This window comes from Salmo salar, chromosome ssa21, assembly GCF_905237065.1.
Source record: "Salmo salar chromosome ssa21, Ssal_v3.1, whole genome shotgun sequence".
NCBI lineage: Eukaryota > Metazoa > Chordata > Actinopteri > Salmoniformes > Salmonidae > Salmo > Salmo salar.
The window spans coordinates 57,461,487-57,533,575 of NC_059462.1; the positions used below are offsets into that span (position 1 = coordinate 57,461,487).

Sequence of the window (72,089 nt, forward strand, 5' to 3'; positions counted from 1 at the left end):
AAACCATACGAAAACAACACTAGACACTATGGAACACAAAGCTATCTCATCCTGGAATATACAAGGTCTGAGGTCATCTGTCTTTGGCCCAGGAACCCAGACTTCATCAAATAAATTGGAAATACAGACATTGTCATCCTACAAGAAACATGATATAAAGGAGACGGACCCACTGGTTGCCCTCTAGGTTACAGAGAGCTGGTAGTCCCATCCACCAAACTACCAGGTGTGAAACAGGGAAGAAACCCAGGGGGTATGCTAATTTGGTATAGAGTATACCTAACCCACTCTTTTAAATTAATCAAAACAGGAACATTTTACATCTGGCTAGAAATTAATTATGTCCTCATGTGTGCTACCTATATCCCCCCAATAGAATCCCCATACATTAACGATGACAGCTTCTCCATCCTAGAGGGGGAAAATCAAAAATTTCCAGGCCCATGTACTAGTCTGTGGGGACCTAAATGCCAGAACTGGACAAGAACCTGACAACCTCAGCACACAGGGGGAGAAACACCTACCTGGAGGTGACAGCATTCCCTCCCCCATATGCCCCCCTAGACACAACTACGACAACATAACAAACAAAAACGGGTCACAACTCCTGCAGCTCTGTCGGACGCTGGGTCTGTACATAGTCAATGGTAGGCTTCAAGGGGACTCCTACAGTATGTACACCTATAGCTCATCTCTTGGCAGTAGTACTGTAGACTACTTTATCACTAACCTCAACCCAGAGTCTCTCAGAGCGTTCACAGTCAGTCCACTGACACCCCTATCAGATCACAGCAAAATCACAGTCTACTTGAACAGAGCAATACACAATCATGAGGCATCAAAACCAAAGGAACTGAGTAATATTAAGAAATACTATCGATGGAAGGAATGTAGTTTGGAAATGTACCAAAAAACAATTAGGGATCAACAAATTCAAAACCTAAGAAGGAAATTGAGAAACCTATCCAACCAAAAACATACAGACCCAGAAAACCTGAGCCTACACTATGGTGAATCACTAAAACAATACAGAAATACCCTACAGAAAAAGAAGGAACAGCACATCAGAAATCAGCTCAATGTAATTGAAGAATCCATAGAATCTAACCACTTCTGAGAAATTTGGAAAACTCTAAACATGAAGAATTATCTATCCAAAATAGAGATGTATGGATAAACCACTTCTCCAATCTTTTTGGCTTTATATCAAAGAACAAACAGAAAACACATTTACATGATCAAATACAAATCTTAGAATCAACTATTAAAGACTACCAGAACCCACTGGATTCTCCAGTTACATTGAATGAACTACATGTCACGTCCTGACCAGCAGAGGGAGTAATTGTATTAGAATTTGGTCAGGACGTGGCAGAAGGGTATTTGTTTTGTATGGTTGGGGTTTTTGTGTGTATATTTAAGGGGTGTTTGGTTTATGTAGTCTGGGGTTTGAGTAATTGTTCTAGTGTTGGTTTTCTATGGTTTTCTGGTTTGTCTATTTCTGTGTGGTTTGTGTGGCTCCCGATCAGGAACAGCTGTACATCGTTGTTCCTGATTGGGAGTCATATATTAGAAGCTTGTTTTCACCTGGGGTTTTTGTGGGTAGTTGTCTTTTGCACTGCTGTCAGTTTAGCCTGTGAAACTGTCTTCTGTCGTTCTTTGTTTTGTTGTTTTTCCGTGTTCTCTTTATTTAATAAATATAAAGATGAGCATCCACATTCCCGCTGCGTTTTGGTCATCTCTACACAACGACACCCGTTACACTACAAGACAGAATACAAACCCTCCAACACCAAAAGGCCTGTGGTGTTGATGGTATCCTCAATTAAATGATAAAATACACAGACCACAAATTCCAATTGGCCACACTTAAACTCTTTAACATCATCCTTAGCTCTGGCATCTTCCCCAATATTTGGAACCAAGGACTGATCACCCCAATCCACAAAAGTGGAGACAGATTTGACCCCAATAACTACTGTGGGATATATGTCAACAGCAACCTTGGGAAAATCCTTTGCATTATCATTAACAGCAGACTCGTACATTTCCTCAGCGAATGTAATGAGCAAATGTCAAATCGGCATTTTCCCAAATTATCATTATTGCACATTCTTTAGTACATATGTGGCAATTATTTATTTCAGAAGGAGCCAGCAAGACTAGTGCACTCTATATGTGCTCTGGGTCATTAGACACCATTAGACATGCACCTGCCTGGGGGTTGGACACGACTGGTTATTCCTGTAACTGTGTTATGGCCAACTATGTACTGTTGCTATGGTTACACCTCTTGGGTATTTCCCAGAACAGGGGTGTCCCTTTCAGAGGAGTTAGCAGGATGACATGTATGGTTATTCTTGTAAAGTGCCAAGGTCTGTTGCAATGGTCCTATATGCATGAAACAATTTATGTGGCTCTACAGGTTCCATGTCCTAATATGAAGGCTATATGATAACGGTGGCTAAATGCCCGAGGTGATGAGCCATTAGGAGGAGTTACTATGAGTATGACGTAAGGAGGACAAATGTATAAGAAGTCTGTGATTGGGAGGCAGTTGTTTCATGAATGTTTCATGCTCGGCTTTTTTAATGATGTAATAAAAAGTCTGTTTGAACTCAGATGCTCCGGTATTTGTGAAATATGATTGACCAAATAATTCCACGACATAAACGGCGAGCTTGCCAGGAGTGGCGAAAAGGGACCAGAGACGGTGAAAATCTGCAGCTCTGAATGGGATTCCTGGACAGACTGCACAAAACACAAGAGGCCACTTGTAAAGACGGTAAACGGTAAACCTATAGTAATAAAGTTCTTGTGTGGTCCGCTCTAGAAACCTGTTTGAGGTAGGTCACCGAGTGGGTCTCTCCAAATTTGAAGAACCAAGAAATATTGGGAGCTTGAGCTTTTTTTATTTGAATATTGGGGTATAATAAAACTTTTGAGGGTTGCAACCGTGAATATACAGTATAGTATAGTAATTGGTGTGTGACCATTGGAGAGGGAGAGTTGTTTTGACAGTTGAGTTATTCATCTGACTTGTTCAGACTGTGTGAGTTGTGACTATGTTGTCTGATTTCGTCTGGCCGGGATGTGTTTAATGAGACCTGTGTGAGTTGTGACTATGTTGTCTGATTTCGTCTGGCCGGGATGTGTTTAATGAGACCTGTGTGAGTTGTGACTATGTTGTCTGATTTCGTCTGGCCGGGATGTGTTTAATGAGACCTGTTTGAGTTGTGACTATGTTGTCTGATTTCGTCTGGCCGGGATGTGTTTAATGAGACCTGTGTGAGTTGTGACTATGTTGTCTGATTTCGTCTGGCCGGGATGTGTTTAATGAGACCTGTGTGAGTTGTGACTATGTTGTCTGATTTCGTCTGGCCGGGATGTGTTTAATGAGACCTGTTTGAGTTGTGACTATGTTGTCTGATTTCGTCTGGCCGGGATGTGTTAATGAGACCTGTTTGAGTTGTGACTATGTTGTCTGATTTCGTCTGGCCGGGATGTGTTTAATGAGACCTGTGTGAGTTGTGACTATGTTGTCTGATTTCGTCTGGCCGGGATGTGTTTAATGAGACCTGTGTGAGTTGCGCCCAAATGCAGCCCATTTGTCTGATGCAATCGGTCTGTGTCAGCGGTCTCGTTCAGGTTATATGTCTGCCCTGTTGACTGTTCTGTTTAATCTAGTTTAAATAAAATTAAATAGAAATCCTGTAATACCGCTGATCATGTAAATCGATAAGGTCCGCTTGGATGGGTAAACATCCTGTGTAATATTGCCTTTTCTGTGAAAGTGCTGTATAATCAGGTGTTTGATAAGGAACGATATGGGACTGCATTGATGGATAATTTGATAATGGGACTGCATAGGCGGATAATTTGATAATGGGACTGCATAGATGGATAATTTGATAATGGGACTGCATAGGCAGATAAATTGATAATGGGACTGCATAGGCGGATAATTTGATAATGGGACTGCGGATATTGTAACGATAGTCGTGGAGAGGGCACGTGTTCATGATTAATTTATTTAACCTGTTGGGGATAGGGGGCAGTATTGACACGGCTGGATAAAAAACTTACCCGATTTAATCTGGTTACCACTCCTAACCAGTAACTAGAATATGTATATACTTATTACATATGGATAGAAAACACCCTAAAGTTTCTAAAACTGTTTGAGTGGTGTCTGTGAGTATAACAGAACTCATTTGGCAGGCAAAACCCTGAGAAGGTTTCATGCAGGAAGTGGCCTGTCTGACAAGGTGTTGTTGTTCTTGCTTCTGTTTATTGAAGAGTCAGGATCTTAGCTGTAACGTGACATTTCCCACGGCTCCAATAGGCTCTCAGAGCCCGGGAAAAACCTGAACGATGACGAGGCAGCCTCAGGCTGAAACACATAATCGCCTTTGACAAGTGGCCCATCAGAGGACAATGGAATTAGGCGCGTGCCCGATTCGACCCAGTGATATATTTTCCTTCGGCTGTTTATCTAATTGCAGATTCCCGGTCGGAATATTATCGCTTTTTTACGAGAAAAATGGCATAAAAATTGATTTTAAACAGCGGTTGACATGCTTCGAAGTACGGTAATGAAATATTTAGAAATCTTTTGTCACGAAATGCGCCGTGCGCGCGACCGTTATTTACCATTGGGATAGTGTCTGGGACGCACGAACAAAACGTCGCTGTTGGAACATAACTATGGATTATTTTGGACCAAACCTACATTTGTTATTGAAGTAGAAGTCCTGGGAGTGCATTCTGACGAAGAACAGGTAAGGTAAGACCATTTTTCTTATAGTAAATCTGATTTTGGTGAAGGCTAAACTTGCCGGGTGTCTAAATAGCTAAATAGCTAGCCCGTGATGGCTGGGCTATGTACTTAGAATATTGCAAAATGTGCTTTCACCGAAAAGCTATTTTAAAATCGGACATATCGAGTGCATAGAGGAGTAATGTATCTATAATTCTTAAAATAATTGTTATGCTTTTTGTGAACGTTTATCGTGAGTAATTTAGTAAATTGTTGGTAAATTCGCTGGAAGTTTGCGGGGGGTATGCTAGTTCTGAACGTCACATGCTAATGTAAAAAGCTGTTTTTTGATATAAATATGAACTTGATTGAACAAAACATGCATGTATTGTATAACATAATGTCCTAGGTGTGTCATCTGATGAAGATCATCAAAGGTTAGTGCTGCATTTAGCTGTCTTCTGGGTTTTTGTGACATTATATGCTAGCTTGAAAAATGGGTGTCTGATTATTTCTGGCTGTGTACTCTGCTGACATAATCTAATGTTTTGCTTTCGTTGTAAAGCCTTTTTGAAATCGGACAGTGTGGTTAGATTAACGAGAGTCTTGTCTTTAAATAGCTGTAAAATAGTCATATGTTTGAGAAATTGAAGTAATAGGATTTTTAAGGTATTTGAAAATCGCGCCACAGGATTAAACTGGCTGTTACGTAGGTGGGACGAATTCGTCCCGCCTGCCCTAGAGAGGTTAAATCAAACAAACACTCAAACAAAAATAACAAGGGACACGAAAGCGCACAGTTCTGTCAGGTACAGAAACACAAAACAGAAAACAACTACCCACAAACACAGGTGGGAAAAGGCTGCCTAAGTATGATTCCCAATCAGAGACAACGATAGACAGCTGCCTCTGATTAGGAACCATACTCGGCCCAAAACAAAGAAATACAAAACATAGAATGCCCACCCCACACCCTGACCTAACCACATAGAGAAACAAACCGTCTCTCTCAGGTCAGGGCGTGACAGATATTTACTAGTCAAACTGTATCTGTGAATACCGCCATTTAAATAGATCGTTTGATAATGGGACTGCATAGATGGATAGTATTGAAAGGTCATATCTGTGAATACCGCCATATATGAATACCGCCATATAAATAGATAGGTTACTAATAAAATCCTGTATACTCAGGTTGCTTAGGGAAAGCGTGAAAGTTTAGGATAAATTGGAAAAATACTTTAACATTATAAGTCAAATCTGTGAATACCGTCATTTAAATTGTAGATAGGGGTCAGCTCAGACAGATACCCATTGAAGGAATATGATACTAGAAGTTTGAACAGTTGGGAGAAATTGTAAAATACATGAACATTATAACTTCGTAATAAATGTCAAGATTGCCTGGTAAGGCCATTGAAAATTGCGTACTGCAAAGTAGAAGAATAGACAGTATATAGAAATTGGAACATTTGAAGTAAGAATGTACTCAAAAAGAGAGAACAATTATAAAAACCTAGAAACAGGGACCCAAGTACAATAATCAGAGATAATAAAATAGGATATAAATTGGAGAGAGGTTAGAGGCTTGGAAAAATGGTTATTTTAAAACCATGGAGTCACTGAAAGAAGCACAAGTAAATTCTACCAATTCAGCTCCAATATGGCAGAACAAACTGGATAAGATAGGGAAACATTACCCTGCTAACGGAGAATTGAAATCAATCACATAAAACCAGAATAAGAAGCTCAATATACCAGCGTATTGAAGTTAACGTTCTATCAGCATCATTACAGGACTATTTTGAGAATGGATAGTGTAAAATGGAGTGCTTGGTAATGTCGTTCAACCTGTTTTGTTGGATTTCAAAGCACTAGATTGGGTGTACCAGAGTGCAGAATAACTGATGAGTTTACAAATGCTCAAAGCCGGATTGAATATGTCCGGTGTCAGTAAACGTCAGGGAAATAACATACTTAGAATTATTGCAAGCAGTACAGTTAGTCACAATTAGACAGTTAGTCACCAACGTGTTTAAACAAACAAGTAAAGAGCCTAACCAGCTTTGCGAGGTGAGTAGAATGGAGAGTGAAGATGTGTTATCTCGTGGCCTTTCTAGGGAGTTTTTCCTAGCCACCGTGCTTCTTCACCTGCATTGCTTGCTGTTTGGGGTTTTAGGCTGGGTTTCTGTACAGCACTTTGAGATATCAGCTGATGCAAGAAGGGCTTTATAAATACATTTGATTTGTTTATATCTGGAAGTAGCGTTAGCTAAATTACCTAGCCAACTTTAGCTACTTGACTGCCTTGTGGGAAAAATAGTAGGAATTATGATTCAGAAAGTTTGTTTCAACCCTGTTCATTAGTGAATTTTGGGGTTGAATAATCCTTGTGAGAATGAAGGACAATGGATATTAGGTAACATATTAAAATGGGCAGTATATATGGGCAAGAGCATGACTAATGTTTACAAATAGTCTAACTTTGTGTCACGACGCATTCAAACTATCGCTAAAAGGTTTAGATTTGGGGATTCTGTGTTGATACGATATGTGGGAGAGCAGGAACACAAGGATTTATAGCAAAGTACTACTGGTGAAAAGACATGTGGAGGTTTCGAGAACCATGCGACTCAAGAAAAGTAGATTTAAAACTCGTGAGTCTTTGTTTTGTTATTCTAAATAGATTTATTGATGTAAGGAAGGAGGAGATACAATTAATTAAAGTGGCCTCCCTGTAAAAAGTAGAATTGGGTTTGTTTTCACTATAACTAATATAAAAATTCACCTGGTAACAAACATTAGCGAAAAGAGAGGTGGAGTTAAGTTGAGATTGAAGAGAGCCTTCTGAGTTTAAGGGATAAGATGTAGACTAGGGGAGGTAACAAAGGAGAGTAACAAATTTCGACTTTGAATTGTTTGGATTGATTAAGAATTTTCTACATTTGCAACATTACAGGTTAATTTCAAACTAATGAGTGTGAAGCAGTGGTTAGTGATAAAAAGTCATTGATAAGGAGGATTGATGTAAACGTGATGAGTGTTGACAGGATGTGAATGGTAATATGTTATTAGTGTCTTATTAAAGCACTCTAATGATGCAATAGTTTAGTAATAAAAAAAACTGAGGTATCAATAAGTATGAAGAAACATTAGTGTGGCTTGGTTTTATAGTTAGGAAACACCAGTAAATTTGAGCAGGAAAGTTATGTGTTCTAGAAATTATAATCTGTTTCCATTACGTGGTTCAGTGTCCAGTAATATGAGTAGAATGAATTAAGTATTGACTATCAAGCTGATAAGGCAGCGCCAACTTTTTGAAGGTTCTATATTTGTTAACGAGAGTCTTGTCTTTAAATAGCTGTAAAATAGTCATATGTTTGAGAAATTGAAGTAATAGCATTTCAAACGTTTTGAAAATCGCGCCACTGGATTAGACTGGCTGTTGCGTAGGTGGGACGAATTCGTCCCGCCTAGCCCATAGAGGTTAACCTGTTTGGGATAGGGGGCAGTATTTCACAGCCGGATAAAAAACGTACCCGATTTAATCTGGTTACTACTCCTGCCCAGAAACTAGAATATGCATATCATTAGTAGATTTAGATAGAAAACACGATAAAGTTTCTAAAACTGTTTGAATGGTGTCTGTGAGTATATCCATCTGAACACGCTACAACTGGATCTGTAACTTTTTGGGAAAAAAACCATTTTTTTTTGAACATCACCAATTGTACATTGTACCATTTCTCTTAAATTACGATAAATAAATGTCTGGTTATTTTTTTCCTGACACCGTAGGCTCATGTACTTTGACGTGAAGCGGTCAAATTAGAGCTTTATTTTCATTTTTTACCTTTAATCCCAGAAAACACACCCCATTCCACTTTCTGGCGCCTTCTGAGAGCCAATGGAAGCCTTAGAAAATGTCACGTTACAGCAGAGATGCTGTATTTTTGATAGAGATGCAACAGAAGGACAACAAATTGTCAGACAGGGCACTTCCTGTATGGAATCTTCTCAGGTTTTGGCCTGCCATATGAGTTCTGTTATACTCACAGACACCATTCAAACAGTTTTAGAAACTTGAACGTGTTTTCTATCCAAATCTACTAATTATATGCATATTCTCATTTCTGGGCAAGAGTAGTAACCAGTTTAAATCGGGTACGTTTTTTATCCGGCCGTGCAAATACTGCCCCCTAGCCCCAACAGGTTATTTTTAGCTGAATTTCTGGTGTTTGTGACCCCTCTCTCCTGCTTGGAAAATGGCTGTGTGCTTTTTCTTGTGTTGTACCTGTCCTAACATAATCTAACTTTATGCTTTCGCCGTAAAGCCTTTTTGAAATCGGACAATGTGGTTACATTAAGGAGAAGTGTACCTTTAAAATGGTGTAAAATAGTCGTATGTTTGAGAACTTTGAATTATGACATTTTGTTGTTTTTCAATTTGGCGCTCTGATTTTTCACTGGCTGTTGAATTGTGTGTCCCGTGGGTGGGACGCTAGCATCCCACCTGCCCGAGGGAGGTTAAACAGGTCAACATTCAAAAGGCTGCTGGGCCAGACAGATTACCAGGATGTGTACTCTGAGCATGCGCTGACCAACTGGCACGTGTCTTCACCGACATTTTCAACCTGTCCCTGAGTCTGTAATACCAACATGTTTCAAGCAGACACCATAGTTCCTATGCCCAAGAACACAAAGGCAACCTGCCTAAATGACTACCGACCCGTAGCCCTCATGTCCGTAGCCATGAAGTGCTTTGAACGGCTGGTAATGGCTCACATCAACGCCATTATCCCAGAAACCCAAGACCGACTTCAATTTGCGTAACTCCCAAACAGATCCACAGATGATGCAATCTATAATGCACTCCACACTGCCCTTTCCCAGCTGGACAAAAGGAACACCTACGTGAGAATGCTATTCATTGACTACAGCTCAGCGTTCAACACCATAGTACCCTCAAAGCTCATCTCTAAACTAAGGATCCTAGGACTAATCACCTCCCTCTGCAACTGGATCCTAGACTTCCTGACGGGCCGCCCCCAGGTGGTGAGGGTAGGTAGCAACACATCTGCCACGCTGATCCTTAACATGGGGACCCCTCAGGGGTGCGTGGTCAGTCCCCTAATGTACTCCCTGTTCACTCATGACTGCACGGCCAGGCATGACTCCAACACCATCATTAAGTTTGCTGATGACACAACAGTGGTAGGCCTGATCACAGACGAGACAGCCTATAGGGAGGAGGTCAGAGACCTGATCGTGTGGTGCCAGGACAACAACCTCTCCCTCAACGTGACGAAGACAAAGGAGATGATTGTGGACTACAGGAAAAGGAGGACCGAGCATGCCCCCATTCTCATCAACGGGGCAGTTGTGGAGCAGGTTGAGAGCTTCAAGTTCCTTGGTGTCCACATCACCAACAAACTAACATGGTCCAAGCACACCAAGAGAGTTGCGAAGAGGGCACGAAAAAGCCTATTCCCCAACAGGAGACTGAAAAGATTTGGCAATGGTCCTCAGATCATCTAAAGGTTTTACAGCTGCACCATCGAGAGCATCCTGATGGGTTGCATCACTGCCTGGTATGGCAACTGCTTGGCCTCTGACCGCAAGGCACTACAGAGGGTATTGAGTACGGCCCAGTACATCATGGGGCGAAGCTTCCTGCCATCCAGGACCCCCATACCAGGCGGTGCAGGAGGAAGGCAGAGAAACAGTAATGTGGGTCTCCTGTCTTTCATGAGGTCACCAAATGAACCTAACTCGACATGATTGTTATGTAAGTATCCACGGACTACCCAATAACAAGACTTCTCTACTAACCCCAGCCCATCACAACACAGCTCTACTAGACCCCATGACAACACAGCTCTACTAGACCCCATCACAACACAGCTCTACTAGACCTCATCAAATACAGCTCTACTGAACCTGGCCCATCACAACACAGCTCTACTGAACCTGGCCCATCACAACACAGCTCTACTAGAACCCATCACAACACAGCTCTACTAGACCCATCACAACACAGCTCTACTAGACCCCATCACAACACAGCTCTACTAGACCCCATCACAACACAGCTCTACTAGACCCCATCACAACACAGCTCTACTAGACCCCATCACAACACAGCTCTACTAGACCCCATCACAACACAGCTCTACTGGACACCATCACAACACAGCTCTACTAGACCCCATCACAACACAGCTCTACTAGACCCCATCACAACACAGCTCTACTAGACCCCATCACAACACAGCACTACTAGACCACATCACAACATTGCTCTACTAGACCCCATCACAACACAGCTCTACTAGACCCCATCACAACACAGCTCTACTGGACCACATCACAACACAGCTCTACTAGACCCATCACAACACAGCTCTACTGGACCACATCACAACACAGCTCTACTTGACCCATCACAACACAGCTCTACTGGACCTGGCCCATCACAATACAGCTCTACTAGACCCATCACAACACAGCTCTACTGGACCTGGCCCATCACAATACAGCTCTACTAGACCCATCACAACACAGCTCTACTAGACCCCATCACAACACAGCACTGCTAGACCCCATCACAACACAGCTCTACTAGACCCCATCACAACACAGCACAACTAGACCCCATCACAACACAGCTCTACTAGACCTCATCAAATACAGCTCTACTGAACCTGGCCCATCACAACACAGCTCTACTAGACCCCATCACAACACAGCTCTACCAGACCCATCACAACACAGCTCTACTAGACCCCATCACAACACAGCTCAACTAGACCCCATCACAACACAGCTCTACTAGACCCCATCACAACACAGCTCTACTAGACCCCATGACAACACAGCTCTACTAGACCCCACCACAACACAGCACTACTAGACCCATCACAACACAGCTCTACTAGACCCCATCACAACACAGCTCTACTAGACCCCATCACAGCACAGCTCTACTAGACCCCATCACAACACAGCACTACTAGACCCCATCACAACACAGCTCTACTAGACCCATCACAACACAGCTCTACTAGACCCATCACAGCACAGCTCTACTAGACCCCATCACAACACAGCACTACTAGACCCATCACAACACAGCTCTACTAGACCCATCACAGCACAGCTCTACTAGACCCCATCACAACACAGCTCTACTACACCCATCACAACACAGCTCTACTAGACCAGACCCATCACAACACAGCTCTACTAGACCAGACCCATCACAACACAGCTCTACTAGACCCCATCACAACACAGCTCTACTAGACCCCATCACAACACAGCTCTACTAGACCCCATCACAACACAGCTCAACTAGACCCCATCACAACACAGCTCTACTAGACCCCATCACAACACAGCTCTACTAGACCCCATCACAACACAGCACTACTAGACCCCATCATAACACAGCTCTTCTAGACCCCATCACAACACAGCACTACTAGACCCATCACAACACAGCTCTACTAGACCCCATCACAACACAGCTCTACTAGACCCCATCACAACACAGCTCTACTAGACCCCATCACAACACAGCTCTACTAGACCCCATCACAACACAGCTCTACTAGACCCCATCACAACACAGCTCTACTGGACACCATCACAACACAGCTCTACTAGACCCCATCACAACACAGCTCTACTAGACCCCATCACAACACAGCTCTACTAGACCCCATCACAACACAGCACTACTAGACCACATCACAACATTGCTCTACTAGACCCCATCACAACACAGCTCTACTAGACCCCATCACAACACAGCTCTACTGGACCACATCACAACACAGCTCTACTAGACCCATCACAACACAGCTCTACTGGACCACATCACAACACAGCTCTACTTGACCCATCACAACACAGCTCTACTGGACCTGGCCCATCACAATACAGCTCTACTAGACCCATCACAACACAGCTCTACTAGACCCCATCACAACACAGCACTGCTAGACCCCATCACAACACAGCTCTACTAGACCCCATCACAACACAGCACTACTAGACCACATCACAACATTGCTCTACTAGACCCCATCACAACACAGCTCTACTAGACCCCATCACAACACAGCTCTACTGGACCACATCACAACACAGCTCTACTAGACCCATCACAACACAGCTCTACTGGACCACATCACAACACAGCTCTACTTGACCCATCACAACACAGCTCTACTGGACCTGGCCCATCACAATACAGCTCTACTAGACCCATCACAACACAGCTCTACTAGACCCCATCACAACACAGCACTGCTAGACCCCATCACAACACAGCTCTACTAGACCCCATCACAACAAAGCACAACTAGACCCCATCACAACACAGCTCTACTAGACCTCATCAAATACAGCTCTACTGAACCTGGCCCATCACAACACAGCTCTACTAGACCCCATCACAACACAGCTCTACCAGACCCATCACAACACAGCTCTACTAGACCCCATCACAACACAGCTCAACTAGACCCCATCACAACACAGCTCTACTAGACCCCATCACAACACAGCTCTACTAGACCCCATGACAACACAGCTCTACTAGACCCCACCACAACACAGCACTACTAGACCCATCACAACACAGCTCTACTAGACCCCATCACAACACAGCTCTACTAGACCCCATCACAACACAGCTCTACTAGACCCCATCACAACACAGCACTACTAGACCCCATCACAACACAGCTCTACTAGACCCATCACAACACAGCTCTACTAGACCCATCACAGCACAGCTCTACTAGACCCCATCACAACACAGCACTACTAGACCCATCACAACACAGCTCTACTAGACCCATCACAGCACAGCTCTACTAGACCCCATCACAACACAGCTCTACTACACCCATCACAACACAGCTCTACTAGACCAGACCCATCACAACACAGCTCTACTAGACCAGACCCATCACAACACAGCTCTACTAGACCCCATCACAACACAGCTCTACTAGACCCCATCACAACACAGCTCTACTAGACCCCATCACAACACAGCTCAACTAGACCCCATCACAACACAGCTCTACTAGACCCCATCACAACACAGCTCTACTAGACCCCATCACAACACAGCACTACTAGACCCCATCATAACACAGCTCTTCTAGACCCCATCACAACACAGCACTACTAGACCCCATCACAACACAGCTCTACTAGACCCCATCACAACACAGCTCTACTAGACCCCATCACAGCACAGCTCTACTAGACCCCATCACAACACAGCTCTACTAGACCCCCATCACAACACAGCTCTACTAGACCCCATCACAACACAGCTCTACTAGACCCCATCACAACACAGCTCTACTAGACCCCATCACAACACAGCTCTACTAGACCCCATCACAACACAGCACTACTAGACCCCATCATAACACAGCTCTTCTAGACCCCATCACAACACAGCACTACTAGACCCCATCACAACACAGCTCTACTAGACCCCATCACAACACAGCACTACTAGACCCCATCACAGCACAGCTCTACTAGACCCCATCACAGCACAGCTCTACTAGACCCCATCACAACACTGCTCTACTAGACCACATCACAACACAGCTCTACTAGACCCCATCACAACACAGCACTACTAGACCCCATCACAACACAGCTCTACTAGACCCCATCACAACACAGCTCTACTAGACCCCATCACAACACAGCTCTACTAGACCCATCACAACACAGCTCTACTAGACCCCATCACAACACAGCTCTACTAGACCCCATCACAACACAGCACTACTAGACCCCATCACAACACAGCTCTACTAGACCCCATCACAACACAGCTCTACTAGACCCCATCACAACACAGCTCTACTAGACCCCATCACAACACAGCTCTACTAGACCCCATCACAACACAGCACTACTAGACCCCATCATAACACAGCTCTTCTAGACCCCATCACAACACAGCACTACTAGACCCATCACAACACAGCTCTACTAGACCCCATCACAACACAGCTCTACTAGACCCCATCACAACACAGCTCTACTAGACCCCATCACAACACAGCTCTACTAGACCCCATCACAACACAGCTCTACTAGACCCCATCACAACACAGCTCTACTGGACACCATCACAACACAGCTCTACTAGACCCCATCACAACACAGCTCTACTAGACCCCATCACAACACAGCTCTACTAGACCCCATCACAACACAGCACTACTAGACCACATCACAACATTGCTCTACTAGACCCCATCACAACACAGCTCTACTAGACCCCATCACAACACAGCTCTACTGGACCACATCACAACACAGCTCTACTAGACCCATCACAACACAGCTCTACTGGACCACATCACAACACAGCTCTACTTGACCCATCACAACACAGCTCTACTGGACCTGGCCCATCACAATACAGCTCTACTAGACCCATCACAACACAGCTCTACTGGACCTGGCCCATCACAATACAGCTCTACTAGACCCATCACAACACAGCTCTACTAGACCCCATCACAACACAGCACTGCTAGACCCCATCACAACACAGCTCTACTAGACCCCATCACAACACAGCACAACTAGACCCCATCACAACACAGCTCTACTAGACCTCATCAAATACAGCTCTACTGAACCTGGCCCATCACAACACAGCTCTACTAGACCCCATCACAACACAGCTCTACCAGACCCATCACAACACAGCTCTACTAGACCCCATCACAACACAGCTCAACTAGACCCCATCACAACACAGCTCTACTAGACCCCATCACAACACAGCTCTACTAGACCCCATGACAACACAGCTCTACTAGACCCCACCACAACACAGCACTACTAGACCCATCACAACACAGCTCTACTAGACCCCATCACAACACAGCTCTACTAGACCCCATCACAACACAGCTCTACTAGACCCCATCACAACACAGCACTACTAGACCCCATCACAACACAGCTCTACTAGACCCATCACAACACAGCTCTACTAGACCCATCACAGCACAGCTCTACTAGACCCCATCACAACACAGCACTACTAGACCCATCACAACACAGCTCTACTAGACCCATCACAGCACAGCTCTACTAGACCCCATCACAACACAGCTCTACTACACCCATCACAACACAGCTCTACTAGACCAGACCCATCACAACACAGCTCTACTAGACCAGACCCATCACAACACAGCTCTACTAGACCCCATCACAACACAGCTCTACTAGACCCCATCACAACACAGCTCTACTAGACCCCATCACAACACAGCTCAACTAGACCCCATCACAACACAGCTCTACTAGACCCCATCACAACACAGCTCTACTAGACCCCATCACAACACAGCACTACTAGACCCCATCATAACACAGCTCTTCTAGACCCCATCACAACACAGCACTACTAGACCCCATCACAACACAGCTCTACTAGACCCCATCACAACACAGCTCTACTAGACCCCATCACAGCACAGCTCTACTAGACCCCATCACAACACAGCTCTACTAGACCCCATCACAACACAGCTCTACTAGACCCCATCACAACACAGCTCTACTAGACCCCATCACAACACAGCTCTACTAGACCCCATCACAACACAGCTCTACTAGACCCCATCACAACACAGCACTACTAGACCCCATCATAACACAGCTCTTCTAGACCCCATCACAACACAGCACTACTAGACCCCATCACAACACAGCTCTACTAGACCCCATCACAACACAGCACTACTAGACCCCATCACAGCACAGCTCTACTAGACCCCATCACAGCACAGCTCTACTAGACCCCATCACAACACTGCTCTACTAGACCACATCACAACACAGCTCTACTAGACCCCATCACAACACAGCACTACTAGACCCCATCACAACACAGCTCTACTAGACCCCATCACAACACAGCTCTACTAGACCCCATCACAACACAGCTCTACTAGACCCATCACAACACAGCTCTACTAGACCCCATCACAACACAGCTTTACTAAATGAGGCCTCTCCTCCTGGTTACACTAGTGACCATACCCCCCGTGCATCCGGCAAAGGCGGAGGTGTTGCTAACATTTATGTTTGCAAATTTCAATTTACAAAAAAAAACAATGACGTATTCGTCTTTTGAGCTTCTAGTCATGAAATCTATGCAGCCTACTCGCTCACTTTTTATAGCTACTGTTTACAGGCCTCCTGGGTCATAGGCAGTGTTCCTCACTGAGTTCCCTGAATTCCTATCGGATCTTGTCGTCATAGCAGATAATATTCTAATTTTTGGTGACTTTAACATTCACATGGAAAAGTCCACAGACCCACTCCAAAAGGCTTTCGGAGCCATCATCGACTCAGTGGGTTTTGTCCAACATGTCTCTGGACCTACTCACTGCCACAGTCATACTCTGGACCTAGTTTTGTCCCATGGAAGAAATGTTGTGGATCTTAATGTTTTTCCTCATAATCCTGGATTATCGGACCACCATTTTATTGTGTTTGCAATTGCAACAAATAATCTGCTCAGACCCCAACCAAGAAGCATTAAAAGACGTGCTATAAATTCTCAGACAACCCAAAGATTCCTTGATGCCCTTCCAGACTCCCTCTGCCTACCCAAGGACGTCAGAGGACAAAAATCAGTTAACCACCTAACCGAGGAACTCAATTTAACCTTGCGCAATACCCTAGATGCAGTTGCACCCCTAAAAACTAAAAACATCTGTCATAATAAACTAGCTCCCTGGTATACAGAAAATACACGAGCTCTGAAGCAAGCTTCCAGAAAATTGGAACGGAAATGGCGCCACACCAAACTGGAAGTCTTTCGACTAGCTTGGAAAGACAGTACCGTGCAGTATCGAAGAGCCCTCACTGCTGCTCGATCATCCTATTTTTCCAACTTAATTGAGGAAAATAAGAACAATCCGAAATTTATTTTTGATACTGTCGCAAAGCTAACTAAAAAGCAGCATTCGCAAATGGAGGATGGCTTTCACTTCAGCAGTAATAAGTTTATGAACTTCTTTGAGGAAAAGATCATGATCATTAGAAAGCAAATTACAGACTCCTCTTTAAATCTGGGTATTCCTCCAAAGCTCCATTGTCCTGAGTCTGCACAACTCTGCCAGGACCTAGGATCAAGGGAGATACTGAAGTGTTTTAGTACTATATCTCTTGACACAATGATGAAAATAATCATGGCCTCTAAACCCTCAAGCTGCATACTGGACCCTATTCCAACTAAACTACTGAAAGAGCTGCTTCCTGTGCTTGGCCCTCCTATGTTGAACATAATAAACGGCTCTCTATCCACCGGATGTGTACCAAGCTCACTAAAAGTGGCAGTAATAAAGCCTCTCTTGAAAAAGCCGAATCTTGACCCAGAAGTTATAAAAAACTATCGGCCTATATCGAATCTTCCATTCCTCTCAAAATTTTTTAGAAAAGCTGTTGCGCAGCAACTCACTGCCTTCCTGAAGACAAACAATGTATACGAAACGCTTCAGTCTGGTTTTAGACCCCATCATAGCACTGAGACTGCACTTGTGAAGGTGGTAAATTACCTTTTAATGACGTCAGACCGAGGCTCTGCATCTGTCCTCGTGCTCCTAGATCTTAGTGCTGCTTTTGATACCATCGAACACCACATTCTTTTGGAGAGATTGGAAACCCAAATTGGTCTACATGGACAAGTTCTGGCCTGGTTTAGATCTTATCTGTCGGAAAGATATCAGTTTGTCTCTGTGAATGGTTTGTCCTCTGACAAATCAATTGTACATTTCGGTGTTCATCAAGGTTCCGTTTTAGGACCACTATTGTTTTCACTATATATTTTACCTCTTGGGGATGTCATTCAAAAACATAATGTTAAATTTCACTGCTATGCGGACGACACACAGCTGTACATTTCAATGAAACATGGTGAAGCCCCAAAATTGCCCTCGCTAGAAGCCTGTGTTTCAGACATAAAGAACTGGATGGCTGCAAACTTTCTACTTTTAAACTCAGACAAAACAGAGATGCTTGTTCTAGGTCCCAAGAAACAGAGATCTTCTGTTGAATCTGACAATTAATCTGGATGGTTGTACAGTCGTCTCAAATAAAACTTTGAAGGACCTCGGCATTACTCTGGCCCCCGATCTCTCTTTTGAAGAACATATCAAGACTGTTTCAAGGACAGCTTTTTTCCATCTACGTAACATTGTAAAAATCAGAAACTTTCTGTCCAAAAATGATGCAGAAAAATTAATCCATGCTTTTGTTATTTCTAGGCTGGACTACTGCAATGCTCTACTTTCCGGCTACCCGGATAAAGCACTAAACAAACTTCAGTTAGTGCTAAATACGGCTGCTAGAATCCTGACTAGAACCAAAAAATGTTATCGTATTACTCCAGTGCTAGCCTCCCTACACTGGCTTCCTGTTAAGGCAAGGGCTGATTTCAAGGTTTTACTGCTAACCTACAAAGCATTACATGGGCTTGCTCCTACCTATCTTTCCGATTTGGTCCTGCCGTACATACCTACATGTACGCTATGGTCACAAGACGCAGGCCTCCTAATTGTCCCTAGAATTTCTAAGCAAACGGCTGGAGGTAGTGCTTTCTCCTATAGAGCTCCATTTTTATGGAATGGTCTGCCTACCCATGTGAGAGACGCAGACTCAGTCTCAACCTTTAAGGTCCTATGATTAAGTATAGTCTGGCCCAGGAGTGTGAAGGTGAATGGAAAGGCTGGAGCAACGAACCGCCCTTGCTGTCTCTGCCTTGCCGGTTCCCCTCTCTCCGCTGGGATTCTCTGCCTCTAACCCTATTACAGGGGCTGAGTCACTGGCTTACTGGTGTTCTTCCATGCCGTCCATGGGAGGGTTGCGTCACTTGAGTGGGTTGAGTCACTGACGTGGTCTTCCTGTCTGGGTTGGCGACCCCCCCCTTGGGCTGTGCCGTGGCGGAGGTCTTTGTGGGCTATACTCGGCCTTGTCTTAGGACGGTAAGTTGGTGGTTGGAGACATCCCTCTAGTGGTGTGGGGGCTGTGCTTTGGCAAAGTGGGTGGGGTTATATCCTGCCTGTTTGGCCCTGTCCGGTGGTATCATCGGATGGGGCCACAGTGTCTTCTGATCCCTCCTGTCTCAGCCTCCAGTATTTATGCTGCAGTAGTTTATGTGTCGGGGGGCTAGGGTCAGTCTGTTACATCTGGAGTATTTCTCTTGTCTTATCCGGTGTCCTGTGTGTATTTAAATATGCTCTCTCTAATTCTCTCTTTCTCTCTTTCTTTCTGTCTTTCTCTCGGAGGACCTGAGCCCTAGGACCATGCCTCAGGACTACCTGGCATGATGACTCCTTGCTGTCCCTAGTCCACCTGGCCGTGCTGCTGCTCCAGTTTCAACTGTTCTGCCTGCGGCTATGGAACCCTGACCTGTTCACCGGACGTGCTTGTTGCACCCTCGACAACTACTATGATTATTATTATTTGACCATGCTGGTCATTTATGAACATTTTAACATCTTGACCATGTTCTGTTATAATATCCACCCGGCACAGCCAGAAGAGGACTGGTCACCCCTCATAGCCTGGTTCCTCTCTAGGTTTCTTCCTAGGTTTTTGGCCTTTCTAGGGAGTTTTTCCTAGGGAGTTTTTCCTAGCCACCGTGCTTCTTTCACATGCATTGCTTGCTGTTTGGGGTTTTAGGCTGGGTTTCTGTACAGCACTTTGAGATATCAGCTGATGTACGAAGGGCTATATAAATACATTTGATTTGATCACAACACAGCTCTACTAGACCCATCACAACACAGGTCTACTAGACCCCATGACAACACAGCTCTACTAGACCCCATCACAACACAGCTCTACTAGACCCCATCACAACACAGCTCTACTAGACCCATCACAACACAGCTCTACTAGACCCCATCACATCACAGCTCTACTAGACCCCATAACAACACAGCTCTACTAGACCCCATCACAACACAGCTCTACTAGACCCCATGACAACACAGCTCTACTAGACCCCATCACAACACAGCTCTACTAGACCCCATCACAACACAGCTCTACTAGACCCCATCACAACACAGCTCTACTAGACCCCATCACAACACAGCACTACTAGAACTGTCCCATCACAACAAAGCTCTACTAGACCTGGCCCATCACAACACAGCACTACTAGACCCATCACAACACAGCTCTACTAGACCCCATCACAACACAGCTCTACTAGACCCCATCACAACACAGCACTACTAGACCCCCATCACAACACAGCACTACTAGACCCCATCACAACACAGCTCTACTAGACCTGGCCCATCACAACACAGCTCTACTAGACCTGGCCCATCACAACACAGCTCTACTAGACCCCATCACAACACAGCTCTACTAGACCCCATCACAACACAGCTCTACTAGACCCCATCACAACACAGCACTACTAGACCCCATCACAACACAGCTCTACTAGACCCATCACAACACAGCTCTACTAGACCCCATCACAACACAGCTCTACTAGACCCCATCACAACACAGCTCTACTAGACCCCATGGCATTGTAATTATTTTTAGTGCAATCTTATCCATTCTTATTAATTTGTTTACAATTATTATTTATTTTATTGGCACTGATATTATAATAATAATTATATATGTAATGATGTGTGTATATTTATACGTATAATGATTTTTTCAATGTTCTTTACTCAAACCAGTGAATATCACTTATTATAAATTAGATCATTAATTATCAGTTCTACAAATATCCAGGACATATACTCTTCACATTTTGGTTATAAAACAACAAATACAGAATGGATTAAAAAACGTCAAGGGACAGGACATCATAATCCTACTGGAAACATGGTGTCGTGGAGACATAGATACTCAGTGTCCCTCAGGCTAAAGAGAAAGTTTCCTACCATCAGTCAAACATAAATATGTTAAATGGGGGAGGGACTCAGGTGGAATCAACATTTCGCATAAGCAGGTCTCAGCAATGAATGAAATGAAAAAAGGTACTAACCACATTTGGCAAAAACTTAACAAAGGTACAATTTTACCACCACATATTTAGACACCCCTCCTTGTACTGTAGCCCTATTATACATAATATAAACAGTCCTGACCAAATACTGAACAAAAATGGGAAGGAGTTAGTGAATCTCTGTCGAGCCTTAGGCCTGTGCATGTTTAATGGTAGAATCAGATGGGACTCTTTAGGTCGGTTTACTTACTGCTCAGCTCTTTGGACACATGTAGTCAATTATGCCATCACTGACATTGACCCCTCCTCCATTAGTGCATTCACTGTCAGACCACAGACACCATTGTCAGATCACAGTCAGATCAACGTGTTTCTGAAGAAATTAACCAGCAATACTCATAAAAAATATTAACTCTACATGAACCAATTGTACAGATTTGCTCCAAACAGTGCAGAGAAGTTCATTGAAACATTGAAAATTAAATTATGAACTCTATACAGGTCTTTAATAACTCACAATACCAAAACAATAAAGAAGGTGTCAATTTGGCTACTCAAAACTTAAATTGTCTAAAAAGCAGTATCAAAGCAAATTTGAGAAAAATTGCTATTATTATTATTACTATGATTATTTTTATTATTTTTACTATTATTGTTATATTATCTTTGTTATTACACTTATTACTATTACTACTAATATTATTATTACTATTATTATTATTATTACTATTACTATTATTCTTATTATTTTTTATTATTATTACTATTATTATTATTACTATTTTATTATTATTACTATTATTATTATTACTATTATTACAATTATTATTATTTCTATTATTATTACAATTATTATTAATATTAATATTATTACTATTATTATTTTTACTATTATTATTACTATTATTACTATTATCATTATTATCATTATTATCATGATTATAGTTATTATTATTGCTATTATTATTGCTATTATTAATATTATTGCTATTATTATTATTATTATTATTATTACTATTATTAGTATTGTTATTATTATTATTATTATTATTATTATTATTATTATTATTACTATTATTACTATTATTATTGCTAGTATTATTATTACGTCGAGATCGGGGTCTGTCGGTTCCATTCCCACGCACTACCTCTCCTGAACCCATGGAGCTGGGAGGGGCGGTGCGCAGGGAGACCGGAGGAGGTTCCAGCTCGTGCACCATCTGTGGCTGCAGAGGTCACACTGCCGGTCGGTGCCGGGTTGGTTCCTCTGGGGATCGAGGCCGCAGGCAGGGCGCTCTGGCATCACCCCAGGTGAGCCGGCACCATTCTCACCCAGAGCCCTCTGTTGCACATATGGTTTTGTATGTTACTTTTCGGAGTTTTCCCCGCATTCCCAGCATAAGGCGCTCGTCGATTCAGGCGCAGCTGGGAATTTTAAAGATAGATCGTTCGCCCATAGTTTAGGGATCCCCATTGTTCCCGTGGATGTGCCCTTCCCCGTTCACGCCTTAGATACTCGACCATTAGGGTCAGGGTTGATTAGGGAGGTCACCGCTCCGCTGGGCATGGTGATGCAGGGGGGTCACAAGGAGAGAATTAGTCTCTTCCTTATTGATTCTCCTGCATTTCCCGTGGTGCTGGGCCTACCCTGGTTAGCATGTCATGACCCCACTGTTTCTTGGAAACAAAGGGCTTTCATGGGGTGGTCGCGAGAGTGCTCGGGGAGGTGTTTAGGGGTTTCCGTTGGTGCTACTACGGTGGAAAGTCCAGACCAGGTCTCCATCATGCGCATTCACCACAAATATGCCGATTTGGCTCTCGCCTTCTCTAAACGGAAGGCGACTCAATTACCACCCCATCAACGGGGAGATTGTGCAATAAATCTTCTGGTAGACGCTGCACTTCCCAGGAGTCACGTGTATACCTTGTCACAGGTGGAGAATGTGGCGATGGAAACATGTCTCCGAATCCCTGCGTCAGGGGTACATTCAGTCCTCCACTTCACCTGCCTCCTCGAGTTTCTTTTTTGTGAAGAAGAAGGAGGGAGGTCTGCGCCCGTGTATTGACTATCGAGGTCTAAACCAGATCACGGTGAGGTACAGTTACCCGCTACCGCCCATCGCCACAGCGATTGAGTCAATGCATGGGGCGCGCTTCTTCACCAAAATAGATCTCGGGAGCGCTTACAACCTGGTGCGTATCCGGGAGGGAGACGAGTGGAAGACGGCATTCAGTACGACCTCAGGGCATTATAAGTACCTCGTCATGCCGTACGGGTTGATGAATGCTCCATCAGTCTTCTAAGCCTTTGTAGACTAAATTTTCAGGGACCTGCACGGGCAGGGTGTAGTGGTGTATATTGTTGACATTCTGATATACTCCACTACACGCGCCGAGCATGGGTCCCTGGTGCGCAGAGTGCTTGGTCGACTGTTGGAGCATGACCTGTACGTCAAGGCTGAGAAATGCCTGTTCTTCCAGCCGTCTGTCTCCTTCCTAGGGTACCGCATTTCCACCTCAGGGGTGGAGATGGAGAGTGATCGCATATCAGCCGTGCGTAATTGGCCGACTCCCACCACGGTAATGGAGGTGCAGTGGTTTTTAGGTTTGCCAACTACTACCAGAGGTTTATCCGGGGTTTTGGTCAGGTAGCGGCTCCCATTACCTCACTGTTGAAGGGGGACCCGGTGCATTTGCAGTGGACAGCTGAGGCGGACAGGGCTTTTAGTCACCTGAGGGCTCTGTTTACCACGGCTCCCGTGCTGGCCCATCCGGATCCCTCTTTGGCGTTCATAGTGGAGGTGGATGCGTCCGAGGCTGGGATAGGAGCGGTGCTCTCTCAGCACTCGGGTACGCCACCGAAGCTCCGCCCCTGTGTCTTCTTCTCGAAGAAGCTCAGCCCGGCGGAGCGAAACTATGACATGGGGGACCGGGAGTTGTTGGCTGTCATCAAGGCTTTAAAGGCGTGGAGACATTGGCTTGAGGGGGCTAAACACCCTTTTCTCATCTGGACTGACCACCGCAATCTGGAGTACATACGGGCAGCGAGGACACTGAACCCTCGCCAGGCAAGGTGGGCCATGTTTTTCAATCATTTTGTTTTCACCCTGTCCTACAGACCAGGTTCCCAGAACGTGAAGGCAGAATCACTGTCCCAGCTGTATGACACAAAGGAGCGGCCCATGGATCATACTCCTATCCTACCGGCCTCCTGCCTGGTAGCGTCGGTGGTGTGGGAGCTGGACGTTGAACAGGCCGGTGTTGTGGGAGCTGGAAGCGGGCATTGAGCAGGCGTTGCTTGCAGAGCCCGCTCCCATCCAGTGTCCCGCTGGGCATCTGTAAGTTCCGTCTGCTGTCCGTGACTGGTTGATCTATTGGGCCTACTCGTCACCCTCCTCTGGTCATCCTGGGATTAGTCGGACAGTGCGCTGTCTGAGCGGGAGGTACTGGTGGCATACCTTGGCTAAGGACGTGAGGGTTTATGTTTCCTCCTGCTTGGTGTGCACCCAGTGTAAGGCTCCTAGGCACCTGCCCAGAGGTATGCTACACCCCTTACCCGTTCCACAACGGCCTTGGTCGCACCTGTCGGTGGATTTCCTTACCGATCTCCCCCTCACAGGGAAACACCACGATCCTGGTCATTGAGAAGTCCTGGCATCTCCTCCCTCTGCCCGGTCTCCCTACGGCCCTACTGACTGCGGAGGGCTTGTTTACGCACGTCTTCCGGCACTACGGGGTGCCTGAGGGTATAGTGTCTGATCGGGGTCCCCAGTTCACGTCGAGGGTCTGGAAGGCGTTCATGGAACGTCTGGGAAAGCCCTGGAGTGGGCATACGCCGTGTGGGGAGAGGAAGATACGGCGTTGGAACATTTAGAGGAGTTTCACCCAGAGAGTAATGGGCAGGTGGAGAGCGTAAACGAGGATGTAGGCAGGTTTCTGAGAACTAATAGCAAGAGTTATATACTTTATGATAGGTATGTTGGTGAGAAAAACAGCAGCACCTACTTGATAGTTAACCTGTTAGGGCTAGGGGGCAGTATTTACACCGCCGGATAAAAAACGTACCCGATTTAATCTGGTTACCACTCCTACCCAGTAACTAGAATATGCATATACTTATTACATATGGATAGAAAACACCCTAAAGTTTCTAAAACTGTTTGAATGGTGTCTGTGAGTATAACAGAACTCATTTGGCAGGCAAAAATGTGAGAAGGTTTCGTTCAGGAAGTGGCCTGTCTGACAAGGTGTTGTTCTTCTTGTCTCTGTTTATTGAAGAGTGAGGATCTTAGCTGTCCCGTGACACTTCCTACGGCTGCCATAGGGTCTCAGAAGGCGGTAAAAAGCTGAATCGTGGCTTTGCAGGCTCTGGCTGAAACAAAGTAGCGCGTTTGGGTAGTGGCTGGTTACAGTACTGTGAGACTCAGGCTCGTGCCAGCGTCGACCGAAAGCTTTGTTTACTTTCCTCTGTTTAGCTAAAAGTAGATTCCCGGTCGGAATATTATCGCTTTTTTACGAGAAAAATGGCATAAAAATGGATTTTAAACAGCGGTTGACATGCTTCGAAGTACGGTAATGGAATATTAAGATTTTTTTTGTCACGAATTGCGCCATGTGCGCGACCCTGATTTACCATTTCAGATAGTGTCTGGGACGCACGAACAAAACGCCGCTATTCGGATATAACGATGGATTATTTTGGACCAAACCAACATTTGTTATTGAAGTAACAGTCCTGGGAGTGCATTCTGACGAAGACAACAAAAGGTAATCAAACTTTTATAATAATAAATATGATTATGGTGAGTGCTAAACTTGCCGGGTGTCTAAATAGCTAGCCCGTGATGCCTGGGCTATGTACTTAGAATATTGCAAAATGTGCTTTCACCAAAAAGCTATTTTAAAATCGGACATATCGAGTGCATAGAGGAGGTCTGTATCTATAATTCTTAAAATAATTGTTATGCTTTTTGTGAACGTTTATCGTGAGTAATTTAGTAAAATTTTAGCGAATTCCCCGGAAGTTTGCTAGTTCTGAACGTCACATGCTAATGTAAAAAGCTGGTTTTTGATATAAATATGAATTTGATTGAACAAAACATGCATGTATTGTATAACATAATGTCCTAGGGTTGTCATCTGATGAAGATCATCAAAGGTTAGTGCTGCATTTAGCTGTCTTCTAGGTTTTTGTGACATTATATGCTAGCTTGAAAAATGGGTGTCTGATTATTTCTGGCTTGGTACTCTGCTGACATAATCTAATGTTTTGCTTTCGTTGTAAAGCCTTTTTGAAATTGGACAGTGTGGTTAGATTAACGAGAGAACTAATTATTATTAGTTTAATCACGTAATAATAATTACAGACAATTGATTTGATGAAATAACAGTCTTCACCTTTAATGATACTAAAGACATGACACGTGGTATATGTTTCGCATCCAGCCAATCAGGTTTCAGCGATGGAACCAGTGCTAACAGTGTAAAGAAGGACCAGATAATCTGAATGTCATATTCTCACCTGTCACAGACATCCTGCTCTCTGGTGATTCTCCTTCAGAGTTGGTACACTTGTAGAGTCCTTCATCTGACTTGGATACTGCAGGGATGGTCATCTCTCCTGTAGTCTCAGTCCTGATGAGGGATCCATCTTTGTAGAAATCAGCTGTGAGGTTAGAGGGAGTTCCCTGATATCTGCAGCGCAGAGTCACAGAATCTCCCTCAGTCACAGGAAGGGCAGGGCTCTCCAGGATCACAGCTCCAGCTGTATATAATATATAAACAGGTCTCTCCAGGATCACAGCACCAGCTGTATATAATATACACACATCATATATAAACAGGGCTCTCCAGGATCACAGCTCCAGCTGTATATAATATATAAACATAATATATAAACAGGTCTCTCCAGGATCACAGCACCAGCTGTATTTAATATATAAACATCATATATAAACAGGTCTCTCCAGGATCACAGCTCCAGCTGTATATAATATATAAACATCATATATAAACATAACATCAGCTATCTGAAACCAGATGAACCACTAAACACTATAATGTTAGTAGATGGTGTTTGTGGACATACCATGTACTGTGATGTTGACAGCATTGCTGTGTTCTCCAGACCCAAACTCACACCAGTACACTCCACTGTCTGATGGTATTAGTGAGACGTTGCATGAAGACCCTTGTTGTTTTCCCCAGTCAGTACTACACTCTGAAAGGATTCCTCTCTCTGTGTTCCTCACCACTCTCCATCTAGCAGAGTTCCCCTGAACCTCACAGCTCAGAGAGACAGACTCTAATTTAAAAAACTGAGATCTGTTAGGTCTGATGCTTAGAGAGGCTGGAGGATAGAGACCTGAGAGACCTGAGAGACCTGAGAGACCAGAGAGACCAGAGAGACCAGAGAGAGAGAGAGAGAGAGAGAGAGAGAGAGAGAGAGAGAGAGAGAGAGAGAGAGAGAGAGAGAGAGAGAGAGAGAGAGAGAGAGAGAGAGAGAGAGAGAGAGAGAGAGAGAGAGAGAGAGAGAGAGAGAGAGAGAGAGAGAGAGAGAGAGATGCATTGTTTAAAGTATATTATAAAATTTTAAGCCCTTAAGAGTGATGAAGCCTGTGGGCCAGACAGCATTGGGGTGAGACAGGGATGCAGCTTAACCTGTTATGGCTAGGGGGCAGTATTTTCACGGCCGAATAAAAAACGTAGCCGATTTAATCTGATTATTACTCCTGCCCAGGAACTAGAATATGCATTTAATTATTAGCTTTGGATAGAAAACACTCCAAAGTTTCTAAAACTGGTTGAATGGTGTCTGTGAGTATAACAGAACTCATTTGGCAGGCCAAAACCTGAGAAGATTCTGTACAGGAAGTACCCTGTCTGACCATTTCTTGGCCTTCTTTGTCATCTCTATACATTACAAAGGATCTCTGCTGTTACGTGACACTTCCTACGGCTCCAATGGGCACTCAGAGCCCGGGAAAAAGCTGAATGACGTAATTCAAAGCCCTGGCTGAAACACATTATCGCCTTTGTCAAGTGGCCGATCAAGGGACAGTGGGCTTAGGCGCGTGCACTGGCCACCCCCGTCTTTCTCTTTTTCCCTCTATTTACCGAAAAGCAGATTCCCGGTCGGAATATTATCGCTTTTTTGCGAGAAAAATGGCATAAAAATTGATTTTAAACAGCGGTTGACATGCTTCGAAGTACGGTAATGAAATATTTAGAAATCTTTTGTCACGAAATGCGCCATGCGCATGACCCTTATTTACCATTCGGATAGTGTCTAGAACGCACGAACAAAACGCCGCTGTTGGACATAACTATGGATTATTTTGGACCAAACCAACATTTGTTATTGAAGTAGAAGTCCTGGGAGTGCATTCTGACGAAGAACATCAAAGGTAATCAAACTTTTCTAATAGTAAATCTGATTTTGGTGAGTGCTAAACTTGGTGGGTGTCTAAATAGCTAGCCCTGTGATGCCGGGCTATGTCAAATCAATTTTATGCTATTTTTCTCGTAAAAAAGCGATAATATTTCGACCGGGAGTCGTTGTTTTCGTTCAAAGAGAGAGAAAGTAAACATGGTGTCGGCTTGTGCACGCGCCTCCAGTCTCATTGTCCTCAGATCGACCACTATCAAAATGCGCTAATGTTTTTCAGCCAGGGCCTGCAAAGCCACCATTCATCGTTCTGGCGCCTTCTGAGAGCCTATGGGAGCGTTAGAAAATGTCACGTCATGCCAGAGATCCCCTGTTTTGGTTAGAGATGATCAAGAAGGCCATGAAATGGTCATAGAGAGCGCTTCCTGTTTGGAATCTTCTCTGGTTTTGGCCTGCCAAATGAGTTCTGTTATACTCACAGACACCATTCAAACAGTTTTAGAAACTTTAGGGTGTTTTCTATCCAAATCAAACAATTATATGCATATTCTAGGTACTGGGCAGGAGTAGTAACCAGATTAAACCGGGTACGTTTTTTATCCGGCCGTGCAAATACTGCCCCCTATCCCCAACAGGTTAAAATTAACATAGCAGCACCCACACACACACAACCACTGACTTCTCTGTTATTTAACTATTTTGAGCCATTTTTGGACCATTCCTTAGGTCCTGACCGCCTAACCCCAACTCGCCGAGCGACGAGAAACAAGGACACCCTCTCTAACTGCCTTTGACGTTACAGGATCCGTTCCAACACTGAAACGTAATGTGGGCTCGTCGTTAGTCGTTAGTGCAACCTGCAGTCATTATTGTTGTGATGGCCCAATCTCTCATCTACTCTATCCATTACTGTAACCGTTAAAAACACGTCGATCTGCAGAAGACTAGAAATGTTCAACAAACGAAGCCCTGTCGCTGTGTGACCAAATGGACGACCGCTGTATAAGTTTACAGACAGTTCGACCTCTGTTCTTGTAGCTAGCAAGTTTCTTACTTAACCTGTTGGGGCTAGGGGGCAGTATTTGCACGGCTGGATAAAAAAATGTACCCGATTTAATCTGGTTACTAATCCTACCCAGTAACTAGAATATGCATATAGTTATTATATATGGATAGAAAACACCCTAAAGTTTCTAAAACTGTTTGAATGGTGTCTGTGAGTATAACAGAACTCATTTGGCAGGCAAAACCCTGAGACATTTTCTGACAGGAAGTGGATACCTGATGTGTTGTATTACCTTTAAACCTATGCCATTGAAAAACACAGGGGCTGAGGAATATTTTGGCACTTCCTATTGCTTCCACTAGATGTCACCAGCCTTTACAAAGTGTTTTGAGTCTTCTGGAGGGAGATCTGACCGAACAAGAGCCATGGAACGATGATGTCCCATTAGACACCTGGCGCGCGAGTTCATGTTGGGTACCCTCGTTCCAATACGTTATAAAAGAGTATGCATTCGTCCACCTTGAATATTATTCATGTTCTGGTTAAAAAAGGCCCTAATGATTTATGCTATATAACGTTTGACATGTTTGAACGAACGTTAATATATTTTTTCCCCTCGTTCATGAAGTGAAGTCCGGCGGGCTTAGATCATGTGCTAACAAGACGGAGATTTTTGGACATAAATGATGAGCTTTTTTGAACAAAACTACATTCGTTATGGACCTGTGATACCTGGAAGTGACATCTGATGAAGAGAATCAAAGGTAATGGATTATTTACATAGTATTTTCGATTTTAGATCTCCCCAACATGGCGGCTAGTCTGTATCGCAACGCGTATTTTTCTGGGCGCAGTGCTCAGATTATTGCAAAGTGTGATTTCCCAGTAAGGTTATTTTTAAATCTGGCAAGTTGATTGCGTTCAAGAGATGTAAATCTATAATTCTTTAAATGACAATATAATATTTTACCAATGTTTTCTAATTTTAATTATTTAATTTGTGGTGCTGACTTGAATGCCGGTTATTGGAGGGAAACGATTTCCCGAACATCAACGCCACAGTAAAACGCTGTTTTTGGATATAAATATGAACTTGATAGAACTAAAAATGCATGCATTGTCTAACACAATGTCCTAGGAGTGTCATCTGTTGGAGATTGTAAAAGGTTAGTGCATAATTTTAGCTGATTTATGGTTTTGGTGACGCCTGTCTTTGAATTGGCACAACATTACACACAACTCTTGTAAATGTACTGTCCTAACATACTCTAAATTTATGCTTTCGCCGTAAAACCTTTTTGAAATCGTAAAACGTGGTTAGATTAAGGAGATGTTTATCTTTCAAAGGGTGTAAAATAGTTGTATGTTTGAAAAATTTGAATTTTTACATTTATTTGGATTCAAATTTGCCGCTCTTGAAATGCACCTGCTGTTGATGGAGTGCACCACGGGTGGGACGCTTGCGTCCCACCTAGCCCATAGAGGTTAAGGGACATGTATGACGAGTGTGAATCGAGTGTGAATCTTAGAAACAAATTACTAGTTTGCAGCAAGAAGTTACATAATAAGCATTAGAATACCGACAACCGCCGAAACATCTATTCTAAGAACAATGGACGCCTGACATATCCATTTCAACAGACACTATCCGGAGCCGCTGATAGAGCCACAATCATGAAAGACATTGTGGCTTCTAGGGAAGTAACCAGAGACTCTCTGATGAACTGACTCTCCAGCTGATGGACTGACGATTCCAACAGAGAAGGCAACCACAACATTCAATTATTCCCAAATGAGCGAGTGTTCATGTGGAAAGGGTTAGCGACTCCGTTTTGTCTTTCCCTGCCATTCTCAGTCCACACCCACTTCCCTTTGTCCACCAAGCCGTCATATCGGCTTAGCCCACAAGGGAACCTCCCCTATCATTTCCTTATAACCATATCTACTGTTTGTTTGTTTATGCATTTCTGTGATTATTTAGCTAGTTGGTAAATAAATGATTAAGACAATTGGTGTATGGATGAATCATAGTGGAGACTGCGTTCGTGCAGATAACCAACAATTCTACGATGATTGAAATGAGACTAACGTAAGGTAAAGAATAATTCATTAATAGAAGACTAATTGATCAGATATTAAAATATCTGAAGAGTTATATTAGGAAAATTATAACTTTGTAATCTGAAGATTTTCCTTGGTGCCCCGACTTCCTAGTTAATTACGTTTACATGATTAGTTTAATCACGTAATAATAATTACAGACAATTGATTTGATGAAATAACAGTCTTCACCTTTAATGATACTAAAGACATGACACGTGGTATATGTTTCGCATCCAGCCAATCAGCTTTCAGCGATGGAACCAGTGCTAACAGTGTAAAGAAGGACCAGATAATCTGAATGTCATATTCTCACCTGTCACAGACATCCTGCTCTCTGGTGATTCTCCTTCAGAGTTGGTACACTTGTAGAGTCCTTCATCTGACTTGGATACTGCAGGGATGGTCATCTCTCCTGTAGTCTCAGTCCTGATGAGGGATCCATCTTTGTAGAAATCAGCTGTGAGGTTAGAGGGAGTTCCCTGATATCTGCAGCGCAGAGTCACAGAATCTCCCTCAGTCACAGGAAGGGCAGGGCTCTCCAGGATCACAGCTCCAGCTGTATATAATATATAAACATCATATATAAACAGGTCTCTCCAGGATCACAGCTCCAGCTGTATATAATATATAAACATCATATATAAACAGGTCTCTCCAGGATCACAGGACCAGCTGTATATAATATATAAACATCATATATAAACAGGTCTCTCCAGGATCCCAGCACCAGCTGTATATAATATATAAACATCATATATAAACAGGTCTCTCCAGGATCACAGCACCAGCTGTATATAATATATAAACATCATATATAAACAGGTCTCTCCAGGATCACAGCTCCAGCTGTATATAATATATAAACATCATATATAAACAGGTCTCTCCAGGATCACAGCTCCAGCTGTATCTAATATATAAACATCATATATAAACAGGGCTCTCCAGGATCACAGCTCCAGCTGTATATAATATATAAACAGGTCTCTCCAGGATCACAGCACCAGCTGTATATAATATATAAACATCATATATAAACAGGTCTCTCCAGGATCACAGCTCCAGCTGTATATAATATATAAACATCATATATAAACAGGTCTCTCCAGGATCCCAGCACCAGCTGTATATAATATATAAACATCATATATAAACAGGTCTCTCCAGGATCACAGCTCCAGCTGTATATAATATATAAACATAACATCAGCTTATCTGAAACCAGATGAACCACTAAACACTATATTGTTAGTAGATGGTGTTTGTGGACATACCAGGTACTGTGATGTTGACAGCATTGCTGTGTTCTCCAGACCCAAACTCACACCAGTACACTCCACTGTCTGATGGTATTAGTGATACAATGCATGAAGACCCTTGTTGTTTTCCCCAGTCAGTATTACACTCTGAAAGGATTCCTCTCGATGTGTTCCTCACCACTCTCCATCCAGTAGAGTTCCCCTGAACCTCACAGCTCAGAGAGACAGACTCTAATTTAAAAAACTGAGATCTGTCAGGAGTGATGCTTAGAGAGAGAGAGAGAGAGAGAGAGAGAGAGAGAGAGAGAGAGAGAGAGAGAGAGAGAGAGAGAGAGAGAGAGAGAGAGAGAGAGAGAGAGAGAGAGAGAGAGAGAGAGAGAGAGAGAGAGAGAGAGAGAGAGAGAGAGAGAGAGAGAGAGAGAGAGAGAGTTGCATTGTTTAAAGTAAATTATAAAATATTAAGCCCTTAAGAGTGTTGAAGCCTGTGGGCCAGACAGCATTGGGGTGAGACAGGAATGTAGCTTAAGCCCCACCCTCTTCAACATATATATAAATGAATTGGCGTGGACACTAGAACAGTCTGCAGCACCCGGCCTCACCCTACTAGAATCTGAAGTCAAATGTCTACTGTTTGCTGATGATCTGGTGCTTCTGTCACCAACCAAGGAGGCCCTACAGCAGCACCTAGATCTGCACAGATTCTGCCAGACCAGTAAATCTCAGTAAGACAAAAATAATCAAAAGGAACATAAAATACAACATATCCATTTTTAAAAAACTGGCTAAAAATACTTGAATCAGTTTTAACCCATTGCCCTTTATGTTTGTGAGGTCTGGGATCCGCTCACCAATTAAGAATTCACAAAATGGGACAAACACAAAACTGAGAGTCTGCAAAAAATAAATAAATGTAGAGATTACACAAAGAATTTGGAAACAAACCCGATTTTGTTTAACTCCAATGTCAACTGGGTGAAATACAGCAGCAAGATTTGTGACTGTTGCCACAAGAAAAGGTCAACCAGTGAAGAACAAACACCTTTATAAATACAACCCATATTTATGTTTATTTATTTTCCCTTTTGTACTTTAACCATTTGCACATTGTTACAAAACTGTATATAAACATAATACGACATTTGTAATGTCTTTATTCTTTTGGAACTTCTGTGAGTGTACAGTCGTGGCCAAAAGTTTTGAGAATGACACAAATAATCATTTCCACAAAGTTTGCTGATTCAGTGTCTTTAGATATTTTTGTCAGATGTTACTATGGAATACTGAAGTATAATTATAAGCATTTCATAAGTGTCAAAGGCTTTATTGACAATTAAATGAAGTTGATGCAAAGAGTCAATATTTGCAGTGTTGACCCTTCTTTTTCAAGACCACATCCTGACTGATGGCAGCCCATTCTTGCATAATCAATGCTTGGAGTTTGTCAGAATTTGTGGGTTTTTGTTTGTCCACCCGCCTCCTGAGGATTGACCACAAGTTCTCAATGGGATTGGTCTGGGGAGTTTCCTGGCCATGGACCCAAAATATCGATGTTTTATTCCCCGAGCCACTTAGATATCACTTTTGCCTTATGGCAAGGTGCTCCATCATGCTGGAAAAGGCATTGTTCGTCACCAAACTGTTCCTTGATGGTTGGGAGAAGTTGCTCTCGGAGGATGTGTTGGTACCATTCTTTATTCATGGCTGTGTTCTTAGGCAAAATTGTGAGTGAGCCCACTCCCTTGGCTGAGACGCAACCCCACACATTAATGGTCTCAGGATGCTTTACTGTTGGCATGACACAGGACTGATGGTAGCACTCACCTTGTCTTCTCCGGACAAGCTTTTTTGTCCCTGATGTTTTTCCTGGAGAAAAGTGGCTTCTTTGCTGCCCTTCTTGACACCAGGCCATCCTCCAAAAGTCTTCGCCTCACTGTGCGTACAGATGCACTCACACCTGCCTGCTGCCATTCCTGAGCAAGCTCTGTACTGGTGGTGCCCCGATCCCACATATGAATCAACTTTAGGAGATGGTCCTGGCGCTTGCTGGACTTTCTTAGGCGCCCTGAAGCCTTCTTCACAACAATTGAACCGCTCTCCTTGAAGTTCTTGATGATCCGATAAATGGTTGGTTTAGGTGCAATCTTACTGGCAGCAATATCCTTGCGTGTGAAGCCCTTTTTGTTCAAAGCAATGATGACGGCACGTGTTTCCTTGCAGGTAACCATGGTTGACAGAGGAAGAACAATGATTCCAAGCCCCACCCTCCTTTTGAAGCTTCCAGTCTGTTATTCGAACTCAATCAGCATGACAGAGTGATCTCCAGCCTTGTCCTCGTCAACACTCACACCTGTGTTAACGAGAGAATCACTGACATAAGGTCAGCTGGTCCTTTTGTGGCAGGGCTGAAATGCAGTGGAAATGTTTTTGGGGGATTCATTTCATTTGCATGGCAAAGAGGGGCTTTGTAGTTAATTGCAATTCATCTGATCACTCTTCATAACATTCTGGAGTATATGCAAATTGCCATCATACAAACTGAGGCAGCAGACTTACTGAAAATTAATATTTGTGTCATTCTCAAAACATTTGGCCACGACTGTAATGTTTACTGTTAATTTGTATTGTTTATTGTGTATTGTACTTAATTTGCTTTGGCAATGTTAACATATGTTGGGTTTCTTTCGCATTATTGTAACTTATTTTGTACATAATGTTTCTGCTATGGCAAAAAAGAGCTTCTGGATATCAGGACAGTGATCACTCACCTCGGACTCACCTTGCAAACTATTACAGATTACAAAGGGAAGCACAGCCGCGAGCTGCCCAGTGACATGAGCCTACCAGACGAGCTAAATCACTTCTATGCTCGCTTCGAGGCAAGCAACACTGAGGCATGCATGAGAGCATCAGCTGTTCCGGACGACTGTGTGATCATGCTCTCTATAGCCGACGTGAGCTCCTAATCTCAGCTCGTTACCTGTATAAAAGACACCTGGGAGCCAGAAATCTTTCTGATTGAGAGGGGGTCAAATACTTATTTCCCTCATTAAAATGCAAATCAATTTATAATGTATATAACTGTATATTGGTTCATCCTGACCCATCCCGTCAGATCGTGGTGGAGGCATATTCTTCGGATGTCGGAATGCCCTGGACCTCAAGTTACATCCCTGCGCCTTCTTCTCCCATTGCCTCAACGCCACGGAGAGGAAGATGAACTACAATATGGGGAATTGTGAGCTTCTCACAGTCAACATGGCTTCGGAGGAGTGGAGTCACTGGTTGGAGGGGCCGAATTGTGTGGATGGACTACAAGAACCTGGATTATCGCTGCATTGCCAAGCATCTCAAGTTCAGGCAAGCTAGATGAGCCCTGCTTTTCACCCGGTTTAACTTCTCCCTCTCCTACAGACCAGGATCCAAGAACATCAAACTGGATGTGCTGTCACGCCACTATAGCCCCATAGACCCCGAGACCATCCTTCCCACCTCGTGTCTGGCGACGGCACTCAGCTGGGGAATTGGGAAGCAGGTACGCGTTCCGATAACTGGATGTTTGTCCTTGACGCAGTCCGCCCCTCGGTCCTCCACCCAGGCTCCCGTCGGACCCTGGCCTTTCTGCGACAACACTTTTGGTGGCCAGAGGTTTCTGTGCTCAGAACAAGTCTCCCCGGCAAGCTCCAGCTGGGCTTCTTCAAGCACTGCCTGTCCATCACCGTCCCTGGTCTCACATATCCCTGGTCTTCGTCTCTGGTCTTCCCCCGTCTGATGGCAACACCGTCATCCTGACAATAGTGGACAGGTTTTCCAAATCAGCCCACTTCATTCCTCTCCACACGCAGTCCAAAAAGCCAATCGGAGCGAGCCAATCAAGGCCCAGAGACGACTCTTCGATACCTTGTCTCCACCAACCTGGAGCCAGCCTGGAGCCACCCTCCCCTGCTCTGCCACTGGACTCTCACCTTTCGAGTGTTCCCTGGGGTATCAGCCCCACTCTTCCCCGAGCAAGAGGAAGAGGTCGGCATTCCCCTCGGCACAGATGCTTGTCCGCCGCTGTCGCATTCAAGTCGTCCTTCTCGATGATGTCACAGAGCTGTGCCAGAGAGGGCTACATGAACTCCTCTGAGAAATGCACCATCTCAAAGTGGTGCAGGATGAAGAGCTAGGCCCGGCGGCACAGATCAGGGCAGGAGTAGATGCAGATGTAGATGCCGATGCAGTTCTGCAGACAGAGCTGGGCCTCCAGATAGTTGCAGCAGGCTCTCACAATCCCCAGGTCTGAACTCGTCTGCAGCCGCCAGGAGCGGTTCTACATTCTCTGCAGTCACAAGCACAGAACGTGTGTAGATGATCTGGGTTCACACCAGTCTACTGCTGTACACCCGCTTTCGACGTTGTTCCAGCCGCATACACTCCTCCAGGTATCGACGACAAGCTTACCGCCACTGTATTGTCTCGTGCAGAGTGTATGGCTGTCCGTTCGCTCCTCTGAGTGGAGGAGAGAACTTTCGCAAACTTTCGCAAACTTTCGCCTCGCTTTACCGGCCCTTTCCGCATCTCTAAGATCATTAGCCCCTCTACCGTTTGTCTTCTGTTGCTCAACATTCATCCCACTTCTCATGTGTCTAAGATTAAACCTATGTATATACAGCCCATTGTCTCCTGATGGAACATTCTTTTCTAAGAGCGAAGAACGAGGTCTGCAGATTGACATGAAGTAAAAATGAATGTGTAAGTAAAAGTAAGAGAGAAGTGAAGGTGTCACGTCCTGACCAATATTTAGGTATTATTTCTATTATATTTGGTCAGGACGTGGCAGAGGTATATTTGTTTTGTATTATGGGGTTTTGTGTGTGGTGTAGTGGGGTGGGTTAGTTTGGTATAGGTTCTAGGTTTGTTTTTCTATGTGTAGTTTTGGGTGCTGGACTCTCAATTGGAGGCAGGTGTTTCTAGTTGCCTCTGATTGGGAGTCCTATAAGTAGGTGTGTGTTTGTTTGGTTTTCGTGGGTAGTTGTTTTTGCACTGCGTGTTGTGTGCATGCAAAACTGTTCCTGTCTTTGTGAGTACCGTTTATTGTTTTCCCTGTGGATGCTTTATTTGTGTTTGGAATTAAACTATGAGTATCCACATTCCCGCTGCGCCTTGGTCCATTCTTGAAGACAAGTGTGACAGAACTACCCACCACCAAAGGACCAAGCAGCGGAGAAGAGGACAGAGGCAAGTGAGGGAGGAATGTTGGAAGCAGCGCGCTCGGGAGGTGATGGATTCCTGGTCGCTGGAGGTGTTGACGGAGAGGATTGACTGGACATGGGAGCAGTTGCGGGTCCACTGTGACAACCTGCCTGGGAGGCAGGTAGAACCCGAGAGGCAGCCCCAAGATTTTTTTAGGGGGGGGCACAAGGGCTATTTGGCGGGGCGAGATTACAGCCCCAGGCCAGCTCCCCCGTACCCTTGTAAGGCAGACTGGACAGGTCCCGTGCTTTGGGGTTGGGGCTGTGGTGAGGCCTGGGATTTTCAGGCCAGTAGGCAAGGTACCAGCGCCCGCATGTGCCAGGGGCGAAGTAGGCATCGAGCCGGAAGGGGTGATGCCAACCCTGCGCTCAAGACCGCCAGTGCGCCCTTTCGGTCCGGTGTTTCCCGCTAGATGCACTAGCATGGAGGTGCGTGTCTCCAGGCTGGCATGTCCAGTACCAGCCCCACGCATCAGGAGTCTAGTGCGTCAGCCCAGCACCGCCAGTCAACAGTCGTCGGAGCTGCCCGCCAGTCAACAGTCGTCGGAGCTGCCCACCAGTCAACAGTCGTCGGAGCTGCCCGCCAGTCAACAGTCGTCGGAGCTGCCCGCCAGTCAACAGTCGTCGGAGCTGCCCGCCAGTCAACAGTCGTCGGAGCTGCCCGCCAGTCAACAGTCGTCGGAGCTGCCCGCCAGTCAACAGTCGTCGGAGCTGCCCGCCAGTCAACAGTCGCCGGAGTGGCCAGACTGCGCTGAACTGCCGGAGTGGCCAGACTGCGCTGAACTGCCGGAGTGGCCAGACTGCGCTGAACTGCCGGAGTGGCCAGACTGCGCTGAACTGCCGGAGTGGCCAGACTGCGCTAAGGCCCAGCCCGAGGGGCCCTCCTGTCCCCCGGCCCAGCCCGAGGGGCCCTCCTGTCCCCCGGCCCGGCCCGAGGGGCCCTCCTGTCCCCCGGCCCGGCCCGAGGGGCCCTCCTGCCCCCCGGCCCGGCCCGAGGGGCCCTCCTGTCCCCCGGCCCGGCCCGAGGGGCCCTCCTGTCCCCCGGCCCGGCCCGAGGGGCCCTCCTGTCCCCCGGCCCAGCCCGAGGGGCCCTCCTGTCCTCCGGCCCAGCCCGAGGGGTCCGTCTGCCTGGCGCAGCTATCGGCGCCACCGAAGTGGGCGACGCCGAGGGTGGAGCAAGGTCCACGTCCTGCACCGGAGCCACCTCCAGGATAGGTGGGTTGGGGAGGGAGGGTGTAGCACAGTGCCATCGTTGACGGCAGCCACCCTCCCTTCCCTCCCTTATTGTTTAGGGGGTATTGCTTTTTGGTTTTGTTGGGGTAATGGGGATTTTTTGTGTTTTCTTTTAAGGTGCATTCCGGGGTCTGCACCTTTAGGGGGGGTAATGTCATGTCCTGACCAATATTTAGGTATTATTTCTATTATATTTGGTCAGGACGTGGCAGAGGTATATTTGTTTTGTATTATGGGGTTTTGTGTGTGGTGTAGTGGGGTGGGTTAGTTTGGTATAGGTTCTAGGTTTGTTTTTCTATGTGTAGTTTTGGGTGCTGGACTCTCAATTGGAGGCAGGTGTTTCTAGTTGCCTCTGATTGGGAGTCCTATAAGTAGGTGTGTGTTTGTTTGGTTTTCGTGGGTAGTTGTTTTTGCACTGCGTGTTGTGAGCCTGCAAAACTGTTCCTGTCTTTGTGAGTACCGTTTATTGTTTTCCCTGTGGATGCTTTACTTGTGTTTGGAATTAAACTACTATTATAGAACAGGTGATGAATATAGAGAAATGTTACTATTATAGAACAGGTGATGAATATAGAGAAATGTTACTATTATAGAACAGGTGATGAATATAGATAAATGTTACTATTATAAAGTAGGTGATGAATAAAGAGAAATGTACTCACCTCCACCTTGTCCAAGGCTAGAGTATACCAGTGTACTCAATAGCACTGAAACACACAGAGAGAACAATTAAAAAAAAAATATATATTTCACGTTTATTTAACCAGATAGGCTAGTTGAGAACAAGTTCTCATTTGAAACTGCGACCTGGCCAAGATAAAGCATATGCTTAATTAACAACCCGGCCATCCTACAATCTAAGCTAGATGCCCTCAATCTCACACAAATTATCAAGGAACCTACCAGGTACAACCCTTAATCCGTAATCATGGGCAAACTCATAGATATCATCCTGACCAACTTGCCCTCTAAATACACCTCTGCTGTCTTCAACCAGTATCTCATCAATCACTGCCTCATTGCCAGCGTCCGTAATGGGTCCAAGGTCAAACAACCACCCCTCATCACTGTCAAACGCTCCCTTAAACACTTCAGCGAGCAGGCCTTTCTAATCGACCTGGCCCGGGTATCCTGGAAGGATATTGACCTCATCCCGTCAGTAGAGGATGCCTGGTTGCTCTTCAAAAGTGCTTTCCTCTCCATCTTAAATAAGCCCCTTTCAAAAAATGTATAACTAAGAACAGATATAGCCCTTGGTTCACCCCCAGTATTGACTGCCCTTGACCAGCACAAAAACATCCTGTGGCGTACTGCATTAGCATCGAATAGCCCCCACGATATGCAACCATTCAGAGAAGTCAGGAACCAATATACCCAGTCAGTTAGGAAAGCAAAGTTGAGCTTTTTCAAACAGAAATTTGCATCCTGTAGCACTAATTCCAAAAAGTTTTGGGACACTGTAAAGTCTAGGCTAGGAAACACTGTCACCACCGATAAATTTACAATAATCGATCATTCCAAAAAGTGATCAAATTCAACATCTACTCACAGACTCCAACCTTGACTTCCTCTGCCTCTCAGAGACATGGCTCCATACAAACTCTCCATGTGCTGCTTTGATTGTGCCTGGCTACAATGTTTTCAGGAGAGACAGGATTGAAGGAAGAGGAGGGGGTCTGATGATTTACATTAAAGAACATATCCGATGTAAACAAATTGAGTGGTCATGTGATAATGAACTAGAATGTATTGGCCTGAACGTTACACTGTCTCCCCAAATGTCCTTTACCCTTATTGGAATGTATAGACCACCTTCCACCAAAAGTGTGTTTTTTGATCAGTTTAATAACATGCTTAGGGAATGTGATTATGGGAAGGAGGTCATCTTAATGGGAGATTTTAATATTAATTATGAAGACAAGTCTTGTAGGAAAACCCTCAAACGGATCACTAATACCTTTGACCTTACACAGCTCGTTAAAGGGCCAACCAGGGTGACTTGTTGCTCTAAAACACAGATTGATTTGGTGCTCAGCAATAAACCAGAGAGAGTGACTAAATCATTCAATATGGTTACTGGGCTATCTGATCATAATTTGACACTTATAGCCAGAAAGTTGTCTAAGAGCAGGTTTAAGCTCTCTACTGTTAGAAAGCCGGATCAACTAAGAATACCTAAGAGTGAATTAAACTATTTTGAAAAAGCAATTAATGGAATTAACTGGAATGATCTCTTGTCCTATACAGACGTGGAAGCTGATAGTGAGTTTTTTCTATCCACAATCCAGGCTACAATAAATGGTTTCCTAAAGAAAATCAAATCCAAACCTGGCCAAAAGAGCACTCTTCCTGGGCTAAATGGAGAAATTTGGAAATTGATGAAAGAACGAGATTATGCTCTAAAAACAGCCCTAAAATCCAAATTAGAGCATGACAGACGTAGGTTTACCATGTTGAGAAATAAGGTGATGAAAGAAATCAGACAGACCAAGGCAAACTTTTTTATTAACATAATTGGTGAGGCAAAGGGAAATTCTAAATTGATCTGGGAGAATCTAAAAAAGTTAACAGGGAAAGACCATAGTAACACCGCAAAAAGACTAGAAATCATGGTGAATAACAATCTAACACAGGATGCAGTTGAAATAGCAATAGCCTTCAATTCCTACTTTATTGAATCTGTCAAGGTACTGACACAGAACCCCTCCACTGGTTTATTGGGCTCAGTGCTAGTGAATGACGCTCAACCTGTCTTCATCATAAGGGAGGTTTCTGAGTCAGAGGGGAACAAGGTGATTAGCTCACTAAAGAACTCTAAATCCAAAGATGTTTAGGGCTGGACTCTACCTTTCTTAAAAACTACAAAGAGTCACTCATTGGCCCCATTACTAAGGTCACCAACACATCTATTGGTCTGGAGGTGTTTCCAAGGGTATGGAAGTCAGCCATAATAACGGCCATCTTTAAATCGGGCGACCCTGCTGATGTGAGTAACTACAGGCCCATTAGTATACTACCTGTAGTGTCGAAGGTTGTTGAAAAGTGTGTAGCAGAACAACTGATTTCCCACCTCAAGAACAGCCCCTTCACATTACACTCCATGCAGTTTGGCTTCAGAGTAAAACACTCCACAGAAACGGCCAACTGCTTTCTTCTGGAAAATGTGAAGTCCAAGATGGACAAAGGGGGCGTTGTTGGGGCTGTGTTTCTGGACCTAAGGAAGGCTTTCGATACTGTTAACCATGAGATTCTCATCACAAAATTGTCCAAGTTCAACTTTTCCCCCGATGCCTTGAGATGGATGAAATCATACCTTGAAGGCAGAACTCAGTGTGTCAGAGTGAGCAGTGAGCTGTCGCCCACTCTTAGCTATGATGTGGGCGTGCCCCAAGGGTCAATACTGGGGCCCCTCCTGTTCAGCTTGTACATTAATGATCTGCCTTCCGTCTGCACTGGGTCTGAAGTTCAAATGTATGCAGATGATACAGTGATATATGTGCATGCAAAGAGCAAACAACAAGCTGCACAAGAACTCACTACTGTAATGGTCCAGGTTACAAAGTGGCTCAGTGACTCGTGTTTGCATCTCAATGTGAAAAAAACAGTTTGCATGTTCTTCACAAAGAGGGCAACAGATGCTACTGAGCCAGATGTCTATGTGTCAGGGGAGAAGCTCCAGGTGGTATCTGATGCTACTGAACCAGATGTCTGTGTATCAGGGGAGAAGCTCCAGGTGGTATCTGATTTTAAGTACCTTGGAATCATACTTGATTCCAACCTCTCTTTTAAAAAGCATGTGAAAAAGGTAATTCAAATAACCAAATTCAACCTAGCTAATTTCCGATTTATACGAAATTGTTTGACCACAGAGGTAGCAAAACTGTATTTAAAATTGATGATACTCCCCCACTTAACATACTGCTTGACTAGTTGGACCCAAGCTTGCTATACAACATTAAAACCTATTCAGTCTGTCTACAAACAGGCTCTCAAAGTGCTCGATAGAAAGCCCAATAGCCATCATCACTGTTACATCCTCAGAAAGCATCAGCTCCTGAGTTGGGAAAATCTTGTGCAATACACCGACGCATGTCTTGTATTCAAGATCCTAAATGGCCTGGCTCCCCCTCCACTCAGTATTTTAGTTAAACAGAAAACCCAAACATATGGCAGCAGATCCACAAGGTCTGCCATGAGAGGTGACTGTATAGTTCCCTTGAGGAAAAGCACCTTTAGTAAATCTGCTTTCTCTGTGAGAGCTTCCCATGTCTGGAATACACTGCCATCAGACACGCATAACTGCACCACATATCACACTTTCACAAAATGCATGAAGACATGGCTAAAGGTCAATCAGACTTGTGAACATAATCCCTAGCTGTGTATTGCCGCTTTCCATGTTGTCTGTAGCTTGTGAGGTGTGGAAACACTTAGTTGTTTTTATGGATTTTGTCTTGTTGCTTTTTGTTCTATGTTGCTCTGTCTGTATGCTACATCTTGCTTGTCCTATGTTTCTCTGTCTGTATGCTATGTCTTGCTTGTCCTATGTTACTCTGCGTGTGCTCACTGTTCAATGATTGTCTATATTGTAATTGTTTTTAATAACCTGCCCAGGGACTGCGGTTGAAAATTAGCCGGCTGGCTAAAACCGGCACTTTTACTGAAACGTTGATTAATGTGCACTGTCCCTGTAAAAATAAAATAAACTCAAACTCAATCAGAATTGTTCTACGACTGGCCATGCTTTCGACCTGGCTATCCCTACCCCGGCCAACAGCTCTGCACCCCCCGCAGAAACTTGCTCAAGCCCCCTCCCCCACTTCTCCTTCACCCAAATCCAGATAGCTGATGTTCTGAAAGAGCGGCAAAATCTGGATCCCTACAAATCAGCTGGGCTAGACAATCTGCCAAAATTGTTGCAACCTCTATTACTAGCCTCTCAACCTCCTCTCTTTCGTGTTGTCTGAGATCCCCAAAGATTGGAAAGCTGCCGCGGTCATCCCCCTCTTCAAAGTGGGAGACTCTCTAGACCTGTGGCGCCCCCTCCTGCTCAGGTGGTGCTCGGCGGTCGTCGTCACCGGCCTATTAGCTGCCACCGATTCCCTTTTGCTTTTCCCTTTTTTTGGTTTTGGACACCTGTGGTCAATTAGCCATTAGAGGGGCTATTTAGTTTAGCTGGCCCGCTTCTTGTTGTGCGGGATTGATTATTGTATGTCGACTTCTTGTTCGTGTCGGCTTTGCATTGTCGCTCATTGTGTTTATTCCCCTGTGCTTGGGAACTTTGTTTTTGCTTCAGTGTTATTAAAAACACCACTCCCTGTGTTCGTTGCTTCCTGCGCCTCATTCCTGCAACGCGACTACCAAAGCCCTTAGAGAATCCCGCACCACACTGAAAAGGCATGGAATCAGTGGGAGCAGCGGGCACTCCTCTGCCCTCGATGGAGGAATGCGTGCTCCACCACACGACGGTCCTACACCGCATCGGATCGGCAATGGACCAGATGATGGAGAGGATGGACCGATGGGAGAGAAGTGGTATCCTCTCTCCACCTCCACCTCCCCCGATACAGCCATCTTCGCCTCCCACGACGTCTGGCTCTGACGCGCTTCGTTTGGCGCTCCCGAGGGAGTACGATGGTGCGGCGGCTGGGTGCCAGGGGTTTTTGCTCCAGCTTGAGCTGTACCTGGCCACCGTCAGACCTGCTCCCACGGGAGAGGAGAGCGTGAGTGCCCTCGTTTCCTGCCTGACGGGCCGAGCTCTGGAGTGGGCTAATGCGGTCTGGAACGGCCCAGACTCGGCAAGGGACCACTACCCAGAGTTCACCCGCCGCTTTCGGGCCGTGTTCAACCACCCTCCGGAAGGAAGAGCGGCGGGTGAACGGCTGTTCCACCTCAGGCAGGAGACGAGGAGTGCTCAGGACTTCGCGCTGGAGTTCAGGACCTTGGCTGCTGGGGCGGGGTGGAACGACAGGGCCCTCATAGACCACTACCGCTGCAGTCTCCGGGCGGACGTCCGCAGGGAGCTGGCCTGTCGGGACACAGCTCTGTCCCTGGACGAGCTGATAGACATGTCCATACATCTGGACAATTTGCTGGCTGCCCGCGGGCGTTCGGAGAGGGTCCTGCCCGCTCCACCCCCGTGCACCCCCGCCCCTACCCCTATGGAGGTAGGGGGGGCCGTGCCAAGGGGCACCGGAGGAGGTGGCTCCTCCTGCACCAGCTGTGGTTGGTGAGGACACACGGCCGACCGGTGCTGGAGGAGCCAGTCTGGGAGTCGAGAGGGCAGGCAGAACACTTCTCGGTCACCTCAGGTGAGTCAGCACCAGATTCACCCAGAATCCCCTGTTGGTCACGTGTTTTTACCTGTTTTGTTTACAATTTTTTTTCCCTCTTCCCAGCATAGGGCGCTAGTCGATTCAGGCACAGCTGGGAACTTTATGGATCGTGGACTTGCCATTAAGCTGGGCATTCCGCGGGTGCCGTTAGATTCCCCCTTCCCCGTGCACTCCCTAGATAGCCGACCATTAGGGTCAGGGCTGGTCAGGGAGTCTACGGTGCCACTGGACATGGTAACGCAGGGGAATCATAAGGAACGCATTCGTTTTTTCCTTATTGATTCGCCTGCGTTTCCGGTGGTGCTGGGGGTCCCCTGGCTGGCTGGTCACAATCCCCGTATTTCGTGGAAACAGGGGTGGTCAGAGGAGTGTTCAGGGAGGTGTCTAGGAGTTTCCATAGGTGCCACATCGGGTGGAAAGTCCAGACCAGGTGTCCACCGTGCGCATTCCCCTGAATACGCCGATTTGGCGATCGCCTTTTGCAAAAAAGAGGGCGACTAAATTACCACCTCAACGACAGGGGGATTGTGCGATAGATCTCCAAGTTAACGCTGCGCTTCCCAGGAGTCACGTGTACCCCTTGTCACAGGAGGAGACAGCGGCTATGGAGACATATGTCACGGAATCTCTGGGACAGGGGTACATTTGGCCCTCCATCTCACCCGCTTCCTCGAGTTTCTTTTTTGTGAAGAAAAAGGAGGGAGGTCTGCATCCGTGCATTGATTATAGAGGTTTCAATTCCATCACAGTGGGGTTCAGTTACCCAATACCTCTCATCGTGACGGCGGTGGAATCATTTCACGGAGCACAGTTCTTCACAAAACTGGATCTCAGGAGCGCGTATAATCTGGTGCGTATCAAGAAGGGAGATGAGTGGAAAACCGCCTTTAGTACCACATCAGGCCATTATGAGTACCTCGTCATGCCGTATGGGTTGAAAAAATGCTCCAGCCGTCTTTCAATCCTTTGTTGACGAAATTCTCAGGGACCTGCACGGGCAGGGCGTGATTGTCTATATCGATGACATTCTGATATATTCCGCCACCCGCTCCGGCGCATGTGTCCCTGGTGCGCAGGTGCTACAAGCGTCCCACCTAGCCCATAGAAGTTAACCTCTCTGGGCTAGGCGGGACGAATTTGTCCCACCTACGCAACAGCCAGTTGAATCCCGTGGCGCGATTTTCAAATACCTTAGAAATGCTATTACTTCAATTTCTCAAACATATGACTATTTTACAGCCATTTAAAGACAAGACTCTCGTTAATCTAACCACACTGTCCGATTTCAAAAAGGCTTTACAACGAAAGCAAAACATTAGATTATGTCAGCAGAGTACCCAGCCAGAAATAATCAGACACCCATTTTTCAAGCTAGCATATAATGTCACAAAAACCCAGAAGACAGCTAAATGCAGCACTAACCTTTGATGATCTTCATCAGATGACACACCTAGGACATTATGTTATACAATACATGCATGTTTTGTTCAATCAAGTTCATATTTATATCAAAAACCAGCTTTTTACAGTAGCATGTGGCGTTCAGAACTAGCATACCCCCCGCAAACTTCCGGGAAATTTACTAACAATTTACTAAATTACTCACGATAAACGTTCACAAAAAACATAACAATTATTTTAAGAATTATAGATACAGAACTCCTTTGTGCAATCGAGGTGTCCGATATTAAAATAGCTTTTCGGTGAAAGCACATTTTGCAATATTCTCAGTAGATAGCCCAGCCATCACGGCTAGCCATTCAGACACCGACCAAGTTTAGCCCTGACCAAACTCAGATTTACTATTACAAAAGTTTGATTACCTTTGTTGTCTTCGTCAGAATGCACTCCCAGGACTGCTACTTCAATAACAAATGTTGGTTTGGTCCAAAATAATCCATCGTTATATCCAAATAGCGGCATTTTGTTCGTGCGTTCCAGACACTATCCGAAATGGTAAATCAGGGTTACGAGCATGGCGCAATTCGTGACAGAAAAATTCTAAATATTCCATTACCGTACTTCGAAGCGTGTCAACCGCTGTTTAAAATCCATTTTTATGCCATTTTTCTCGTAAAAAGCAATAATATTCCGACCGGGAATCTCCGGTTAGGTAAACAGAGGAAAGAAAACAAAGCATTCGGTCGACGCGGGCACTGTAACCAGCCACTACCCAAACGCGCTACTTTTTTTCAGCCAGAGCCTGCAAAGCCACGATTCAGCTTTTTGCCGCCTTTTGAGAGCCCATATGAGCCGTAGGAAGTGTCACGTAACAGCAGAGATCCTTTGTAATGGATAGAGATGGCAAAGAAGGCCAAGAAATGGTCAGACAGGGTACTTCCTGTACAGAATCTTCTCAGGTTTTGGCCTGCCAAATGAGTTCTGTTATACTCACAGACACCATTCAAACAGTTTTAGAAACTTTGGAGTGTTTTCTATCCAAAGCTAATAATTATATGCATATTCTAGTTACTGGGCAGGAGTAATAATCAGATTAAATTGGGTACGTTTTTTATCCGGCCGTGAAAATACTGCCCCCCCATCCATAACAGGTTAACAAACCTCCAAACAAACTTCAATGCCATACAACACTCCACTCCTTCTGTGGCCTCTAACTGCTCTTAAATGCAAGTAAAACTAAATGCATGCTCTTCAACCGATTGCTGCCTGCACCCGCCCGACTAGCATCACCACTCTGGACATTTCTGACTTAGAATACCTAGGTGTCTGGTTAGACTGTAAACTCTCCTTCCAGACTCACATTAAGCATCTCCAATCCAAAATTAAATTTAGAATCGGCTTCCTATTTCGCAACAAAGCTTCCTTCACTCTTGCGTCCAAACATACCCTCGTAAAACTGATTATCCTACCGATCCTTGACTTTGGCAATGTCATTTACAAAATAGCCTCCAACACTCTACTCAGCAAATTGGATGTAGTCTATCACAGTGCCATCCATTTTGTCTCCAAAGCCCCATATACTACCCACCACTGCAACCTGTATGCTCTCGTTGGCTGGCCCTCGCTACATATTCGTCGCCAAACCCACTGGCTCCAGGTTATCTGTAAGTCTTTGCTAGGTAAAGCCCCGCCTTATCTCAGCTCACTGGTCACCATAGCAACACCAACCCGTAGCACGCGCTCCAGCATGTATATTTCACTGCTCATCCCTAAAGCCAACTCCTCCTTTGGTCGTCTCTCCTTCCAGTTCTTTGCTGCCAATGACTGGAACGAACTACAAAAATCTCTGAAACTGGAAACACTTATCTCCCTCACTAGCTTTAAGCACCAGCTATCAGAGCAGCTCCCAGATCACTGCACCTGTACATAGCCCATCTATAATTTAGCCTGTGTTATTTCCTGCTAGGACATCCGGGTTGGCAGAGTGCTAAAGCAGTGAATAAAACAAACTTAGGGAGGAGGCTTCTAATGTTAACATGCATGAAACCAAGGCAATTATGGTTACAGAAGTCATTAAAAGAGAGCGCCTGGGGAGTAGGAGTGGAGCCAGGCACTGCAGGGCCTGGATTCACCTCTACATCCCCAGAGGAGCAGAGAAGAATGAGTATAAGGGTACGGCTAAAAGCTATAAGAATTGGTCGTCTGTGACGTCCAGAATAGAGAGAAAAGGGAGCAGGTTTCTGGGGGCGATAAAATAGCTTCAAGGTATAATGTACAGACAAAGGTATGGTGGGATGTGAATACAGAGGAGGTAAACCTAGGCATTTAGTGATGATGAGAGAGATATTGTCTCTAGAAACATCATTGAAACCAGAAGATGTCATAGCATGTGTGGGTGGAGGAACTGAGAGGTTGGATAAGGTATAATGAGCAGGGCTAGAGGCTCTACAGTGAAATAAGCCAATAAACACTAACCAGAACAGCAATGGACATTGCATATTGACATTGAGGAGCGGCATGCTTAGCCGAGTGATCAAAGGGTCCAGTGAGATTCAGACAGCTAGCCGGTCCATAGGTAGCAAGCTGGTGGAAGATGGAGGGAGGTCTGATTTTAGCCACCTCGTGCGTTTCCGTCTGTGGGTTAGTGGGGTTCCGTGTGGAAGGGGGGACCTGTCCAAGTTGGCAATATAGTTAGTTATAGTGGCCAAAGAAAAGTGTCCGATAGACCTATTCAGATCGCAGCCGATAAGACAGCTAACGATTAGTGGGCCGCAGATGGGCGATCAGGTTACGTCGCGACGGAGGGGCCAGTTGGATAACTCCCTCGGGCAGATAACGTCGGTGGTCCAGTCGTGAAGGCCCGATGGGGCTCCGCATCGGCAGTAAAGCGGATCAGGATAGGTGATTGTAGCCCAGGGGACACTTCAGCTGGCTAGCTCAGGAAAAGCCCACGAATGGCTGACGGAACTCTTCAGCTGGCTAGCTCCGTAATAATGTGTGTTAATTCCGGGACCGACGCTGCCAATAGTCACTCAGGTAGCAGCTAGTTAGCTGCAAGATCCAGGTGTAAATGTCCAGAGCCTGCGGTAGAAATCGGGGAAAGGAGAGAGAATAGGTCCGGTGGGCTCTGGTCTGAGTCGCTGTACTAAAACTGGCGATAGCTTTTCGAGCTAATGGATAGCTGAGGACAGCTAACCATGGCTAGCTGAACTCCAACGTTAGCCAGTGAAAATGGCTAACCTCTGGCTAGCTTCTGTTGTGGATTTCGGATTTGAGGTAAATAATACTTTATTTTTTAAATTGGTGAGGCGGGTTGCAGGAGAGTGCTTTGAGGTTGAGTTTTAGAAGAAAAAATGTAAAAAGATAATGCGAAGAAAAATATGTAAATATATATATACACGGGACACGACAACAGGAGGGTAAAGGACGTCTGAACTGCTACGCCATCTTGGATGGAGGATGATAATAATAAACCATATAGTTACTAAACTATATAGATATTAAACTATATACATATATATTAAACTATATAGATATTAAGCTATATAGATATTAAACTATATAGATATTAAACCATATAGATATTAAACTATATAGATATTAAACTATATACATACATATTAAACTATATAGATATTAAGCTATATAGATATTAAACCATATAGATATTAAACTATATAGATATTAAACCATATAGATATTAAACTATATAGATATTAAACCATACAGACATTAAACCATATAGATATTAAACTTTATAGATATTAAACCATACAGATATGAAACTATATAGACATTAAACTATATAGATATTACACTATATAGATATTAAACCATGTAGATATTAAACTATATACATAGATATTAAACTATATAGATATTAAACCGTACAGATATTAAACCATATAGATATTCAACTATATAGATATTAAACTATATACATAGATATTAAACCATACAAATATTCAACTATATAGATTTTAAACAGATAATCACAGAGTATAAGACAGATATTCAATCTCACCTGCCGCGACAAACACACACACACACACACACACACACACACACACACACACACACACACACACACACACACACAGTGAGAGAGTGTACTTACAGAGCTGCCAGCAGAGTGGTGTGAGTTCCATCCTGTCTTGATGCTGAGTGAGACTCTGTGATCTCCAGTTATAGACTTATAGACCCTCCTCCTACTTCCTGTTCTGAAGAAAACACACAAGGGCCTGCTGACGACGTGATGAAAGAGAGAAGAGAGAGTAGATTATGTATACTACCACTACCACTGTGTATTTCTATAGATCTGAGAGTATTGACTAGGTGATGAAACGGAGGAAGAGAGAGTTGATTAACCTGTTGGGGCTCGGGGGCAGTATTGAGACATTTTGAAAAAATATGTGCCCATTTTTAACTGCCTCCTACACCAACTCAGAAGCTAGGATATGCATATTATTAACACATTCGGATAGAAAACACTCTGAATTTTCTAAAACAGTTTGAATGGTGTCTGTAAGTATAACAAAACTCATATTGCAGGCAAAAACCTGTGAAAATAGATCCAAAAAAATGTGAATTTTGTGACTGTACTATTTAGTGTCATTGTTTTATAGATACCATAGTGAGAAAGGATTCATTTCGCAACACCTACGGCTTCCACTAGATGTCAACGATCTTTATAAAGTTGTTTGAAGCTCTATGATAAACAGAGAGCAAATTAGAATCCAAGGAAGTTGACATGTCATCACTTCATTTTTTTGCGCCTGCGCATAAATCTGAGAAAACGTGAGTTTGTCATCATTTTTTATCTAGACATAGGATAGGTTGTGTGAAAATATTACTGATGTTTAACGTTAAAAATGGACCAAAAGATTAATGCTAAACAACATTTGACATGTTTGAACGAACATAAATAGATTATTTACTAGGTTTTTTAGCTTTTCGGCATGATTTTACAGTCCCCCCACCACGTTTTGTGGGAGCATAATGAACGCTAAGTACTTGGTGTTATTTGGACATAAATTATGAACTTTGTCAAAAGAAACCACATTTGTTCCGGACCTGGAATGCCTTCCGGACCTGGGATCCTGCCTTCTGATGGAGATAATCAAAGGTAAGGGGGTATTTACAATGTTATTATCGATTTTAGATGATGCTAACTGTATAGCATAGCCTGTTGTTCATAGCATAGCACCCCGTTTATTGCAAAATGTGATTTCCCAGTAAAGTTATTTTGAGATCTGGCCATTCGGTAGCAATTACGAGATGATAATATATTATTCTTTGAATGACAATATTATAATTTACCAATGTTTTCGAATAGTAATTTCGTTATGTTCACCGGAAGCATTTCAGAGAAGAAAAAATCTGAATTTCACGCTACTGTAAAATGCTGTTTTTGGATATAAATATGAACTTGATGGAACAAAAAATGCATGTATTGTATAACATAATGTCCTAGGAGTGTCATCTGATGGAGATTGACAAAAGTTAGTGCATAATTCAAGCTGGTTTCTGCTTTTGGTGACGCCTGACCTTGAATTGAAAATGGATGTTTGTACTTTTGTGGCTATGTACTGTCCTAACATAATCTAACTTTATGCTTTTGCCGTAAAGCCTCTTTGAAAATCGAACAATGTGGTTAGATTAAGGAGATGTTTATCATTTAAATTGTGTAAAATAGTTGATTGTTTGAGAAATTGAAATTATTAGATTTTTGATGTTTTGAATTTCCAGCCTTGTTAGCAATCCCGGCTCGGGGTTCATTGCTAACCTGTTTAACATCTTATCGTGTCTATACTTCTTCTACCACTGTTTGTTTCTTCCTTCATTCTCCACCCTCCCACCCCTGGGTCCGTTAAACTGTATTATTCTGAGAGGATTGAACTCTAACCCCTACTATCAGTCACTTCTGTAGATCTGAGAGGATTGACCCCTAACCATCAATCAATCAATCATTTATTTATAAAGCCCTTTTACATCAGCTGATGTCACAAAGTGCTGTACAGAAACCCAGCCTAAAACCCCAAACAGCAATGCAGGTGTAGAAGCACAGTGGCTAGGAAAAACTCCCTAGAAAGACCAGATCCTAGGAAGAAACCTAGAGAGGAACCAGGTTCTTAGGGCCTGTCCTTCTGGCTGTGCCGGGTGGAGATTATAAAAGTACATGGCCAAGATGTTCAAACGTTCACAGATGACCAGCAGGGACAAATAATAATAATCACAGTGGTTATAGAGGGTGCAACAGGTCAGCACCTCAGGAGTATATCTCAGTTGGCTTTTCATAGCCGATCATTCAGAGTTAGAGACAGCAGGTGCAGTAAAGAGAGAGAAGGAGAGTTGAAAACAGCAGGTGTGGGACAGGTTGCACGTTCGGTGAACAGGTCAGGGTTCCATAGCCACAGGCAGAACAGTTGAAACTGGAGCAGCAGCACAACCAGGTGGACTGGGGACAGCAAGGAGTTGTCACAACTTCTACCAAAGTCGATGCCTCTCCTTGTTCGGGTGGTGCTCGGCGGTCAATGTCACCGGTCTTCCAGCTATCATTGATCCATTTTTCATTTTCCATTGGTTTTGTCTTGTCTTCCTACACACCTGGTTTCAATCCCATTCATTACATGTTGCATATTTAACCCTCTGTTTCCCGTCATGTCCTTGTCAGAGATTGTTTGTTTTCATGCTCATGTTTTATGGATTGATGCGCGACGGGTTCTTGTACCCACTTTTATTTTTATTATGTCCTTTGGTTTTGGAGTTTTCTTTTTACGTTATTAAACTACTCCATTTATACTAGTTCGATTCTCCTGCGCCTGACTTCCCTGCCACCTATACACACGACATGACAGGAGTCAAGCCTGGCCTGTTGAGGAGTGACGGACTCCATCCTAGCTGGAGGGGTGCTCTCATCTTATCTACGAACATAGAGAGGGCTCTAACTCCTCTAGCTCCACAATGAAATAGGGTGCAGGCCAGGCAGCAGGCTGTTAGCCAGCCTGCCAGCTTAGGGGAGTCTGCCGCTAGCACAGTCAGTGTAGTCAGCTCAGCTATCCCCATTGAGACCGTGTCTGTGCCTCGACCTAGGTTGGGCAAAATTAAAGATGGCGGTGTTCGCCTTAGCAATCTCACTAGAATAAAGACCTCCTCCATTCCTGTCATTATTCAAAGAGATTGTGATACCTCACATCTCAAAATAGTGCTACTTAATCTTAGATCCCTCACTTCCAAGGCAGTTATAGTCAATGAACTAATCACTGATCATAATCTTGATGTGATTGGCCTGACTGAAACATGGCTTAAGCCTGATGGATTTACTGTGTTAAATGAGGCCTCACCCCCTGGTTACACTAGTGACCATACCCCCCGTGTACAACGTAAAACACAAAATAATGCAGAGCATAATTAGGCCGATTCCCGCTAATTATCAAAATACAGAAAAGAGACGTTAAATTCTACAACCACCTAAAAGGAAGCGATTCCCTAACCTTCCATAACAAAGCCATCACCTACAGAGAGATGAACCTGGAGAAGAGTCCTCTAAGCTAGCTGGTCCTTCCATAACAAAGCGATCTCCTACAGAGAGATGAACCTGGAGAAGAGTCCCCTAAGCTAGCTGGTCCTTCCATAACAAAGCCATCACCTACAGAGATGAACCTGGAGAAGATTCCCCTAAGCTAGCTGGTCCTTCCATAACAAAGCCATCACCTACAGAGAGATGAACCTGGAGAAGAGTCCCCTAAGCTAGCTGGTCCTTCCATAACAAAGCCATCACCTACAGAGAGATGAACCTGGAGAAGAGTCCCCTAAGCAAAGCTGGTCCTGGGGCTCTGTTCACAAACACAAACAGACCCCACAGAGTCCCAGGACAGCAACACAATTACACCCAACCAAATCATGAGAAAACAAAAGATAATTACTCAACACATTGGAAAGAATTAACCTCTTACATCTAGACGTTCCGCTAGCGGAACACCTGCTCCAATATCCAATGATGGGCGTGGCGCGAAATACAAATTCCTCTAAAATCCGAAAACTTCAATTTTTCAAACATATGACTATTTTACAACATTTTAAAGACAAGACTCTCGTTAATCTAACCACACTGTCCGATTTCAAAAAGGCTTTACAGCGAAAGCAAAACATTAGATTATGTCAGCAGAGTACCCAGCCAGAAATAATCAGACACCCATTTTTCAAGCTAGCATATAATGTCACAAAAAACAAAACCACAGCTAAATGCAGCACTAACCTTTGATGATCTTCATCAGATGACAACCCTAGGACATTATGTTATACAATACATGCATGTTTTGTTCAATCAAGTTCATATTTATATCAAAAACCAGCTTTTTTACATTAGCATGTGACGTTCAGAACTAGCATACCCCCCGCAAACATCCGGTGAATTTACTAAATTACTCACGATAAACGTTCACAAAAAGCATAACAATTATTTTAAGAATTATAGCTACAGAACTCCTCTATGCACTCGATATGTCCGATTTTAAAATAGCTTTTTGGTGAAAGCACATTTTGCAATATTCTAAGTACATAGCCCAGCCATCACGGCTAGCCATTTAGACACCGACCAAGTTTAGCCCTGATCAAACTCCGATTTACTATTACAAAAGTTTCATTACCTTTGTTGTCTTCGTCAGAATGCACTCCCAGGACTGCTACTTCAATAACAAATGTTGGTTTGGTCCAAAATAATCCATCGTTATATCCAAATTGCGGCGTTTTGTTCATGCGTTCCAAGACACTATCCGAAATGGTAAATCAGGGTTACGAGCATGGCGCAATTCGTGACAAAAGAAAATCTAAATATTCCATTACCGTACTTCGAAGCATGTCAACCGCTGTTTAAAATCCATTTTTATGCCATTTTTCTCGTAAAAAGCGATAATATTTCCGACCCGGGAATCTCCGTTTAGCTAAACAGAGGAAAGAAAACAAAGCTTTCGGTCGACGCGGGCACGCGCCTGAGTCTCACAGTACTGTAACCAGCCACTACCCAAACGCGCTACTTTTTTTCAGCCAGAGCCTGCAAAGCCACGATTCAGCATTTTGCCGGCCTTCTGAGACCCTATGGCAGCCGTAGGAAGTGTCACATAAGAGCAGAGATCCCCTGTAATAGATAGAGATAATCAACAAGGCCAAGAAATGGTCAGACAGGGTACTTCCTGTACAGAATCTTCTCAGGTTTTGGCCTGCCAAATGAGTTCTGTTATACTCACAGACACCATTCAAACAGTTTTAGAAACTTTGGAGTGTTTTCTATCCAAAGCTAATAATTATATGCATATTCTAGTTTCTGGGCAGGAGTACTAATCAGATTAAATCGGGTACGTTTTTATCCGTCCGTGAAAATACTGCCCCCCTAGCCATAACAGGTTAACAAAAATACAGAGCAGACTAGAATGCTATTTGGCCCTAAACAGAGAGTACACAGTGGCAGAGTACCTGACCCCTGTGACCAACACAAATTTTGACTATGTACTGACTCTGTGAGCATAGCCTTGCTATTGAGAAAGGCCGCCGTAGGCAGACCTGGCTCTCAAGAAAAGACAGGCTATGTGCAACACTGCCCAGAAAATGAGGTGGAAACTGAGCTGCACTTCCTAACCTCCTGCCAAATGTATGACCATATTAGAGACACATATTTCCCTCAGATTACACAGATCCACAAAGAATTCGGAAAAAAACAAATCCGATTTTGATAAACTCCCATGTCTACTGGGGGAAATACCACAGTGTGACATCACCGGAGCAAGATTTGTGACCTGTTGCCACAAGAAAAGGTTAACCAGTGAAGAACAAACACCATCGTAAATACAACCCATGTATGTTTCTTTTTTTTCCCTTTTATACTTTAACTATTTGCACATCATTACAAAAGTATGTATATATACATAATATGACATTTAAATAGTCCTATTTTGGCAATGCAAACATATGTTTCCCTAACCCTAATAAAGCCCTTTAAAATGGAATTGAATTGAGATGGAGAGAGAAGGCTGATTGAAGGATGTGAAAGGCAATCGACATTCACACCACACAAAAATAATCTTATCAGAACAGTAGATCTGTGTCTGTTTGAGGTTGTACCTCCTTCCTGTTCCCCCCCCTTTGTTGACTGCTGCTGTAGCAGGGTCTATTTTAGTCTCCATGGGAACCTACATATTCTATATGATGTACATTCAGAGTTCTAAACACTTAAAACACCAGTCAAACACCTGGTTGAATCAGTCATTATAATTGGACTGTATGTTGGGGTCTATAAATGTATCTAACTACACATTAAACACTGAGACCTGTTGGGGTGTATCAATGTATCTAACTACACATTAAACACTGAGACCTGTTGGGGTGTATAAATGTTCCTGTGGTGTTGGAGGTCTTCACTGTAGTAGACTGGATCAGCTCCTCTGTCCCTCACTCATCTCTCTCTCCTCTCTCTTTACCTAGTGACCCTGTTCATCAGAACGTCATGGTGGGTGGAAAAAGATGCTCTCTTCAGCAGCGGTGAATAACCACAACCCTGTCAGTCCATCTCTTTACTTCCCCGTTCTCTTATCTTCTCTCCCCCCTTCCCTTTTCACACCAACACACTTATCTTTAGATGCTGCGGCCTTGACCGCCATCAACAGCATCAGCAACAGAGAGGTGTGAAGTTTCCACAACAGAGTTAGAGTCAGTTTATCAGTTATCATGTACTTCTCTTTAGAAGCTAATTTACCTTTATTTAACTTGTTATGGATAGGGGGCAGTATGACTTTGCAGGCCATGGCTGAAAAACAGTAGCGCATTTGGATAGCTTGTGAAACAGACCAATGAGTCCAGGCCGGGGTTTGGGGTTAGAGAAGTCACAAAGAGAAGTGAATCACACTTCCTGAGTTGTTCATTTTCTAGAAATCTGAAGGCCCAACTTAGATTAGAGACAATGTCTTCAGTAGCGGAACATGTTTTTACTCCAAACTCATGAAAGTGACAAACTGACACATTTTCTGACAAGTTTTCATTTAATTTCTGTTAAAAACACAGAAGGAGTGACTTTGATTTGTCACCCTGCACATGCGCAGTTCGACACGAGACAGCCATTAGACCCGATGCGCAGGGAGCTTAGCTAGCCAATGTCACCATTACATTGACTACAATCAGTGGCAACCAGGGCAGGTGGAGCTGAGCCCCATCTTTGGAGTTAAAAAATAACTAAAAAATAAATTTCTTGAGGGGGAGTTTCTATGTAGCTGATGTGAGCAAGACCTTTAAACAGGGCCAGACGGATTACCAGGGTGTGTACTCAGAACATGTGCAGACCAACTGGTAAGTGTCTTCACTGACATTTTCAACCTCTGCTTGACCGTGTGCTACCTACATGTTTCAAGCAGACCACCATGTTCCCTGTGCTCAAGAAAGTGAAGGTAATCTGCCTACTGCCTAGTAGCACTCACGTCGGTAGCCATAAAGTGCTTTGGTCATGGCTCACATCAAAACCATCATCCTGGAAACCCTAGACCCACTCCAATTCGAATACCGCCAAAACAGATCCACAGATGACGCGATCTCAATCGCACTCCACACTGCCCTTTCCCACCTGGACAAAAGGAAAATCTACAGTATGTGAGAATGCTGGTCATTGACTACAGTTCAGCGTTCAACACCATAGTGTTGCCCACAACAAGTAGCCCACAAAGCTCATCTCTAAGCTGGTCTCTGGGACTAAACAATAGCCTCTGCTACAGGATCCTGGACTTGTTGACAAGCAGGTGGTAAGGCAATAACACATCTGCTATGCTGTTCCTCAATACCGGGGCCCCGGGGCCCCTCAGGGGTGCATGGTTAGTCCCCTCCATGTTCACCCACAACTGTGTGGCCAAACACGACTCCAACACCATCATTAAGTTTTCTGACAACACAAGAGTGGTAGGCCTGAATACTGACAATGATGAGATTGACCTCCTCCCTATAGGCTGAGACCTGGCAGTGTGGTGCCAGGACAACAGCATCTCCCTCAATGTGAGCAAGACAAATGAGATGATCGTGGACAACAGGAAAAAGAGCGACGATCAGGCCCCTATTTTCATCGATGGGCCTGTAGTGGAACGGGTCGAGAGCTTCAAGTTCCTTAGTGTCCATCATCACCAATAAACTATCATGGTCTAAATACACAACAACAGCTGTGACGAACAACATATTTTTCCCCTGATGAGACTGATAACATTTGGCATTGGTCCCCAGATCCTCAAAAAGTTCTACAGCTACACATTCGAGCGCATCCTGACTGGTTGCCAGGTATAGCAACTCCTCGGTATTTGACTGTAAAGCGTAAAAGAGGATACAGCCCAGTACATCACTGGGACCAAGCTTCCTGCCATACAGGACCTCTATACCAGGCGGTGTCAGAGGCCCCAAAAAATTGCCAAAGACTCCAGTCACCCAAGTCAGATTTTTCTCTCTGCTACCGAACGAAAAGTCTGGGACTGAAAGGCTCCTTAATTAACAGCTTTTACCCCCAAGCTATAAGACTGCTGAAAAATTTATAAAACCCGGACCATTTTTCACTTTGTTTTTACAGCTACTCACTGTTTATTATCTATGCATAGTCACTTTATCCCTACCTAGAGTTGAAGTCGAAAGTTTAAATACACCTTAACCAAATACATTTAAACTCAGTTTCACAATTCCTGACATTTAATCGTAGTAAAAATTCCCTGTCTTAGGTCAGTTAGGATCACCACTATATTTTAAGAATGTGAAATGTCAGAATAATAGAAGAGAGAATGATTTATTTCAGCTTTTATTTCTTTCATCACATTCCCAGGGACAGAAGATTACATACTAATTGAGTGTATTTGGTAGCATTGCCTTTAAATTGTTTAACTTGGGTCAAACGTTTCGGGCAGCCTTCCGCAAGCTGTTGAGTGAATTTTGGCCCATTCCTACTGACAGTGCTGGTGTAACTGGAGTCAGGTTTGTAGGCCTCCTTGCTCGCACACACTTTTTCAGTTCTGCCCACACTTTCTATAGGATTGAGGTCAGAGATTGGTGACGGCCACTCCAATACCTTGAATTTGTTACCCTTAATTAAGCCATTTTGCCACAACTTTGGAAGTATGCTTGGGGTCATTGTCCATTTGGAAGACCCATTTGCGACCAAGCTTTAACTTCCTGACTGATGTCTTGAGATGTTGCGTCAATATATCCACATAATTTTCCTGCCTCATGAAACCATCTATTTTGTGAAGTGCACCGGAAACCTCCTGCCGCAAAGCACCCCCACAACATGATGCTGCCAGCCGCGTGCTTCATGGTTGGGATGGTATTCTTCGGCTTGTAAGCCTCCCCCTTTTTCCTCCAAACATAACGATGGTCATTATGGCCAAACAGTTCAATTTTTATTTCATCAGACCAGAGGACATTTCTCCAAAAAGTACAATCTCTGTCCCCATGTGCAGTTGCAAACCGTAGTCTGGCTTTTTTATGGCGGTTTTGGAGCAGTGGCTTCTTCCTCGCTGAGTGACCTTTCAGGTTATGTCGATATAGAACACGTTTTACTGTGGATATCGATACTTTTGTACCTGTTTCCCCCAGCATCTAAATAAGGTCCTTTGCTGTTGTTCTGGGATTGATTTGCACTTTTCGCATCAAAGTACGTTCATCTCTAGGAGACAGAACGCTTCTCCTTCCTGAGCGGTATGACGGCTGCGTGGTCCCATGGTGTTTATACTTGCATACTATTGTTTGTACAGATGAACGTGGTACATTCAGGCGTTTGAAAATTGCTCCCAAGGATGAACCAGACTTGTGGAGGTCTACAATTTTGTTTCTGAGGTCTTGGCTGATTTTCTTTAGATTTTCCCATGATGTCAAGCAAAGAGGCACTGAGTTTGAAGGTAGGCCTTGAAATACATCCACAGGTACACCTCCAATTGACTCAAATGATGTCAATTAGCCTATCAGAAGCTTCTAAAGGCATGACATCATTTTCTGGAATTTTACAAGCTGTTTAAAGGCACAGTCAACTTAGTGTGTGTAAACTTCTGACCCACTGGAATTGTGATACAGTGAATTATAAGTGAAATAATCTGTCTGTAAACAATTGTTGGAAAAATTACTACTTGTGTCATGCACAAGATGTACCGCACAGTATTTTTCCATTACAACACATAGAACACTGCCATCTAGTGGACAACTCAGGCTACAACACATAGAACCACTATGTGTCTAGGAAGCTTGATAGTTCCAGTCAGTGGTGTCAAGATGGCAGTCGGTCGTGTGTTGTGTTTGTCTTTGTCTTATATAAATAGCTTTTATTTCATTTTAATCTTTCTATCTATGAACTAAATGTGCTTTCCTGCAACCTGCCTCACCCAATGAGGTACAGATCTGCTATTCTATTCCCTATAACTGGATCTCCCGTCAGGAGCTAGCCAGCTAACTAGCTACTAGTCTTTGTTAGCCACGGCTAGCAGTCTTCACCTTTTAGCTCGGACACCACCAGCTTTAGCTCAGAAAATACATGCCAGTCTGCACAGCGCGATATCAATCAGCATATCGGCTGCTTCTCCCCTACCACATCATCAGATTCCTGCCGCTCTGGATCATTACACCGGATCATCACAGCTAGCTAGCTGCTACCGAAAGTGGCTACTGTTAGCTAATGCCTCTGTCCCGAAGCAAGCACCAGTTGAGCCTTGAGCTAGCCGCGAGCTAAGCCCATACAACGTAAACTCACTCACTTTTTGTACATCGCGCTGGTCCGACACAATTTTTGCACCTAAAAACGTAATACTTCCAGATCAACTGTAATATAAATACCATTGTAAAGCACAATTTCTCCCAAAACAAAAGAGATGTCGGGGAAAGTTAATAAGATAAAGTTGCAGCTGTCTTTGATATGCTCAAAATGAACTAACTGCTATCTTGAAATGTAGAGAAAGTGTTTTTAAATAGGCATCCTTTCATTTGAAAATTAGTTGAAAGGCTAAGTGATTCACCTCCTGAGAGGAAGTTAACAGCCTATCAACATTCAGTTTTATTAGAGGGGGTGGGTGCGCCCCCTGTGGGAACTGTAAATGAACTGTAAATCAGTCAATTATCCCAACAGATGTCAAAGAAAAAACTCTCACACACACACACTCACACAAACACACAAACACAGCAAGGATGGAGTGATAAAGTGTGGTGTTTAAAAACAGACAGAGCCTGCAATGACATTACCATAATTGCTAGGCTGTGCCGAGTTCAACGAGATGCCCCGCTTGACCGTAGCTTGCTCGGTCTAAGCGCAGCGACCGAGAGAAAAAGTAGTAGGCCCAAAATGAAGCCTGGCCATAAATTTCAAGTGCTTTTGGGTGACAGCGAGAGAACCGTTAGGGTTAGAACACAATTCGACCTCAGGAATGTTCCCGAGGTCCTCCCGATCTGTGCAAGCCTAACCTTGACCATGTGGCATTAACCCTTAATCTAACCACATTGTCCGATTTCAAAAAGGCTTTACACCCGAAAGCAAAACATTAGATTATGTCAGGAGAGTACCTTGCCAAAAAATAATCACACAGCCATTTTCAAAGCAAGCATATATGTCACAAAAACCAAAACCACAGCTAAATGCAGCACTAACCTTTTGATGATCTTCATCAGATGACACTCCTAGGACATTATGTTATACAATACATGCATGTTTTGTTCAATCAAGTTCATATTTATATCAAAAACCTGCTTTTCAACATTAGCATGTGATGTTCAGAACTAGCATACCCACCGCAAACTTCCGGTGAATTTACTAAATTACTCACGATAAACGTTCACAAAATACATAACAATTATTTTAAGAATTATAGATACAGAACTCCTTTATGCAATCGCGGTGTCAGATTTTAAAATAGCTTTTCGGCGAAAGCACATTTTGCAATATTCTGAGTAGATAGCTTCGGCCATCACAGGCTAGCTAATTTGACACCCACCAAGTTTGGTGCTCACTAAACTCAGAATTACTATAAGAAAAATTGGATTACCTTTGCTGTTCTTCGTCAGAATGCACTCCCAGGACTTCTACTTCAACAACAAATGTTGTTTTGGTTCCAAATAATCCATAGTTATATTCAAATAGCTCCATTTTGTTAGTGCGTTCAGGTCACTATCCGAAGGGTGACGTGAGCGCATTTCGTGACAAAATATTCAAAATATTCCATTACCGTACTTCGAAGCATGTCAAACGCTGTTTAAAATCAAATTTTATGCTATTTTTCTCGTAAAATAGCGATAATATTCCAACCGGGCGACGTTGTATTCATTCAAAGGCTGAAAGAAAAAATTGAGAATTCTCATGAACCCGCATCTCCAGTGTCACTGTTCCCAGCCTGACCACTCACAAAATCTCCTGTTGTTCTTCGCCCAGAGACAGGAGACACGTCATTCCACTTTCTGGCGCCTTCTGAGAGCCAATGGAAGCCTTAGAAAATGTCACGTTACAGCAAGAGATGCTGTATTTTCGATAGAGATGCAACAGAAGGACAAGAAATTGTCAGACAGGGCACTTCCTGTATGGAATCTTCTCAGGTTTTGGCCTGCTAATGAGTTCTGTTATACTCACAGACACCATTCAAACAGTTTTAGAAACTTTGGAGTGTTTTCTATCCAAAGCTACTATATGCATATTCTAGTTTCTGGGCAGGAGTAATAACCAGATTAAATCGGGTACGTTTTTTATCCGGCTGTGAAAATACTGCCCCCTATCCATAACAAGTGAAATAAAGGTAAATGAGCTTCTAAAGAGAAGTACATGATAACTGATAAACTGACTCTAACTCTGTTGTGGAAACTTCACACCTCTCTGTTGCTGATGCTGTTGATGGCGGTCAAGGCTGCAGCGTCTAAAGATAAGTGTGTTGGTGTGAACAGTTTTATAAACTGTTGTGTATTCTATCCAAATCTACTAATTATCTGCATATTCTCGTTTCTGGGCAAGAGTAGTAACCAGTTTAAATCGGGTACGTTTTTTATCTGGCCGTGCAAATACTGTCCCCTAGCCCCAACAGGTTATTAATGCATTTGGTTCACTGACTTTTGACTTAGACTTTTGACTTTCTATGAAATCATATTGCCTTATGAACAAGTAAAAATCAAATAAAATATGCCAATAAAATATGACAAAAGTATGTTCATACAGTTCTTATCCAAGATAATTGACAAAAAAATACAAAAAACTTTTTTAAGGGGGTGATAAGTTTTTGATATTTTTTTCAAATTTTCAACATTTGACTCTTGGGTCTTGACTTGATGTGCATTTGCAAAATGAAAATTTACCATGGAGCTCGCTCGCCATCTATTGGATTTTTGCTGTGTTACACTTGGCATTTGCAATATGGCATTTGCAATATGTTTTGAAGGAAACAACGTCCATTTGAGTGGTATTGTACATCGTGTATATGTTTCGTACGGTACCAATAAGATCCCATTAATTTTCATCCATTTCAGGGGGTGTTCCTTACTAGTCCAATGCTCTAACCACTAGGCTAATTGCATTTAGAAGTAAATATCCTGGGTATTGACAAGGAGTAAATATCCTAGTTGTTGACGAGGAGTAAATAGCCTGTGTATTTATTAGGAGTAAATATCCCAGGTATCGATGAGGAGTAAATAGCCCAGGTATTGGTAAGGAGTAAATAGCCCAGGTATTGGTAAATAGTAAATAGCCCAGGTATTGATAAATAGTAAATAGCCCTGTTATTGATAAATGGTAAATAGCCCTGGTATTGATAATTAGTAAATTGCGCTAGTATTGATAAGGAGTAAATAGCCCAGGTATTGATACATGTTAAATAGCCCTGCTATTGATAATTACTAAATTGCCCTGGTATTGATAAGGAGTAAATAGCCCAGGTATTGATAAATAGTAAATTGCCCTGGTATTTATAAATAGTTAATAGCCCTGGTATTGATAAATGGTAAATAGCCCTGGTATTGATAAGGAGTAAATAGCCCAGGTATTGATAAGGGAGAACTGGACATAAGCAGGAGTCTCATTGGAAGTAATTTGATAGGATTCTAAGTAGCACAGTATTGACTAGTAAATCATCTGATATGATTTCCATTTCTAAGTGGTTCTGTATTGGATAAGTAAATACATGGCCACACTGATGAACTACTTCTGTGTTGAACAGGTGATCATGTTGAAGAAGAGTGAGGCTGAGATCACCTGATCACCATAACAACCATCAGAATGGAACTCATGGAATTCTAATATAGAACTGTGAGTCACAATGCTGTATGTTGTTACATTGTAGCTCCACCTGCTGGAACAATAGTGGCATTTGATCAAATGTGATCTATTAACTGATACATGTATTATTCTGATTGGAATGTGTTTTAATATAATGTGTGTTGTATTATTCATTCAGCAGCTGTCCTTTAACCTGTCTGGGCAAGGTGGGACGCTTGCGTCCCACCCTAGTCAACAGCCAGTGGAATCGCGTCGCGAAATACAAAAACCTCATAAATGCTATAACTTCAATTTCTCAAACATATGACTATTTTACACCGTCTTTTACACCTCTCCTGAATCGAACCACGTTGTCCAATTTCAAAAAGGCTTTACAGCAAAAGCAAAACATTAGATTATGTTAGGAGAGTAACCAGCCAGAAATAATCACACAGCCATTTTCAAAGCAACTAGATGCATCACAAATACCCAAAACACAGCTAAATGCAGCACTAATCTTTGACAATCTTCATCAGATGACACTCCTAGGACATCATGTTACACAACACATGCATTTTTTGTTCGATAAAGTTCATATTTATATATAAAAACAGCATTTTACATCGGCGGCGTGACGTTCAGAAAATCTTTTCCCTGAAATGCTTCCGGTGAATCAGTGCTACAATTTACAAAATTACTATTCGAAAACATTGGTAAAATTTAATATTTTCATTCAAAGAATTATAGATTAACATCTCGTGAATGCCACCGCTTTGCCAGATTTAAAAATAACTTTACTGGGAAATCACACTTTGCAATAAACGACGTGATATGCTCAGAAAAATAGGCTAGGCGATTCATGTTAGCTCCATATTGGAACCATCAACCATCAAAAATACTATTGTAAATATTCCCTTACCTTTGATTATCTTCATCAGAAGGCACTTCCAGGAATCCCAGGTCCACAACAAATGTAGTTTTGTTCAAAAAGTTAATCATTTATGTCCCAATAGCTTCTTCTTGTTAGCGCGTTCCGAAGTCTACTCAAAATGTACCGTCGTGAGCGGGACTTCTCGTCATGAATGTGCAAAAAAATATATATTTTAGTTCGTTCAAACAAGTCAAACGTTGTATTACATAAATCTTTAGGGCCTTTTTCAACCAGAGCTTCAATAATATTCAAGGGGGACGATTGCATTGTCTTTCTAAACGTTTCGAAAGGGGAGGGTAGCCATGGGCTGCCGCGTCATAATGGTAAATGGCCCTCCACCTGTGACCAAGTTCCACAGCCTCTCTTTGGGTCAGTTTGTACCATTGAAGACTCAAACCACTTTGTAAAGACTGTCAACATCTAGTGGAAGCCTTAGGAAGTGCTAAATGATTAATAAGCCCCTATGTGTTTCAATGGCAAATGTTTGAAGTGATTTCCACACATCAGATTCCCATTTCCTGTTAGGATTTGTCTCAGGGTTTTGGCCTGCCATATGAGTTCTGTTATACTCACAGAAATCAAATCAAATCAAATGTATTTATATAGCCCTTCATACATCAGCTGATATCTCAAAGTGCTGAACAGAAACCCAGCCTAAAACCCCAAACAGCAAGCAATGCATGTGAAAGAAGCACGGTGGCTAGGAAAAACTCCCTAGGAATTACTCTCCCTAGAAAGGCCAAAAACCTAGGAAGAAACCTAGAGAGGAACCAGGCTATGAGGGGTGGCCAGTCCTCTTCTGGCTGTGCAGGTGGATATTATAACAGAACATGGTCAAGATGTTAAAATGTTCATAAATGACCAGCATGGTCAAATAATAATAATCATAGTAGTTGTCGAGGGTGCAACAAGCACGTCCGGTGAACAGGTCAGGGTTCCATAGCCGCAGGCAGAACAGTTGAAACTGGAGCAGCAGCACAGCCAGGTGGACTGGGGACAGCAAGGAGTCATCATACCAGGTAGTCCTGAGGCATGGTCCTAGGGCTCAGGTCCTCCGAGAGAAAGACAGAAAGAGAGAAAGAGAGAATTAGAGAGAGCATATTTAAATTCACACAGGACACCGGATAAGACAAGAGAAATACTCCAGATGTAACAGACTGACCCTAGCCCCCCAACACATAAACTACTGCAGCATAAATACTGGAGGCTGAGACAGGAGGGATCAGAAGACACTGTGGCCCCATCCGATGATACCCCCGGACAGGGCCAAACAGGCAGGATATAACCCCACCCACTTTGCCAAAGCACAGCCCCCACACCACTAGAGGGATGTCTCCAACCACCAACTTACCGTCCTAAGACAAGGCCGAGTATAGCCCACAACGATCTCCGCCATGGCACAACCCAAGGGGGGGCGCCAACCCAGACAGGAAGACCACGTCAGTGACTCAACCCACTCAAGTGACGCACCCCACCCCAGTAAGCCAGTGACTCAGCCCCTGTAAAAGGGTTAGAGGCAGAGAATCCCAGTGGAAAGAGGGGAACCGGCAAGGCAGAGACAGCAAGGGCGGTTCGTTGCTCCAGCCTTTCCGTTCACCTTCACACTCCTGGGCCAGACTATACTTAATCATAGGACCTACTGAAGAGATAAGTCTTCAGTAAAGACTTAAAGGTTGAGACTGAGTCTGCGTCTCTCACATTGGTAGGCAGACCATTCCATAAAAATGGAGCTCTATAGGAGAAAGCCCTACCTCCAGCCGTTTGCTTAGAAATTCTAGGGACAATTAGGAGGCCTGCGTCTTGTGACCGTAGCGTACGTGTAGGTATGTACGGCAGGACCAAATCGGAAAGATGGGTAGGAGCAAGCCCATGTAATGCTTTGCAGGTTAGCAGTAAAACCTTGAAATCAGCCCTTGCCTTAACAGGAAGCCAGTGTAGGGAGGCTAGCACTGGAGTAATATGATCAAATTGTTTGGTTCTAGTCAGGATTCTAGCAGCCGTATTTAGCACTAACTGAAGTTTGTTTAGTGCTTTATCCGGGTAGCCGGAAAGTAGAGCATTGCAGTAGTCCAGCCTAGAAGTAACAAAAAGCATGGATTAATTTTTCGCGTCATTTTTGGACAGAAAGTTTCTGATTTTTGCAATGTTACGTAGATGGAAAAAAAGCTGTCCTTGAAACAGTCTTGATATGTTCTTCAAAAGAGAGATCAGGGTCCAGAGTAACGCCGAGGTCCTTCACAGTTTTATTTGAGACGACTGTACAACCATCCAGATTAATTGTCAGATTCAACAGAAGATCTCTTTGTTTCTTGGGACCTAGAACAAGCATCTCTGTTTTGTCCGAGTTTAAAAGTAGAAAGTTTGCAGCCATCCACTTCTTTATGTCTGAAACACAGGCTTCTAGCGAGGGCAATTGCGGGGCTTCACCATGTTTCATTGAAATGTACAGCTGTGTGTCGTCCGCATAGCAGTGAACATTTAACATTATGTTTTCGAATGACATCCCCAAGAGGTAAAATATATAGTGAAAACAATAGTGGTCCTAAAACGGAACCTTGAGGAACACCGAAATGTACAATTGATTTGTCAGAGGACAAACCATTCACAGAGACAAACTGATATCTTTCCGACAGATAAGACCTAAACCAGGCCAGAACTTGTCCATGTAGACCAATTTGGGTTTCCAATCTCTCCAAAAGAATGTGGTGATCGATGGTATCAAAAGCGGCACTAAGATCTAGGAGCAGGAGGACAGATGCAGAGCCTCGGTCTGACGTCATTAAAGGTCATTTCTGTCGGCTGAATAAGCGACACCGGTTGAGCATTCCTACAGCGTTTCCCTCCAGAAGCCATGAGAAAGTTGTCCGGCTGCGGGGACCGTAGCGAGGGGGTTTATACTAACGTTACTATCTGTACTTACTGGTGGCACAGACGCTGTTTCATCCTTTCCTACACTGAAATTGCCCTTACCTAACGATTTCGTCTGAAGCTGGGCTTGCAGCACAGCTATCCTTGCCGTAAGGCGATCGTTCTCCTGTATATTATAAGTACAACGACTGCAATTAGAAGGCATCATGTTAATGTTACTTAGCTTCGGCTGTTTGAAGTCCTGACAAACCATGTCCAGATAAAACCTCTGGGGTGAAAAAGTTGAGGGAAAAAGTAAAAATATACGGTAATGAAAAAGTAAAAACCGTCAGGTAGCAAAGTAAGATCAAAACAAAACGCACAGCAGCGTAAACAAGTCAGACACCATTCAAACAGTTTTAGAAACTTTAGGGTGTTTTCTATTCAAATCTACTAATTATATGCATATTCTACTTACTGGGCAGGAGTAGTAACCAGATTAAATCGGGTACGTTTTTTATCCGGCCGTGCAAATACTGGTCATATACTGTATAGCATTATGGTTGATACATTGTAAAATGCCTTAACTTTTCATGTCTATACAGATCAACTGATAGGTGTTGAGGGTTCAGGCATTATTGTTACAGGTTCAGTATAATGTTATACTGTTACATGTTACAGAGATAGAAAACATACAGGAGAGGGGAGAATTCAATTATTACAATTATTTACTTTATTTTACCATTTTGGTCTCATTATTTTGTTATTTTGTATAAACATGAAACTAATGTAGGCCTTTTGTTTTATTGTGGTTTTGTGCAAAACCATCATTTTTCTATTAATCTTCCTGGTAAAATATTGCTTTTGTCTTTGTATCATATGGAATTAAATAAATTATTTTCCTCAATCATGTAGACTGTTTTTTAATCTGTTCTGAATGACATCACAACCACTCTGTTTTTAATCTGTTCTGAATGACATCACAACCACTCTGTTTTTAATCTGTTCTGAATGACATCACAACCACTCTGTTTTTAATCTGTTCTGAATGACATCACAACCACTCTGTTTTTAATCTGTTCTGAATGACATCACAACCACTCTGTTTTTAATCTGTTCTGAATGACATCACAACCACTCTGTTTTTAATCTGTTCTGAATGACATCACAACCACTCTGTTTTTAATCTGTTCTGAATGACATCACAACCACTCTGTTTTTAATCTGTTCTGAATGACATACACAACCACTCTGTTTTTAATCTGTTCTGAATAACATCACAACCACTCTGTTTTTAATTTCACTCACTTCCCTTTACGTATCTTCTAAATACTCCATTCCAGGTTTCCCCTACAGCCCCAGGGCCCCTGAGTAGATTCTAAATGATCCATTCCAGGTTCCCCCTACTGCCACCAGTCATTTCTGCTCACACCTATCTCGCTAATCAACAACATTTATTTTATATGTTCAATTCTCACGTTCTCCAGTTTCTATTTGTTGTGTATGTGTGTTTCAGGAAATGGCTTCCTGGATTCCAAGCAGCTGATTGGTCGGCCCCATTGATGATTGTAGCTCTGACCCCGCCTTCACGTCAGGAGAGTTTCAATTACTGTACTCTGTCTCTGCACACAAGGTAAGACCTGCTTTGCTTTTGGTCCAGCCCCTTTCCCCAAATTGCTGTGTGAAGGAAATAAATTCTGTGTTAATGATAACATATTCTGCCTCTGTCATCCTTACCGGCACCTACAGACACATACCTCTATACCTCCACCTACAGTTCCATACCTCTATACCTCCACCTACAGTCCCATACCTCTATACCTCCACCTACAGTCCCATACCTCCACCTACAGTCCCATACCTCTATACCTCCACCTACAGTCCCATACCTCTTTACCTCCACCTACAGTCCCATACCTCTATACCTCCACCTACAGTCCCATACCTCTATACCTCCACCTACAGTCCCATACCTCTATACCTCCACCTACAGTCCCATACCTCTATACCTCCACCTACAGTCCCATACCTCTATACCTCCACCTACAGTCCCATACCTCTATACCTCCACCTACAGTTCCATACCTCTATACCTCCACCTACAGTCCCATAGCTCTATACCTCCACCTACAGTCCCATACCTCTATACCTCCACCTACAGTCCCACACCTCTATACCTCCACCTACAGTCACATACCTCTATACCTCCACCTACAGTCACATACTTCCACCTACAGTCCCATACCTCTATACCTCCACCTACAGTCACATACCTTGACCTACAGTCCCATACCTCTATACCTCCACCTACAGTCCCATACCTC

General features: G+C 43.8%; 1 protein-coding gene across 1 annotated transcript; it reads right to left on the reverse strand.

Annotated features, from left to right (window-relative positions):
- Positions 1–22,097: 22,097 nt before the first annotated feature.
- On the reverse strand, positions 22,098–33,816 carry LOC123729544 (Fc receptor-like protein 5). Its single transcript, XM_045704413.1, has 5 exons — positions 33,589–33,816; positions 32,628–32,870; positions 27,907–28,200; positions 27,340–27,582; positions 22,098–22,141 (listed from the first exon to the last, which is right to left on the reverse strand). The coding sequence occupies exons 2-5, from the start codon at positions 32,719–32,721 to the stop codon at positions 22,098–22,100; spliced, it is 675 nt and encodes a 224-aa protein (XP_045560369.1). The 5' UTR covers positions 32,722–32,870; positions 33,589–33,816.
- Between the last annotated feature and the right edge of the window lie 38,273 nt (positions 33,817–72,089).

Excerpts from the sequence above, each read along its gene's own strand:
- LOC123729544 (XM_045704413.1), bottom strand. The coding sequence starts at position 32,721 with ATGACCATCCCTGCAGTATCCAAGTCAGATGAAGGACTCTACAAGTGT. Across the intron at positions 28,201-32,627 it reads GAGCAGGATGTCTGTGACAG|GTCTCTCAGGTCTCTCAGGT; the intron begins GTGAGAATATGA and ends CTGGTCTCTCAG. Across the intron at positions 27,583-27,906 it reads TGTCAACATCACAGTACATG|CTGGAGCTGTGATCCTGGAG; the intron begins GTATGTCCACAA and ends TATTATATACAG.